The sequence below is a fragment of the Dermacentor andersoni genome, chromosome 11 (assembly GCF_023375885.2).
Source record: "Dermacentor andersoni chromosome 11, qqDerAnde1_hic_scaffold, whole genome shotgun sequence".
Lineage (NCBI taxonomy): Eukaryota > Metazoa > Arthropoda > Arachnida > Ixodida > Ixodidae > Dermacentor > Dermacentor andersoni.
Window position 1 is genome coordinate 19,420,449 of NC_092824.1, and position 72,089 is coordinate 19,492,537.

Below are 72,089 nucleotides of genomic sequence, written 5' to 3' on the forward strand. Positions count from 1 at the left end.
AGTCGCTGAGTATATAAAGTAGGAAACTAAACCCGCCGTGGTTGCTCAGTGGCTATGGTGTTGGGCTGCTGAGCACGAGGTCGCGGGATCGAATCCCGGCCACGGCGGCCGCATTTCGATGGGGGCTAAATGCGAAAACACCCGTGTACTTAGATTTAGGTGCACGTTAAAGAACCCCAGGTGGTCGATTTCCGGAGTCCTCCACTACGGCGTGCCTCATAATCAGAAAGTGGTTTTGGCACGTAAAACCCCATAACATAAAGTAGGAAACTAAATTTTTATTTGAAAACTTTGAGATCAGTGGTATTTCGTGATTTTGTTATCTTGAATAATCATGAACATTGTTGCCGCTGCAGACACTTTTTGGCAGTTGACAAAAAATATGTTAATATTACTCAATTCAAGACCTTTTGGTACGTCTAGGCAATACTAGCATGAGGGTGCCATGACACCATTACTTGCACTTTCATAGCGGGCGTTTGACGGACCTACAGGAAAGCATGATCAATAGTTGCAGAGGCATTATAGGTCACCGTCTCGATGAATTTCAGTAGTATTTGGCTCAGGTGTTCTCGGAAGCTTGTGTCGCCTCTTGTGTTATATATTTATAGTTATAAAATAATGCGGGGCGCAGGGCTCTTTGAAGTCCCTTGTGTAACTTGACCATGAAGTCGTTATAAAATATGTGCATAGCCCTCTAGGTATCTGTGTATTGCCTTAATAAAATAACAATAATGGTCTTATAACATTTATGAGAAAAGGGAAAGCCATGAGATCAATGCGAATCCAAACCTTATGTAGGATGGTTTCTGTTGACGCTACGAAAAACCTTACAACACTTTCAAATATGGTTACAACTGCTTTTATTTTCTCACTTGCTTAGAATCAGCAAACAATTTTCTTACTAGCTCCAGAAAAGACACTCAGCTTATTAAATTCCGCATTCGTCTTTGTATTCGTTGTAGCGCTTATCGCCACAAATTGTCTTGTATGCTTCGTTGCAAGATGTTGCGTTTGCTCGTACAACTGAGCCCCAAACAATCTGTTCGCATCGGCCATCTGCATGTAAAGGAAATAAAAAGTTAGTCACTGTTCGGTCACTGTTTTTCTTCGGTCCTCTGAGTTTTCTGGTTTTTGAACGTCTACGGTTACCATTGACGACGATTGATTAGCAAGACGTCGGGCGAAGATTCAACTAGCCAGGCGCCTTACAGGTACGACATTTCTTTTTTGAGGACCTGGCTATTACCCTGCCGCTACGGTGGTCGGAAGCCGAGAACATCGTCACGAGCCTTATGCTCGTCCAAACGTAACAAGCCATGTGAATGATGCTACGGGCCGTAATGAAAAGCCTGGGGCCTTGCAAGCGTCACAAAGCTTCATAAAGCCGGCACGTCTGGTTCTCCACAACTCGGAATCAACTTCAGCGAATTCAGGAATAATGGCTGACGGTGAAGCCGAGAGCAAGAAGCCTCGCCTAGAAGACAGCAAGTACGATGACACAACATCGAATTATGAGCTAAGTGATGAGGAAGAGATGGGTGACGATACACCATTTACTTTGGTCACGTACAAGAAAAAGCGAGCCGAAGGCATTCCGGTTGTCTTTTTCCCAACAAGTGAAGGTACTACTTTTTGGCAAGTAAATCCGAACCGAGTGTCTGCCGAAATAGTTTCCGCTGCCAGAGAAAAAGTACAGCCTTTCAGGACGAACAGAGATGGAAGCTTCAGTGTCAGCGTTGCTTTCTTAGCGTCGGCGAAACGCCTATTGATGATCTCAAATGTAGGCGGCCTGGAAGTCAAGCCCTTCATCCCCGAGTCATACACGCGAAACGTTGGGAAAGTAAAACATGTGCCTCTGCAGTATACAGACGAACAACTCCTGGACTTCTTGAAAGACGCGGGAGTTATATCGGCACGCAGACAGATAAGATATTCCCGCCAAGAAGATGGAGCAGTACAGTCACGTCCACTTCACACGGTAATTCTGACTTTCAGAGACGATCGCCCTATTCCAGGAAGAATTTACTTGGGTTTCACCAGTCACCCTGTCGAGGAATACCTAGGACCAGCACTTCGCTGTTATAACTGCCAGAGATTTGGGCACATGGCGAAAACCTGCCGCAGCACACGTCGATGCAAAGTCTGCTCAGAAGATCATGACCACAAGGAGTGCAAGTCACTTCTTCAACCTAAATGTGCAAACTGTGCGGGGAACCATGCCGCCTCCTTCTCAGGCTGCCCTCAGAAAAAAGCAGCGACACAAATGCGTCGACATGAACTAATCCATGGAAGACAACCGCGACGCAATGAACCCGCCCCAAACCTTGAGATTGTTCATCCAGTGCCAGATCACCCACCTCAGCGGGCACCGGAACCACCACAGCCAAGAGCATCAACAAGCTATTCCTCCTCTAGAGAACAACCAGCAGTGCAATCAAGAGACCAATCAAGAGGATCACGGTCAAGTGCCCATTCTTATGCATCAGTGCTACGGAAACCCAGACGACAACAGGCAGAAAGTAATACTCAAGAAAACTCCAGTACTCGCACACATTTCTCTCAGCGACCTTACTCATCTACTGCAGAAGTAACACCAGCTAATAGCGACCATACCACAGCATCGGTGACACAACTGATTTTGGGAATGCTTTTCGCAGCTCTTAAGGCAATCCTGTCTGCTCTGCCGGAAGCAAACAACCTACCAGAAGTGAAAGCCTTGTTGCCTCTAGAAGCACTATTGTGTCAACAATCCGGGCCGAAACTGTGGCAGGCAGAGCATGAATAACCGCTACAAAAATGTCTCCATATTTCAGTGGAATGCGAACAGTCTTCGAAGGAAGTGTGCTGACTTTCGTAAACTGCTTGTGCAATACAACTTCCCAATAATTTGCATTCAAGAGGCGGGAATCAATGACGACTTTCGCCTCTCAAATTATGTGATATACAAGACTTCTCGTCAAGGTGCTGTTAGCAGAGTGCTCCTGTGCGTCAGAAAGGACCTACCATCTTATCAAATTCAGTCCAGTGATTCAGACTTCCCGGAATTCATCGCATGTAAGGTATCCTTTGGCAAGCTCTGTATAACAGTGATTAATCTATATCTACAACCTTCAAACCGGATTTCAGTAGAAGCGCTAGTGGATATCTTCAAAATAGCTCACTCTAATGTAATTATATGTGGCGACTTCAATGCACACAACACCGTCTGGGGCAGTGATCATTGTGATGCACGGGGTAACGTCATTGAGTGCGCCATAGATAAATGCAACTTGACTGTTTTAAACGATGGGTCGCCAACATTCCTTCGTGGATATAATTACTCAAGCTGCATAGATGTTACCCTGTGTTCACATGATCTAGTGAATGGTGTGGGATGGACAACAGATATGGAAACGCGCGGAAGGGATCATTTTCCCATCCTTGTTTACCACCCTAGCATGCTCTGTGATATCAGGCGTTACAGCAGACTAACCAACTGGCAAGCTTTTCGGTACCGCCTAACGGATCAAATTAATCAACATGCAACAGTGGAAAAATTTACAGAATTTTTGCAAGACAATATGAACATATGCACAAGGAAGGTCCCAATTCCAAAAGATTATGCTGCAGTTCACGGAGAATATGAACACCTAAGAGCCATCCGACGTCGATCCGAAAGAGCTTACCGACGGAGCGGAAGTTTAGAAGCATACAGAAACGCTCATAAAATACACAATGTAATGCGCAGACGAATGGAAAATTTAGGCAAACGGCGCTGGCGCGATTTCTGCGGCACGCTGTCTCCTCACACGGCTGTTCCCCGAATTTTTCTAGTAATTCGTTCTTTAAGCGGACCTGTAACACAGAGCTTCCCATTTCGTGCTCTAGCTGTAGCTCGGGACACATGTGAAATAATAGTTGCAGATTAATTTTGTGAGCTTATTTCCAGACCTGCTTTTTCATCGCAATGTGCAGAATTCAATATTTCAGTAGTTTTGGCTAAACGAAAAATTACTGCTTGCTACTGGGCCCAACATCCTCAATTAGATCATACTTTCACATTAAGCGAGCTTCAATGTGCAATTGCATCATGTCGCCAAAAGTCCGCTGCTGGGCCGGACGGCATTACGTACAATATGCTAAGAAACCTCGGACCGACAGGTACAAATGCTCTCTTAGACATCTATAATAACTTATGGATAGAGGAAACTGTACCTGACTCTTGGAATGTCGCTCGAATCATACCAATTTTAAAACCTGGTAAGACGCCCTTGTGCCTTGAATCCTTCCGCCCTGTTAGTTTGACAAGTTGTTTATGCAAAGTAATGGAGAAAATGATTGACGCGCGACTTCAATGGTGGTGTAATGAAACGAATGTGCTGTCCAACTACTTAGTAGGTTTTAGAAAACATAGATGCACAATGGATGCAATATTAGATATAGTAACCTGTGTGGAGCATGAGCGTGCACGTGGGAACATGACTATAGCAGTATTCCTAGACATCAAGAGGGCATTTGACACTGTTAGTCACGTTCATGTTTTGCTAAGCATGTTGGAACTTGGTCTGTCTGGCAGGTCCTTGCGATGGATGTCTGAATTTCTATCAGGTCGCAAAATATTTGTTCAGACGGGTGAAGGAAAGAGTGCTGAACATGTTGTCAAACAGGGAGTACCACAGGGAAGCGTACTCAGCCCCTTCCTTTTTAACTGCATCATGGCTGATTTAACAAGAAGGCTGCCATCACAGTTAAAGTTTTCACTGTATGCAGACGATGTGTGTATTTGGACATCTGGGTCTAATGCTCAACTACTTCAAATGGCATTGCAAGACGGCATAAATATAATCAAGAAATTTTTGAGAGAGAGAGGAATGGTACTATCACACGCAAAGACAGCTGTATTGCCCTTCACTCGAAGGCAGTTAAAAAATTTCACTCTTAATCTGGAAGGACACCCTCTAATGATTGTCACACAGCATCGATTTCTAGGCATAATACTTGATAGGCAGCTGTCCTGGTCACCCCACATAAAAAAACTCGAAAACGAGGTCAATGCCATAGTGACTGTACTTCGCAGACTTGCAGGCACATCATGGGGCGGATCAGTATCGTCCATGCTGACTGTTCACAATGCATTAATACGACAAAAAGTTGCGTATTCCGCGCCCATCTTACACGGACTTTCCCACACGTCAGAAGAGCCACTTCAAAGACTCTTAGCTAGAGGACTACGTCTATGTCTAGGAGTTCCACGAGCGACTTCTAGTTCTCTTGTAATAGCTGAGGCTCGCCAATCACCATTTCCAGTTATACGAACTACAGAAACATGCCGGCATTATTTCGGTCTTCAAACCCGGCATAAAAACCACCCATTGGCTCTAGATATAATGAAACGAGATAGAAGTTATGTTCACATAGAAATTCAAGAAAATCTTCACATATTGCCAAGAAATGAATTTTGGAACTCAGACATCGAATATCCTCCATGGCTGCTTACAGTTCCAAAAATCGAATTGTCAGTAGATGGGATATTCAGCAAAAGAGACATGTTCATTCGAGCTGCTCAACAACTAGCGCTGTACCAGATATATATGCGGTATTCAGGATACACACACGTCTATACAGATGGCTCCAGTACAGCAACCTCTTCAACTTCATCATTCATTATACCGCACCTCAACAAAAAAGAATCATTTAAGTTATCTCGTGCGACTTCGTCCACAACGGCTGAACTGTTCGCAATCCTATGTGCCATAAAATTTATATTGTCAGTAAGAGATGCGCAAAAGTGGGTAATTTTCAGCGATTCACAGGCGGCTCTAACATCACTCTGCAACAAAAAGGGGAAAACATTCAGTGACAGTGTAATATATGAAACACTTAAAAACCTCACAAAAGCAAGCGAAGCGAAACATTCAATAGCATTCCAGTGGATACCAGGGCATTGCGACATTCCTGGCAACACAGCAGCCGATAAAGCAGCACGACGAGCGCACCTCAAAGATGATACGGCTCCGCTCCCAATATCAAAGGATGAACTACGCTGCATTATAAGGACAACGTCTCTCACGATGTCTACAAACACTTGGTTTGACCAGAATTCTAAGAGCTCGGACTTATATCATATTGATCCATTTATTGAATTCAAATTTTCATTGTCATTAGATAGAACTATGGAAACCCTTATTCATCGTTTAAGGCTAGGCACTGCCTACACAAAGCATTTATTACACAGAATTGGCCGTGCGGAAACCCCCGAATGTGATTGTGGATTTGTAGACGAAGATATATATCACCTCCTTCTAGATTGCCCACATCACGACACACCAAGAAGCCGACTTAAATCAGCGCTAATTAAATTAGACCGCAGACCTTGCAGTTTAAGGAAACTTTCGGGCCCTTGGCCAACAACGGCCTTACAGAAGACTGCTTTAAAAGCACTAAAGACTTTTCTTGAAGACAGCGGCATTGCTGGACGTTATTAGTGCTTTCATTGTTCCCTTCATTTCATTGTCACTGTATATATCCATCTGTTTGTGAATTATGTTATGTTGACTGTTCTGTTGTTACTGTATGTGATAATGCATTTACACGATGTATGCACCACCCGCTGACTAGACAACGTGTTATTAGGCGACAATATCTTTTGTACTTTTGAGACTTTCATCTACATAAGTGTGGAGACATTCACATTGTATATTGTATGTACCATGTGTTCCTTACGTCATAGTCTTCTTGTGGAAACGTTGCGTGATATGTCCTGGTGCTTGTGTGAAAAGACTATTTGATATGTCACCTTGAACACTGTACGATGTATGACAGAACCACTGACGAGATGAGGAGTAGCCGGCGCCGTAACCCGTGCGCCAACATCTCCTTATATCATATCAATAAAAAAAAAGTTAGTTTTCTCTAAACTTCTTTTGTGCGTTTAGCACTATATGGTGGTGCTATGACACAAATTTATCGCAAGCTTGTCCACTCCGATTCTGCAGTCATCCCTCCACTATTGGTGAAGAACTTTTTTGGGCAAGCGCCATTTGGCCTTTCTGTCACGCGCCGTCACGAAAACCGCGTTCGCTCCCCATCGAGAACTAAGTGTACACACTGATTATGCATGAATAGACCAAATAAAAGAAAAGTTATTTATGATTCGATGCTTCGCAACTAGCCCTCTGCTATTGGTCAAAAGTCTTCAGGCTGCGTCCACTTCACATGTCTCTCACGCGACGTCACCAAACCGCGAAAACTCACCTCGTCAAAGTGACATGTACGAGTTAAAGATGCATTAGTATGCCAAACAAAACTAAATTATTTTTCTCTGAATAACCGGTGACTGCCCCGTTCCGAAAGGAAAACAAGGTAGCTGCCCGCCGAACGCGCAGGTGCTTGCTACTCGCACCCGCCGGAGCACATGGGTTTATTTGCGTGTAATAAATCTTTTTTCGCGTGACATTGTAACGTTGTCGAGCCCTTTCAGCACGTACACGACGTCGGTGTACCAGCTTTTCTTTGCTGATGATTCGTTTTGGCAGCATTATTAGCATTCTGTTGCGCGTAGCCATGATTTCCGACCGGCCATCATCATCAGCAGCAGCGGCGGCAGCGGCAGCAGCGGCGGTGGCGGCGACGGCGGCGGCGGCGGCAGCAGCAGCAGCAGCAGCAGTAGCAGCAGCAGCAGCCTGGTTACGCCCACTGCAGGGCAAAGGCCTCTCCCATACTTCTCCAACTACCCCGGCATGTACTAATTGTGGCCAAGTCGTCCCTGCAAACTTCTTATTCTCATCCGCCCACCTAACCTTCTGGCGCCCCCTGCTAGGCTTCCCTTCCCTTCGAATCCAGTCCGTAACTCTCAATGACCATCCCTTACCTTCACTCCTCATTACATGTCCTGCCCATGCCCATTTCCTTTTCTTGATTACAACTAAGATGTTATTAACTCGCGTTTGTTCCCTCACGCAATCTGCTCTTTTCTTATCCCTTAACGTTACCCCCATTCTTCTTTCCATAGTTGATTGCGTCGTCCTCAGTTTAAGTATAACCCTTTTCATAAGTCTCCAGGTTTCTGCCCGTACGTGAGTGCTGGTAAGACACAGCGGTTGTACACTTTTCTCTTGAGGAATAATGGCAACCTGCTGTTCAAGATCTGAGAATGCCTGCCAAACGCACCCCAGCCCATTCTTATTCTTCTGATTATTTCAGTCTCATGGTACGGATCCGCGGTCACTACCTGCCCTAAGTAGATGTATTCCCTTACCACTTCCAGTGCCTCGCTACCTATCGTAAACTGCTGTTCTCTTCCGAGACTGTTAAACAATATTTATTTTTCTGCGGTTTAATTTTTAGACACACCCTTCTGCTTTGCCTCTCCAAGTCAGTGAGCATGCATTGCAATTTGTCCCCTCACCGTCCACCGTAAGCTAAATAACAGGAAACGGACTAGTCGCAGACGCCGGCACCATCCTCTTCATACGGGTATCTATTTTCCCTACGACTGCCTCGCCCAAATCTAAACCCTCTACCCTTGAGTGTGCTCCTCACCGTTTGTCAGCCAATTAAGCAAGAAAAAGCGCTCAATGTCGGCAGTGTTATTTGTTTTAAAAGGAAACAAAAGTCAGCTCCTATATTCTAGGAGAGCGTTTGATGGCGCTATCCAGACAACGCAGCGGGCCACGTCCCGATGCTTGCGTCAGCAGTTACGGGAATTTGACGCCAGGCGATTTGAATAAAAGAAAATATTGGAATTGCTTTACCTTATAGTGCCCCATGTCATCAAAAAGGCAGGGTATGACACCTGTTTTATTCCAGCTCGCCTTCAATACTATGTGTTTAATATATTGCGATAATCATGTTTGTTCGGACTTCGAAATGCAGTTCATTCAGTGTGGAGCGTTGTTCCCTAGTGAAATTTCCGTAATAGTGTTATTCGGTAAGCGTGACTGGCATTTTTTAACGGCTGCTTCGTAGCACAATAAACGAATTATAAAAGAAACTTAGAAATATGAGTGCAATTATGCATCATCAGGAAGTCCATCAAGGCTTTATATTTAGAGCTGTCACTGCTGAGACTGGGGTGCGACGGGGTTTGGCTTACTTGATGGACACTTAAAAAACTAGATGGTATCACCTAAGTAATTATGAACCGTGTATCTGCGTGTGGCTTAGATGTGTTCCAGTCAGCTTTAACCGGTTATGGTGCCATAGTGGGGCGATGAATGTGGCGCTTTGCAATGACTAATTACACCTTCAGTTCTCTTTCTGGCTTCGAGACGCATTTTATAGAGACCAACGTCAAATTACAAGTGATAACATGTCAGTCGTGGTGGTGTACCAACGGCCCATAACCCAGGCAGGAGGTCTGAACTGACCGTAATTCTCAATGCACGAGTTCTTCAACCTCTATATCCATACACTTCTTAAAACATCCGAGGACGTACCCGAGAACTTCTTATGAGTTGTTTTTAATGAGAAAACATTAATGTTCAATTGAGCGCCGCTGAGTGGTCTTTCGAGTTTTGCACTGCAGGGAATATACAATAGCAGTACGTGCGACCCGAGCACTCTTAATTTTAAGATTAATGTGAATAAATAGGAAGATATGGGCACCGAGAGAGGGTTTAGCCTACGCTTTTCCACGCGAGAAGAATGCAAATCAAGTCACATGACATATCACGTCCGAAATTAAAATATGTGTGTTGTAACATGACTAAATGTTTAAGGTTCGAAAAAAAGTGAAGTTACCCACTGAAATACTGCTTATAATGTGATAAATTTTATGAATGCACTAGAGATAAACCTAATTTTACAAGAACGAAATAACAGACACAATTCACTGTTTCAAACGGAAAACGTGTTTTTTTCCGATCATGCACATATCCTAGCATTTATGGACAATACGATTGATAATCAAAAACTGATAAGAAGAAGTGCATCTTTTTAAAAGAAAGTGTTGCGCACTATCCCATTAACTCATTTATATTCATTGGTATGTGATCAAGTCTAATCTAATATCGCAACGAGACTGATACAATATTCCTTAATATTTCTTTCTCTAATAGATACCGGCTGACCTAGTAAATGCTAGTCGATTGTCGACACTCCGGCTCGGCACAGGTAACCGGCGTATGAATTCGACTCATTTGTGACATACGACTGCTATTTTCGAAGACGCGCCACTAAATGTCAACGCGTCCCTTCACGCCCCGCAATGACCAAGCTCTTAACGACTATTATGTTACTGCTCGACAAAGCCTCAAAACTGCAGTCATTCGGCTAATTTAGAACATTGCTGCCATCAAGAATCGCTAAATACCGGACGCTGCATTGGCCCCATGCGCAAGTCCGTACAAAATAGCCAACCAAGCATGTCCATTTTAACGGCCTTCGGTCACAACCGCCAATGAAAGTGAACGCTCGAGTTCAGCCTACACGTCATTTAAGAAATTTTGCGAGCTACGACACTACGGGACAGATACAAGCCAAGAACAATATCCTGCGTGAGACGAAAATGCCGAGCCTAACTAAACACATGGACATTCGCGATCGCCACCAACAAAGCCGGATCTCTAGGAGTGCACGCTGTACTGCGAGTACCGGATGTCAGCCCACTGCCAACGGTAATGGCATAGCGGCACACAAGACCCTGCTGGCTGCAAACTACAAAAACGTCAGAGCCCAATACTTTTATAGGTATAGCTACGTGCTCTGTCTGCGAAAACTGAGCAATCTATGTTATTATTGAAGGACCAGAGAGTCAGAAAAGCAGAGACACCATAGCCTCATATGGCTCTTACCTGGTGGGTACGTAAAGATGCCGCACTTTTCCTCCGGGTTCCAATACCGAAACGTGTATGGGGTCCCCTTAGCTATTATAAAAGACATAGTGCATCGGGAGCATTATGTAGAAGTCAGATACAAACAAACAGAACATTCTAATCGACCCTCTGCTATACAGTTGGATGCGTATAGGGGTGGCTGAGCGAAGTAATGGAAGTTTGAGCTTGCCAATGATCACATTACCTTTTATGGCATAGTGGTTTTACTAAGATGTAAACGTCAATGGATGACAATTATGATGATCATTATAGCGAATGTGGTAATTTTAATTGGCATCCTCTTGGAAATAGGCCGGCAAGAAATCATCTCCCACCCTGCTTGTGTTAGGTTTGACTACATATATTACATTTCACTAGTTTGCCTACCTCTCCTTGATACTTTCTCACTTTGTTAAAATATATATTTGTCTTTTATGGTAACCAGTGCCACTTATGACGCCGGCTCCATTGACATTGTTTCTCTTTTTCCCCAACCAATACTTCTGTAGCGGAGCGATCGATGGGCTCAGGTGGAGGCAGCGTGGGAAAAGAACACTCTAGGGCGCTCGACCACAGAGGCCGCGGTGTCGACCGCTACCCCAAATCGCACTGCACCTTGGCCCCAATAAACTGTGACCACGGTGGCTATCTTTTCGCGCCACTTCCCACAAATTGGTAACCCGCAAGACAGAGCACAGCCAGGCCAGCATCAGCGCACGGACTCTACCAATGCGACTGACGTGGCCTCACGCAGTTCGGCAGACATCCCGCGCTCGTAGGGTGTCCGGAAATTCTACATCGACATGCCGAAGATCTGATTCATCCAGCTGGACAGCCACTTCCTTCTCTACACGGTTCCAGGCTCCGGCTGCGTTTCAGGCTCCAGTTGTCTGGCCCCGGCCCGACATCTGCGACGACTTGCGGGCAGCCGTCCTTGCTGACTGTGCCACCCTCGAGCGCTCAGTTAAAACCGCCCTCGCCAGATGGACCGTTAGTTCATTCGGCGTCTTGTCTCACATGGCGTGCGTCTACTCGCGCTGATCGTCAGCACGGGCCGGCCCCAGCATCAGACGTCTACTCGGTTCGGGAGCCTCCTTCTCAGCTCAAAAGAAGCTGCGCGACTACTCTTTCCAAGGAATTCACTGAACCAAACGCAAAGGCTTTAGGCTATTCTACGGCCTGCTTCTCTCCTTCCTTGAGCTTTTCCGCAAGCTGTCCGCTTTCTGTTCGGGGGCTCGTAACTCATCACTCGTACAGAAGCTCTCCCATCGGCTCCACTAAGCAACCATTTCACTCTCGCAGGCACGGCGACGCCACACGCACAACCTTTGCGATGCCTTCAGCGACCACCACAACCCTGATACTGTCACCATTCGATATTTCGCTGCAAGCAGCAGCAGGTGAGCCTTTCGATGTTCTCTGCTCGCACTTTGCGCGGATGCAGTGCCTACGGAAGTTTTACAGAAACAGCTTTGCCATCTGCAGTTTTCAGCTCGAGCAACACTTTCACGTCTACATTTTGAGTGGCGAACACTTGCGCTATCTCCACGCAAGTGACGAGCTACCAGACAGCTCACTTTTGGAGCATCGACAGGCCCGGGCATCTACGGCACGCCACAATATAGCACTACAGCATCACTGTGGCTGCGCCGCACCCATAACCTCTGCTGGTGGTGCTGCCAGGTGCATTCCTCTCGGAATGCGTGATCCCGACCCTACGAATGACGACATCACCTGCACACTTAACCTGGACCCTACGATTGGACTTTATTTCAATCGCGCTTCGCACTACGAGAGGGGCCCCGTAGCAGCACGACTATCGCCTCCAAAGGAGGCGAAGAAGATGAGCTGACGTGCAGGTTCTGCGAGAGAAGAGCCCGCTAGTGCGCTCAACCTGATGTCAACCGGCCGCGATGCCAACCGCTCCCGAGATCCCGCAGCACCATGGCTGGCCTGCCTTAATCAGCCGTGGCTACGGCGGCTATGAAATAAACCGGCGGCTACGCTGTGATTGCGACTGTGATGTGCTGTCGCGACGATTCAATCTTTATTTTTCTACAAAATATTGGACGTTTCAATATTATTTCCCAAGGTGCATTGTATGTCTATTGGTAATTTGAGCGTGCGATTTCCCGCTGCTTCTTTTTTGTAATCCAGTACATTAATTCATAACACAAACATGACCATGTGTCAGTCATTTTCTTTTATGCGCTTCTTACCGCTCCCCTTCCATTCGAGTGAACTTGCGAGAATCCAGCATCAACAATTTCATTGACCAAATAAAGCGTCATGACACTAGCAAGACAGCGAGCACGGGCGAGCGTCTCAGTGTGCGTTTTCTGCTACTCACCGAACATCGCAGTCCCGACGCCGTAGCAGAAATCTGCGTCGCGTATGTGCTTGCTGCATAGCCGTATTGCAGCCGATGGCTGTCTGCTGGTTCTCAGTTTCGCGAGCTAAGCTTCACGCAGCTCCACGTCCTACGGCTACGTGTGAATAAGGCTGACACCAGGCTTTGTTGCGTACGTCCGGCACTGCGGCACCGAGCAGCAGCCTACCACGCTGCACGCCTCAAAAAGCAGCCAATACCTATTATAGTGCTTTAAAATGCTGTCCAGAAGTTACCCCAAGGCGCAAATACCTCCCCACTTAATCAGAACCACACCGCAGGTGCGAGTTTAAACTTTCGTTTTTAGTTCACTTCGGCCCTTCCGAAGCAGCGGACGCGCCACGTGGCCGCTTTGTCCACGTGAGCCCTCTTGCCACTTCATACCGATGGCGGCGCCAGCTTTTCCAGTGGTGGAGCTCGCCACCAGTAAAGTGCTACAGCGATAACATCGTGGCCGCGCGTCGTTTGCTGTATGTGCGAGTGAAAGCGTGCAAAGTTAGCCGAGGATAGACGCTCAGCCGCGCACGCAAGAAAAGAAGGTGGGGAATCTTCTATCGTGCGTAACAAGGCACCTGGAAGGGTAGGGAGCGTTCTACTCTGGTGGCGGCCGGGTTTAATGCCATAAATACATTGCTGTAGTTGTACCATGCGGGCATAGCGCTATCCATTGACGAGCTTTGTTGCACACCCTGGTTCGAGCACCGTATTAACACCATTGATTAATTCATGTTATTCGTTCTTCACAACATGACGTACATTTCCTGACTCGAGGGAGCCGCCAGTTGTCAAATGTGGATTGACGTCGCCACTCCTCATAACGTGTGTGTCTGGTTGTAACATGGGCCGTTTTAATGCTCCGGCTATATTTGTATAACTAACATTACAGTCGTCTCTAGTCTGGCTGTAGTCTTAGGTTCGCTTGCCTCCGTGTACTGGTACGCTGGTCTCTCCAATTGGAATTGTGTAATTTCGGCATCGTACAAGGAAGTAGTGCATCACATCCGGATGCCGACAATTTGTCATCCCATCTAGCCTTTGTCAACGCTATTGAAGTTCTAAAGTGTGTGCAAGCTCGTGACCCTGAGCTCCTTTGAATCCTAAACATCCTTCAAGCAAGTAGCAATAATGAATTCGCCTCACGTTGTACGACCCTGCGGCACAATTACATAAAGTAAAACGGCCTGCTCTTGAACTTTAGGCCTGTGCGACGAGTCTGATCAGTGTGGCTACGTGTTGCGCCGTGTTGCCTTCGGAATAACATGTTTAAATACCTTAACAATGTACTTACAGCCGGGAACCTGGGATGCACAAAGACATACGCCAGGGTTTCGGAGTTGTTTTGGCAGGGGAACAATCTATTCATTTGAAGTAATCGGAAAGGACCGTGTCGGTCCCTTTAGGAAAACAATAAAAGGCAACAGTAGCACTATCGTTGCCGTCGATCACTTTACCAGCTGTGTTGAAGCCGAAGCCACACAGGATACGGCCTCACAACATGCGCTTGAGTTTCTCGGAAGCAACTTTGTGTCACATGGCCACCCCAAGCTCTTGTTTTGCGGAATGTGGAAGTTCTTTTATGTCTAAGGAATTCAAAGCTGCATTAAGACAGTACTTAAAAGAGCATGCCACTACATCGGAGAATAACCTGTAGGGGTTAACGGCCTCGGTGAGCTGGTTATACGCACTGTTAAAGATACTATAATGTCATCTGTGAACTCTCCACACAATAACTGGGAGAGTTTTCTTCCCGATGCCCTGTTCACCGTCAATACGGCCAAGGGACACCAGTTTCGCTCGTCTACAGCCGAACGCCATCAGTTTCCCTTGACTGCCAGCTTGGCATACCGCTGAATGGGCCAGTGAACTCCTCACGAATGGTTGCTCAGCACCACCTACAAGTCGTGAAGCATATTATTGATGCCAGCGCATGGGATCAAGCAATCAACACGAAGAATTATATTCCGCCTCCGTCGTACAAGCCGGGAGATCTTGTACTTGCTCGACGTGTAGTACGACTCCCTGGACGCGCTGCAATGTTTCTGTCGTGGTTCCGAGGCCTTTAGCGTCTTATGTCGTTTGGCGCCCGTGACTTCCCGCCAAAAAGACACGCCCTAAAGTGGACCTTCGGGTACGCACCTAGTTTTTCCCCAACACGTCTCCCAACTCAAACGTTACCTCCACTGACACACTTTCCTGCCGTGCTTATCCTGCACCGCATCTTCTCTGCTCCTCAGGCTTTATTTACCAAAGTGGATTCCCCTGCCACGTAGCTGCATAAAAACACATCATTACTGCGCCTGAAAACGCATTTCTCTCTCTTGCGCAACCTTCGCAAACCACAGGCTGTGCAGTCTTGTGAACTTGCCTTTCAAGTGTAGTACTTGAATATTGGAAAGTTAGCAAAGTAAATGCATACTCGGGCATGCGAGCATAAAATCACAAAAACGCGCTTATTGGATAACTCGTTTAATGGCACATTTTGTAAGGCAATTAAGCCCTAATAGTTGTATATGAGCATGTTCAGTTTCTTACCTTTCGAGGCTCGGTAACTGACCAACATCACAGGTCCTTCAGCTCCTTCTGAGAGGGTGGCCCTCATGAAATACGCCGCCTTCTGTGGCGACCACCTAAATGTCGAACAGAACACTACCAATCAAAGGATTTGTAAGGGGAACACTGCTTCAAGTCTTATATGTACAAAGCGTAAAAAAGAAAGGAACGACAGAACATTTATTACTAACAGCCATATATATTCTCACAGGTTCAATTTCTCGCTTTGCCCCGTTGACTAGATCACAAGGAAAATTAATACTATCAAGCTGTCGCACGGCGGAAATCTCACCTACTGTATTGCACAATTCTTGAATGTTGTCGCCAATTCTTATGGCGAAAGTTTAGCCTAGTAAGATTACCTGCGTGATCCGAATAGTGTCGCGCATTCTCGGATGTACGCCAGAACCCGCGATTAGTCGGTTATGTGCGATAACGAGTGTATATATATGCGGCAAAGTTGATCCACGCATACGGATTACGAATATTGAAGACTGCGCTAGTTGGCTTTTCTTAGCATAAGTACGCCAGTAAACATTTATTGATATTTTCTTTTTGAAACTAAATTGTTATTATAAAAGGGCCGCGCTGGGCCTTATATGAAATCATTTGTAGCATAACAAAGATCACATGCCTGCTGCCTTGGGTGCCAAGGAAGGCGGCGCGCTTCCTGCCTGCCTTCTTTCCTTGCACGCGCGAGATTGAGCCAACATCCTTATCGGATCAACTTTGCACGCTTTCCCTCGCACCCACATCATACGGCGAAAGGCCATGATATCATCGCACTTGAACTTTACACGGAACATCATGGTGACGGAAGAAATGCTCTTGGAGTATCTATGTAACTTAGAGTATCTCTTAGAGTATCCATATAGCACGACGGACTGAGTTGGACTTCTGTGCGCACAATGACGAGCTCTGCCGCATAGTATTCGAACAAAATGGCTTTTCGTTTTCGCACATCTGTTACCTTTTGAAGCATATGCAGGGACACTAGTCCGGTATAAAACCATTCAATCTTATAGAAGTAGCGACTACTGCCGGCAGCGTCTCGTAGTTTTGGTAAACGAAACGATTTAAATTGCGCGCGACTGATGTGTGGATACATTAAAGTGGTCTTGAACCAGAATCGGAGGAGGAGGAGTACATTTTAATGAAGAGAAAAAAGGAGAACGCGGCCCGGAGATCGTCTCTCTAGCCTGCTACTCTTCACTGGGATAAGGGGAAGTTCGAAAAACAGGGAAAGGTAGGTGGCAGGTGATTATGTTATGGTACAACGAACTACTATATACACGTTGTCCAATACACGCATACACGCTGTAGACGCAACACACGCAAGAGTAATATTGTCCACACAAAAAGTTAGTTATCTCGCAAACACATTTTGCAATGTCTGCACGTCCCACAGGTTCTAGAGGCGATTGTGTAAACCAGTCTCACGTAGAAAGTTCAAGAGTGACTTTATCGCTTGTTGGGCATGGTCAAACCTTTTCCACGAGTTTAAAATATTTCCTGCCGAAAAGGGAGGGGAGTCCAAGCAGTCAACACTGGACATAAGTGTTCTTCGCTCTGCCGCATATTGTGGGCACACGCAATGCACGTGAGCTATTGTCTCGGGAGTTTGACGGACCCTACAGTCATGATCCCGCTCTTGTCCAATCTTGTGAAGATATCGGTGAGTGTACGCCACACCGAGCCGTAATCAATGGATAAGTGTTTCCTGACCTTTCCGCTACCGAAGTGCAAGCCGGAATCGCTAACCAGCGTCAAGCGAATGAAGGCTCTCTTGCTGGTGTTTAGGGTTGTCCGATTGTCGCGCCATAGAGGTTTTGATGTAGTTATGAAGCAAGGCGTTGATGTCATGCCAGGAAGAATGCAATTTTATAATCTTTCCTTCAGTGTGCGCCTTTTTTTTTGCTTCCGCGTTAGCCTGTTCATTTCCAGCTATTCCACAATGGCTAGGAATCCACTGCAGCATGATAGTATATCGGGATTGAGACGTCTCAGCAAGCAGACACATATCATAAACCAGGGGACTATATACGCCTCAGTGCTACATGTAATTGCTGATGAGTTGCAGTGCTGGTTTTGTGCCACAGAACGCTGTCCATTTCTCTAGGCTGTGTTTCTGTATGCAACACACTGCTTTTCGACATCAGGTTAACTCAGCTGCTGTAGACGTCGTTCGGTGTCCTATCTTGAACTGTTACGCGATTCCCATTCCAGTTACCGTGTAAGCTGCCGCGGAAGACATCTGTGTCACAAAACCAACTTCAAAAACATGCTCGGTATATTAATACATGTAAGCAATGTAGGATAACGCGAAATGCTTGAGCTCAGCAGGCGGCATTTTCGCCTTCTTCGTTATTCCGGGAATTGAGAGTTTCACCGTTGGCTTTGCCATCTTCCAGAGTGGCACTTCTAGTATGTAACGAGGTTTGAAGTCCGACGGCAATAAGTCTTGCTGCGACAACACGGCTTCTGAGTAGCTGGCGACAAGCGGTATGCTTGTGACGTTCGTCGGTGGATGATTCCTGTGCCTAGTCTTTAGCCTTGTGTGCAGTCACAATGGCTCATGTTGCAGATAAATTCAAGCTGGGCACGTGCTTGCCTCTGCAATAGTGCCCGAAGTAGAAGCACATCGTAGTAGTCCTAGGCACATTCTCAGCGCACGAGTCTGAACACTTTCAAGTGTTCGTAGGGCAGATTTACTAATCCGAGAAAGTACAGGACCACTGTAACGGAGATAACCTGCCAAAAGTGCCTGGTAGAGCTGCTGAAGACATGATTTGTATGGCCCCCACGATTTTCCAGACATATCTCGAATAATTTCGCTAAAGCTGTCCAGCCTTTTTCCTAATGAAGAGATGTTCTTCAACTAAAATAAACGACGATCAATGATTACTCCAAGAAACTTGTTGTGGGTTAACGAAGCTATAATCTTCTCATTCGTCATAATGGGGTAGCAGGCCATATACCTCTGTGAAAAGCCATTGTTGCACTTTTTGTCCGTGAGAGCTGTAGTCCGCGACGGTATTGCAACCGCATGCCGCTGCTTCGTTTGTATTTGCAAGCGCGTTAAGCTCTGCGTACACAGAGACCGAGACTGTGCCTTGGTCTCGGTCGGCGAGTCCAGCGAGAGCGACATTATAGAAAGTTGGGCTCAGTAGACCTCCTTGAGGCACCACACGATAGACGGCATGGCTTCTTTTTTCACCGTCTAGAGTAGGCATGAATATTGTTCTCTGTTGAAGATAGCAGGATATCCATTGATGCATATGGCAATCGATGCCATGTTCTTCAGGGCAAGTTGAAATTGCATGATGCAGAAAACCGTCAAAAGCATCCTTGATATCAAGAAAACAGCAGTCAATTGACGGCGACGTTTCTCATGTTCAACAGCCGTTACTAGGTGAATAACACTGTCGGGTGACGACATACTCTTTTGAAAACCTCTCATTGCGTGTGGATATATATTACGCTTCTTCAAAAACCTCTCCAGGCTCGTCAAAATCATGCGTTCCATGCTTTTTTTTACTATGCAACTGCCAAGCACTACTAGTCTTTAGGAAAGCATACCATGGGGTGTCTTGCCTGATTACAATAATGCCACAATCTCGCTTGTTTTCCAGTGTGCGGGCACAGTTCCCGAGCATCAAGAGAGATTTCATAAAGCCAGGAGCTCCTCAGTCGTTCGAGGGCCAAGATGGCGCAAGGTAGAATAGGTAATTCCACCAAGCCCAGGCACACTTGAGTGTCCTGAATAAAAATTGTTGGACGTAGCTCTTGCAGCGTGAATGGGAGGTCGAGACGGTGGTCCATTGTTGGAGGAGCGCACCTGAGTAGTGAAGCTACCCCTCTTGTAGATACGGAGAGAAGCAAGCAGAAATCTTCCACGATCTCCTTCCTGTGCGTCCGGATGATAGTCAAAGCTCGGAAGGGACGTAGTTATTGTGGAAAAGATGGTAGGGCTCGAACAACGCGCCATATCGAGGACAATGGTTTTCTTTGGTCCAGGCTGGTGCAAAAGGTCCTCCAACGTCGTCTGTCGAACTTGTCAAAGCGTCTTTCAATTATCTTTTGCACACGGCGTGACGTTCTCAATTCTGATATACATTTAGTTCGCCTGTACCCTCTCGGAACGACATCGGACTGTCCGCAGCTGTTCAAATATATCGTCAACGGATATTCTTGAATTTACTGCTTGGGTGATGCGTGTTGTTGCATGCATTGCTGCTGTGATGTACTCTTCAATCTCTTTCGGAGAAATTGTACAGTTGCAGGACTCTTCCAGATCGTCTTGAAAAGCACCCCAGCCAGTGCATCGCGTATGAGAACCTGAGAGTCTTGCAAACCATCTCAGTTTTACTTAAGTAGGTAAGTGATCCCTGCCATACCTTTCAGTACCTGTGTACCAGGCAGCAGAATACGAAATGCATCGTGAAGGGATAGCTGCATCGAGGCAGCTGTTTGTACGTTGTCCAACAAAAAAAAATGTTGGTGAGTGGTCATTCAGGATGTCAAGATCATTGCTGCTTGCGAAGTTAGGAAGTTTTTTTCCTCGAATACTTATGGCCCTACTACCTCGAAAATAGTGGTACACGTTGAAGTCACCTACAATAACATGAAGTCCTTGGCTGGAGTCAAGAACAAGTTTCACACTGTCCAGACTCAAATATTCCCCTAGGAGAAATATAGCCACCGATGATGGATATTTTCCGGCGCGTTGACTTCAGTGTTATAGAAACGTACTCGTTGCTGTCATGCACCGGCATTTGGTTTAGCGAATACGTGAGGTAACACCACACGCATATAAAACATTGCTAGAATTTCTACCTGCCTCACACGCGAATTGTTCGTATCCAGAGAGTCTAAATGGCGATGTCAATTCGGCTCCAATATCACAATAACTGGAAGTCGGAGCTTCAACACAGTCTGCTTAAGATCTCCCAGGCGACCACGTAGACCTCGTGCGTCCCACTGCAGTATTACGGAAGGGCTTGTCCTTTTCTGCAGTGATCCACTTAAAGTTCATGGTGCCATGGTGTTTGCTAGCTATTATATAGCAGCAAGCACCGGTTCTAGTGCGTCAAGAGCTTGCATCATAGCCTCGGCAACGGGCGTCTTAACTGCCACAAGCAGCATTCGCAAGAAACGAACCAACTGTGCAAGCAGCGCCTTGATTTGTCGATCCGACGATGAAGTTTCATGTTCATGCTGGCGTTTCGGCTGCACTTCTGTACTCCGAGATTGCAGGGAAAGCAGGGCAGGGCAGTGTCATTGGTGTTCAGAAGCGTATAAGTAGCTAAAGGGGGCCATGGCGTTTGAGGAATAGCAGGAGCGCACAACGACTTTTTTGGGAGTACAAGTCGTCCTGTTGTCGATGCTGATATGCTGCGATTACGTGAGCGCCTCTGGTGGCGGTGTACCTTGGTAGCCGCTTCTCTGTGTGTAGATGGATCTCTTAACAATTTGCTTAGGAGAGACAGTTCACTCTTTAATTTCGGACAATTCTTCGACGTTGCCGAAGAACTAGAAGTAAGAACCAGCACACGTCGACTCATCATGATCACCACCACAGCAAAGACATGTGGTCTTGCTCACACACAATGCACTTACGTGCCCGATTTTCTGGCATTTGCGCCATTGTATTGGCCTAGGGACGAATTGATGGACAGGCTGCCTCACATATCCTACTTTCACATGTGTTGGTAAGTTGTCTCCTTCAAAAATGAGCTTCATGCACCTCGACCATCAAAACGCTGTATGTTGATGGTATGGACTGTATAGGGGATTAGTGTTGCTAGATCGCCATTATCAATATCTCTATGCACGTTGTTGATCACACCGGCGGTGGTGCTGCCTCCATGTACGATGAATGAGCAGAAAAGTATATTTACTAGCTGATTTACAGTTTACAATGTGTCCAGGATGGCTCCTTTGTCACATCAACAGTAAGTATGTCGTAGATTTGTCACGTGGTGGTGACGTTGAAGAACACAGTAGCAATACTCTGAAAGACAAAACTAACTTTTATTGGGCGAACCTGTGCCCACAAAAACAGGCTACACTTATAGCACAATGATAGCGGCGAACACGGTCGGCGATCGTCGAAAATTTGATCAGCGGGTCAAGCGCGTCGGCTTTTATACAGAGGTCGTCGAATGATCCAGACTAATCGTTCGGACGCGCCTGCTAACACCGATCCTGCTAACACCGTGTCCATGACGCGCGGGAACGTTGCAGGCGCCGAGTACACTCCGAATGACATTACCTTGAACTCGTAGAGGCCGTCTGGCGGGATGAAGGCAGTCTTTTCGCGATCTCTCTCGTCGACTTCTATTTGCCAGCAGTCAGACTTGAGGTCCATCGACGAGAAGTATTTAGCGTTGCAGAGCCGATCCAATGCGTCGTCTATCCGTGGAAGGGGGTGTTCTTCGTGATTTTGTTCAGTCGACGATAATCGACGCAGAAACGTAAGGTTCCGTCCTTTTTCTTCACAGAGACAACAGGGGATGCCCGCGGGCTTTTCGACGACTGGATGATGTCGTCAGGCAGCATTTCGTCGACTTGTTTTCTTATAGCTTTATGTTCTCGCGGCGAAACTCGGTAAGGGCTCTGGCGGAGTGGTCGAGCGCACTCCTCGGTGATTATGTGATGCTTTGTGACTGGTGTTTGTCGAATCCTCGATGACGTCGAAAAGCACCCTTTGTATCGTCGGAGCAGATTTCCGAGCTGTTGTTGCTTAATCATGGGGATACTTCGATTAATGTCGTAGTCTGGTTCGGGAACCATGGTCGTCGGGGTAGATGCGGCAGAATCCGAGAGGACAAACGCATTACTCATTTTCTGAATATCCTCAAAGTACGCGACCGTCGTGCCCTTGTTGATGTGATTGAACTCCTGGCTGAAGTTTGTCAGCAACGCTTCAGTTTTACCTTCATGCAGTCGAGCGATTCCTCTTGCGATGCAAATTTCGCGATCGAGCAGTAGACGTTGGTCGCCTTCGATGACGCCTTCTACTTCAGCAGATGCTTCGGTGCCGACCGAAATAACAATGCTGGAGCGAGGCGGGATGCTCACTTGGTCTTCGAGCACATTCAAGGCGCGCTGACTAGGAAGGCTACACGGTGGTATCGCTTGAACTTCTGACAGCGTTATTGAATTCGACTTCAAGTCGATGATTGCGCCGTGTTGATTCAGGAAGTCCATGCCGAGAATGACGTCTCGTGAACACTGTTGGAGGATAACGAAGGTGGCAGGGTAAGTCCGGTCGTGAATGGTAATTCTTGCCATCCACATTCCAGTCGGCGGTATGAGCTGTCCTACAGCGGTCCGAATTTGAGGGCCCTCCCATGCAGTCTCAACCGTCTTCAAGTGGGCGGCGATGTGTCGACTCATGACGGAGTAATCGGCCCCTGTGTCGACTAAGGTGGTAACTGCGTGGCCGTCGAGAAGCGCGTCGAGGTCGGTGATTCTTTGTCTGGCGTTGCAGTTAGGTCTTGGTGTCGGATCACGGCTGCGTCGTGCGCCGGTAGTCGGTGGCCAGTGATTGAACTCCGGCGTAGCTTGTCGAATTCGTGCGGCGGATGAATTGCCGGCTCCGCATTTCCAGTGTCTTCTCGATGCTAGTGGCTTCGCGAAGAAACTCATCCACAGTCTTGGGTGGGCTTCATACCATACCGGCGAAAAGTTCCTCCTTCACACCACGCATCAGTAGCCGGACTTTCTTTTCCTCGGACATTTCCGGGTCGGCGTGGCGGAATAGGTGCTCATTTCTTCTGTAAAAAATCGCGGTGGTCTCATTACGCAGCTGCACTCGGGTTTCTAGTAGTGCTTGGGCTCGTTCTTGGCGTACGACGCTTGTGACTGTCTGCAGGAAGCCACTTCGGAAAAGGTCCCAGGTCGTTAAGGTGGCTTCTGTGTTCTAGAACCCCGTCCTGGCAGCGTCTTCCAATGCGAAGAAGACATGTCGCAGTTTGTCGTCGCTGTTCCAGCTGTTAAATGTAGCGACCCTCTCATACGTCTCGAGCCAGGTTTCCGGGTCCTCGAATGTTGAACCGCGGAACGTCGGAGGCTCCCTGGGCTGCTGCAGCACGATGGGGGACGCTGTGGCTGCCATTAGGGTGGCCTTGGTTGCAGTCTTCCTGCTCGTCTCAGGTAGAAGTCCGTGCTATGGGGGCAGTCCTTGCTGTCGGCGAATAGCACGCTGGTATTGGGCGATGTTGGTTTTGTCCTCGGGCATCGGGCTTGGATCGCGGCTTTGCGGGGGCGTTGGGTACATGAACGCACATGCACCTCCACCAAATGTCACGTGGTGGTGACCTTTAAGAACACAGTAGCAGTACTGTGAAAGACAAAACTAACTTTTAACCCACAGAAACAGGCTACACTTATAGCAGAACGATAGCGGCGATCACGGTCGGCGATCGTCGAAATCTGATCAGCGGTCAAGCGCGTCTGCTTTTCTACAGCAGTTGTCGAATGTTCCAGACTAATCGTTCGGACCAGCGTGCCTTCCACAAAGTTCTACACAATTCGGGTCAGGCGATGAAATCAGCTAACACAAGTTTAGTCGACAACAGACAGCGGATAGAAGCAACGATAACTTTCTAGAAACTTCGGATACATGCAGGCGCGTCCCGCGCCGTGCAATAACATTTGTTAGGCGGCGAAACGTGGTCGCCCGATGAAGATAAGTACACGTGTCAGTATGTTTGTTCTGGGATTAATTCGGACCTCTCTGATTTGCCCTGGAGGCAGCTTCTCGAGATAGGCAGTGCGAGTTTGCCTATTGAGGGACTTGAGGTTGCTTGTAGCAGCGGCGGGCATCTAGGTGATTGTGTACGCTTGCTGTGCGGGCGGCTTATTGTAGTTAAGCTCACTCACACTTGAAGTCTTGTGAAGTCCTACTATAAACCGGCGATTTATAGCCTTGGCATTTCGATCGTCGGATTCCATGTCGTCGACGTGAGAGCAGCTCCATGACATTGGCAGAGTCACGTTTTCAGGTGGTCGGCTGCAGTAGACCGACTTGCAACTTGGAGGGCAGCCCCCCAACATTGGCAGCAGGGGGGGCAGAGCGTCCTTCATTGTTTTTCAAATTGTACCCGCCATCGGGGGGGGGGGGGGCGGTACGCACAAATTTAACTGAAAAATCAGAGCGAAGCAGGAATAGCAGCTGATCAGGTACTCCTCTTCTTCTTCGGATTTGGTGAAAAACCCAGTCCTTGGATAGCAGGCGCTGGTGTAAATATGTCAGCCATATTTTGCGGTCGTGCGCGGCAAGTGGAGCTCGCAAATGGAGTGCGAAGCGGCCTTTTTCTCAAACCCTTTCTGTTTCACAAAAGCCTGCTCCTCAATATTCTCTGGATGTCTCATTCCATATTACAGCACGTTCCCATACGTGGCTGCTATTGGCCGATAGCTGACCCCAATTAGAGGGCTCAGTTCGGATCAGTGGGTTTCTTCCTAGTGATAGTATGGATATTTATTGATGCAGTTTAATGCACAAGATGAAGTAATCGAAAGTCTGCTTTCGAATTCAGATAGTAAATACGTACTTGTGGAAGAATCCGGCTAACGTCTGCTCACACTCGATGGCGGCCGCGCGCATGGTAGTCAAACTTTGGCCACGCTGCTTATCGGTGTTGCATCCGTCGGGTCTTGGTAGTTTCGACTAATTTTGCACACTCAACTAGCCTCGGACCGCGCCAAACTTAAGGTCAGGGTCCACAACGCTTGCACTCCTGGCCGTTCCTGGTTAGACGCCTCGGCAGATTTGACAGCGATTCAAATGCTCAAGATAGATTTCCGTCCTTCACGCTGATGCAGGACAAAGCCGTTCCGCAGCACGTAGTATGTTCATATTGGAGCTTGTGAGCGCTAGCGCACTTTCAAGCTCAGTCGTGCACAAAGAAAACGCTTCGCATACGCACTACAGTCACATATAGCAACGGCCTGCTGCGTAACGTAGATACCACCGCCGCCGCGGGGCCCGCAATGAGACCACTGACGGAGTGCACTGTGGCTGGCTGAGGAGAACCTAGTTTGGCGCGCTGTAGGTGTCAAAATCTGAAGTAGTGGCACCTGCGTGAACATCAAAAATTAAGGTGATTCATGGCTTTTATTGGCGCAAAAGTCACATATCTGCAAAAGATAATTAATGGGTTATCGATGGTAAAACGCGACGAAAGTCAGAGTTGTGAATCTGAATTGCGAATGGCAGGTGTAACTAGGCAGTAGAGAGTCCTAAAGTTTAGTCGCTGTAAGGCGCGTAAAATATACAGGTGGTAAAATGATGACAATGACTACTTATGTATTCCATGAGCATAAACGTTGTATTACAAAGGGATGATACATTAAACGCGTGAGAACCAGTAGCACTCACACAATACCAGTGAACCTTGAACGCAAGGACTGGGAGGCACGTACTTTATAGAAATGCAATAGCAGCAGCAGCCTCTAGTGAGAGCATGTGCTATGTATACCTTGGACTGATAACATGCAATGTACCAATATCTCGTAAGAACGTTAAAACTAAGTTATTGTGAAAGATTGGCTCAATGCCGAGAAAGCTTGCCTGGTGGAAACAGTGAGGACGACCTCTGCAGCTCGTCCCATGCCCGGACATTTTGTGGGGTTTATTTACCGGCTGTGTACATGTTACAAAGTTGCTTGTGATGTCCGGTGGCATTGAGTTTAACCCTGTCTCCCCTAAACCTGATCCCAGTTGTAGAACTAACCTAGTTGTCGACGCCATAAACTCTCTTGTTACTTAATGGATGCACATGCTGAACTAATCTCAACTCTTAATGAAGTGAAAGCCAATCGAAAATTACTTGAGGAGCGTGTTACAAGCACGAATGCCCGATTAACGTCCGTAGACGAGAAAGTTCTTTTTGAGCTTGAAGCTCAGCAGGAACCTACTCATATCTAACGCATCATTACTTGAGCCATAAAAAAAGTGACAATGCATCGGTTCAATGTCGTCTGGACGATTTCGAGGACAGGTCAAGTAGAGGTAGCTTGACTTTCTATGGTATCGTTGGTGCTTTTGTACATGACAAATGTCGATCAGTGGTCATGAAACTGGCATCAATTAAAGTAAAGGAAAACATACTAACACAAAAGAAGAAACTAAAAGGATCCGAGGTATCCAATGAAAAAGACTTCTCTCGGGCAACTAGAATAACTAGGAATGAGTGAATTATATTTGACAAGTCCTCCTGCCAATTGTATCATCTCAGGTACAATAAATTGTTCAACGACAAAACGTGCTACGTGTATTGATCACTAACCGACACTGTTTATGAACTTCAGCAAACAATATTCCTGCTGCCACCGGTAATGAAGGCAGCTGAGATATAAATTTTCCTGCGAATACTACCTCACCTGTTTCGAATTAGCGTGTCGTGGCCGTACAGCATAAGCACGAAAACGATTACTCTGCACTGTTCACTAACATAAGCGCGATGCCCCGTCTGCGCTGATGGAGACACGTGAAGCAGATATTCTTTTTTTAGTCGAGGCCTGGCTTTTACACAAAATTGAAAATTCGAAAATTTTTGTTTTCAGTAAGGTTCGAAACATCTACAGAGAGGACCGAATAGGAAGACGTGGCCGTAGAACGTTGATCACTGTTTCATCTGATATCACCTGTTTTAATGTGCACGTACCTTGGCAGATTGAATTCACGTGCTGTTGTATTCACATAAATAACAAAGACATGATATTTTCCGCTTGCTATCGACCACCCGATAGTACATCCGCATTTTTAAATGAACTATTTGACTTTCTTAACGAAATCGTTGTTGAACATAAATCATAACCAATATTCTTGCTCGGTGATTTCAATTTCACCGTGGTTTATTGGACTGTTGACTTCCCATCAGTGACTGTATCCTGATCCCAATGTTCAACCTTTCAGGATAAGTTTGTTATCAGTTTCTTAAAGAGCCTACCCGTGTCCCTGCAATTTCTGCCAACATCCTTGACCTCGTCTTTCACCACATCTCCTGATTCGATTTCTTCATTATCAACTATAGCTGGATTAAGCGATTATTACGTGATTAATTTTGCTATTCCCTTACGATCGCGCCAGTGTCTAAAATACTGTAAGAGAATTGGTGACTACCGTAGAGCAAATTGTTTCTTGTTCATGAACGAGTTACAAAGCTTTCCCGTTTTCTTCCTTCCAGGGAAATTTCTACCGCAGAAAACTGGCTCCTTTTCAAAAATAGGGTTGAAACAATTACTGAAACATATATTCCGACTCGCCAATTGTATCTATGCAACCGGGCTCCTTGGTTTAACTTAGGCAGCAAGCGGCTTCTTAAAAGGACGAAAAAAATCAATTTTTCAACGCTTCAAGTTGCCTGTGGGAATCAAAGCAAAAGCTGCCTACGTGGCTATAACATTTGAATATAAAATGGCCATCGGCCCAGTCAAGTATATCTTTTTTTCTGAAGTACTACCACACCTGCTGACAACCAATCTACGTACGCAATCGTATGCAATCCTAAAGAAATGGTTCTGAAAACTGACACTAGATTGCCCGTCTCCCGTGAGCTTTGCTCAACGGCTTTTTACTACACATTTTCGCCATCTTTTTTTCATGCTCTAACAGATACTTCACCGTCTGCACGTGCCTTTACATACCTTGAGATGGAACCGATTTCGATCGACGTTGGTGGCATATGCAGTTCGATTAAAAAAGCTAAACATTCCTCATTGCCGAGTGGTGATAAAATAAGGTACAAATTCCTTACGAGTACTGTAGCTTATTCATCTGCTTTCTTGTCATATTTTACTCAGTCGTTGAAGAGTTTAACACTGCCGGACGACTGGAAGACGGGGAAGGTGATTCCAGTCCACAAGTCTGGTGATATTCATAACCCCTTGAATTATCGGCCGATCTCCTTAACTTCTATTCCATGCATGTTATTAAAGCACATAATCTACTGCAACCTTGTTATTTTTCTCGAGACTAAGAATTTTTTTACCTCACAGCAGCATGGTTTTCGTAAAAAATATTCTTGTGAGGGTAAATTACTAACCTTCACTATTGATTTGCCAAACGCTTTAGATCGAGCTTTGGTGACTGGCTGCATGTTTCTTGACTTCGCAAAAGCTTTCGACACCGTCTCACATCGACTACTATTACTGAAAGTTAGCGCAATCTATCTTGATTGCGGCTTGTTTAAATGTATTGAGTGTTTCTTGCGAAGTGTAATGCACTGTGTTTCTGTTATTAGATCATCACTCGAAATCACGCTATGTAACATCCGGTGTTCCTCAGCGGTCAGTCCTTGGGTAGCTGCTTCTTGTAATTTATGATAATGACCTGCCTGGTGCTGTTACTTGGAATATAAGGCTGTTTGCAGACGACTGTGTTCTGTACCACGTAATTACTAATGAGTCTGACTTCTCCGTTCTTCAATCTAACCTTAATAGGATTTCCCTTTGGTGTGACACGTGGCTTTTGAAGCTAGACATAAAGAAATGTAAAGCAATGAGGATGGCTCGAACAATTGACGAGTCTACTAGTTATGGCTGTGATCTTAACGTTTCCCTCCTCAGTTCGTCAACAAGTATCTAGGCGTCCATATCACTAAAACCCTCTTTTGGCAGAAACATGTCCACCTTATCTTTAACAAAGCTAACCACACCCTTCTTATTCTTTGTCGAAATTTCCGCCTTACCCCGGTTCCGTTGAAACTATCATTAAATTAAACACTCAGTCGTTCTAAACTAGAGTACGCTTCACCCATATGGGACCCGCACACTTGCTCCCTAACACATTCCTGAGAATCGTTTCGAAACCGCTCATCGAGGTTTATCGTCGCTAACTACTATCGCTTAGCCGGCGTTTCTAGCATCAAGCAACATCTTGACCAGCCTCTCCTTTCAACTGCACGTCATATTTCCACCTTTTGTCAGCTTCATAGTAAATAATGCACTAATAATGGCCTAAAAATACAAATTTTTAGCCTCCAAACCATTTGTCATCCCGTATTGATTATCGAATGAAGGATGGCGTGTCTCAGTATAAAAGCATGCATACCTCGAAGCCTTATTTCCGAAAATAATTCAAGACTGGAATCGCATTCCCGCCTCCATTGTGGCTATTACAGAGCGTGATGTGTTCAAGTTGGCTCTCTGTAATCATGTGCTGCCTCATTAGCAATTTTTCCTTTTTTTAACTACTTCCACTCCTCTCTGTAGTGACTGTACGGCCTTCAGAGTAAATGAATGAAGGAAAAAAAATCATATGAACCGGGCGCTACGGTGACGTTCAGTAGGCGGATCATTGTCGACACGCCCTACTCTATCCAAGCCTTCGCAGCGCAAGTAATTCAAAGCGCAGAAGCACCGGGTTCATTGCCAGGAACTCCGCTTCTGCTGAACGCATTGAAGTACTGTGCATATTGCTGCAAATTATTTCTGAAATGGTCTATTTCAATTATATGTCCATTTCTTGACTTCGATAAAAAGTGATTCAGGGCCCCTTTAAGCAGCCGGGTGATATAACATGGACAATCCTCTATTTTCTCACAACTTTCAAAGCCGTGAACTGATTGCTTTCCCTTTTCCTTTGTGCGAAAAAGTGAAGATGAGCGTGGCAACACATTAAGGACTGTTCGCCAAGGCCACTCCATGCATGCACATTTACGATTTTGTAAGCTACCATTTTAGAAGGTACCATCCAATCTATTTTGGAAGTTACCATCCAATCGCTTTACTTCTCACCGAGGCCAAATAATTTTACTTCTTTTCGAAGGTTTATCTGACCTTTAGTTCGGAATGGTCCGGTGGTCCGGCCATATGTTGGCAGTGTTCATAACTTTCGGTCACTACAGTAAGTAGAGTTTACGTGCACTCAGAGCACTGGCCAAACGATGATACTGAAGGCTCCCTATTTAGGATGACATATCGCAGTGATTGTATTTTCGCAATCGCCCAAAAAACGCAGTGTTATACCGCAACCTTAAATTTCATAAATAGGAGCTTCTTAAAGGAGATCCTATTTGTGAGAATGGTAGACCATCGGGGCAAGCATAGATCAAACGAGACGCGTCTAAACATAGAAACCAGACTGCGCGCTTATGTATTGTTTTTCGTTGAATAGGATAGCATTAGATCACGTGAATTTGCGCGCAGCTGCTAGCTGAAACGCCACAATTGAATAGTTCCGCCAACATTGTCGCTTTATTAATAGATGTAGTTTTGTATTTTGCTTTTGCGAGTTTTCTGAGTGTGCCCAGTCTCAGCCAGATTACCCCGCTGCTTATCTACCATCGTTACTCTAGCATGTAGCAAATACTCAGAATCACTAAATCTGTGTTAAAAATGTGGCACCATAAGTGTGCCCTATGTGCATCACGTGAGACGCACTGAATTTAAAACGTTATTTCTGTGTATTTTCACCAAATGCCACAAGCTGCTAAGATTTTATGCCTTCGAATGTGACAGGGCCCAGGACCCCCGGCAAGCTTTTCCCACACCTTGAATTCCGGTTTCCAATATTATTTTTATAAGAGAGATGAAGTGTAAGTGAAATGTATGACAGGATGGAATGATGAGAAACCAATGGCTATAGTCCGTGTTAAACTATAGCTTTTAGTCGGCTGCAGCTCGGTGTTATACACTTCACACAAAACTGTCCACAATTTCTTCCTTGACTGAGAAAATCGTTAGACACCGGCAGCGCTTGTCCGCAGGATTAGGCGTCAATAATTAGATTCGGTACAAAACACCTAACGTGCATATTGGCAGCGTAGCGTGCTGTCCGTTGTTTACACATAAGTTTCTAACAAATTGGATCGTTGTAAATTTTTCTTCATTGTTACCTTTCACACGGCACTTACTTTCGGTCTCCCTTTGTGTACCATTCATTGAAATCGTATACATTATCCTTTAATGAGATTTTTCCATAATAAACACATGACACCGCCTCTACTGCGTAATTATGCACCTTCATCCAAATCTTTTGGCTCGTGTCTAAGGCCTAGAAAGAAAAGAGACAACAGTATTTTCTGCTGACCATAACGACTGCTAAGTTAAATACAAAAAATATTGACATGTAGGGCAATCGTTTCACATAGCAGCAATTAGTTACACCATGAACAAATAAGCTAGTCGCTCTGCGATGTGAATTAAAAATGGTCAACGTTCCCGCGGTCACAATGGTAGGATTAATGGAACCGCGAGGCTTGGACACGTTCTTTCGTGGCGCTAACTTGAAACGAAACCACATGATTTCAGCAAGGGTGGCCTACGAAGTCGAAGATGGGGCGGTTGCACGTGGTTTCAAAATCTTCGCGACATGCATTCTTCAATTCGTAATCAAGTCAGCGACAAAACAGAAATTTGCATATTTAACTCACCCGCAGCAGCTTGTACAGCGCGTTCTTGATTTCAGATTAACAAGAACCGAACAATTCAAGCGACTACCACGACAGTGTTGCGGGAAAATGTATACTGACTGCGGCTTCTGCTTTGCGAAGTACCAAGAATATGTCAAACTTGTGAACAAGTGAGCTAAATGCCTGAAGTGCTCTTTTGTCATAAAAATCATGCCACGATTTGAAATATCCACGAGACCAGTGCAGAATTTAGTAAAGCCAGAACGGCGAGATGCTAGCTCTTCGATCCTATGGCTCCTTGACCTAGAGCATTGTTGTAAACGAAACTGCAAACCACAGCAAAGCAGGTTTTGTGGTTAGGCTCAGACTCATTGCAGTTAATGCCGAGAACTTTGGTTTATATTTGAAAATTTTCCATCCGGAACAAAACAAGACGATAAGCTTGGCTGGACTCTGAATCATCACGTTACCGTTGCTGCTGCTGCTGCTAATCCCAGGCTGTGCTCACAGCACCGCTAGAAGCGTCCGCGTCCGTGCTACAGTTACATCTGTGGAGGGTCTGCAGAACGAAAGTGTTTTTCAACTGTTGCCGCAAGCGTCCCCCATGATTGCTTACGTCCCGTCATGTGTCCTGCTATTAGGTAAGGCTGATAGCGTGGTGTAAATTTGTACGTTAGAATGTACCGCGCATTCCTAGTTGAAAGAGAAAACTGGCCAGAAAAATTTGAAGGGAGTCCTGTGATTTCGTCCCTTCAGCTCTTCACTGTCTCACTTTTCTGGCGCGAGTGGCGCTCTTGTTCCTTCCGCAATACTTCCGGTTCAACTCCTAATGCGACCAGGAAACAAAGGCAAAAAAAAAAAAAAAAAGTACTGTACGAAATGTAAGCGCTTTTTATTGATGTTAAATTATTAAAATTATGGGTTATTACGTGTCAAAACCACTTCATGATTATGAGGCACGCCGTAGTGGATAACTCCGGAAATTTCGATTACCGTGGTTTCCTTAACGTGCACCCAAATCTAAGTACACGGGTGTTTTCCCATTTCGCCCCCCATCGAAATGCGGCCGCCGTGGCCGGGTTTTGATCCCACGACCTCGTGCACAACATCCCCACACCATAGCCACTGAGCAACCCCGGCGGATTTTTATAGATGCGATATCATGGATTAGGAAGTTTGGAGGGTCAACATGGCCACAATTAGTACATGACCGGGGTAGTTGGAGAAGTATGGGAGAGGCCTTTGCCCTGCAGTGGGCGTAATCAGGCTGATGATGATGATGATGATGATGATATCAGAACATAAGTTTAGTTACAAGTTGAGTTACTGAATCTTTGGAAGAACTAGAATTAGACATCCCTGATTACCGCACACCAAAGCACAGAATAATATACCTTAGAAACCTGGCCCGTGAGCACGACTTTGGCAAATTCCTGGAAACCTGGAGTGATGACGTCGCTAATGACGCCACGCACAAGATGACATGATATTTACCTGGCTAATTAGGGCAAAACAAATGCCTGGCACAGACTGGAGATAGCCTAGCAGAGCGGATGTGACGTCTCGCCCTCTTCTCTTAATTCTCTTCCGGCGCGCACCTGGTCGCTCGATGGCTCGCTGCTCGCAAGAGCTGCGCGCACGCACTCGTTACATGCTTTGACATCAACACCGGAGAGGGCGCGTAAGGTGCGCTTCGTGTGCCGCTCGCTAGGGGCCTACGCCCCGCCATGTGGCGCGCGCTGCGTTTCCTCCTCGCTCTCCTTCACTCCTCTCCCGCATATCGTGACACGTCAGGGAAAAGGCGTTCGCTCCCTTAACCTAAATAAAGACAACGCCGAGGTGCGAGTGCCACTAAGATGCACCTGAATCAAAGAATAGGGTCACATACAAATTTGTTTGGCCTAATGCCACCACTGCTATCCGATGCCCGAGATTTCACATTCAGATAAGACATTGTGCTTTCTTTCTTTAAAAAATACAACCAATTTATAAATAATCACATGTAAATGCGAATTTCTGCACGCGCTTGTGATTTATCTTAAGTGCCGATATTACTGGCATTGTATATTTCAATTTACAGGTAGCTAATCTAAGAAGATCCACTATATGCCATTTCAATAGGTTTACCTAACGTATGAGGTATAACATGCAAGAACAAGGATATGAATGTGAGGCATAGCCTAGTGGAATGTTCCGTATAACCTCTGAGCACTTAGGATTTCTTTAACGCGCACCCGATGCCTCGCACACGAACACTATTTTTTTTTTCATTTCGCCCCCATCGAAATGCGACTTCCCCGGCCGGAAATCCCCCGACCTAGATATCAACAGCGTAACGCCATATAGACAGTTTGCTATGGTAGCAGGCGCAACTTTTGATGCGAAAGCATCAAATTGTCTAATGAGCGAAAAAGTCGGCGTCTGTAGCAGTGGAACCACACCTAAATTCTCATTCGCTGCGACAAATCACCAGCGCGCCTCCACAGAGCAGAGTCGGCGAAACAGAACCCTTGATGCCACGATTGTAGCACGTGGGTAGAGGGCTTTTGGAAGCCGGCACGCGGTCCGTATTTCTCCTTCTCTCTCACTTCCACTGGGCTTAGCTTCTGCGCGTGCCTGCAGGCCTTCGTGGCGGCTGCTACTTCCTCGGTCTCTCGTCGAGCAGTTGCTCTTCTGCACTTTCACTCTCATTCGTTGGCGTGGCCGCCGAAGAAGATATCGTCAGCTTGACTCGCCCCATGGACATTAGCGAACACACATATTAAAAATAAAACTACTTGATTTCTCAGCAATATCATCCTACTGATACCGGTCTACAGCCAACAGGCTAACGTTGAAACTGTGAAAGAATATGCGGATCCCACGCACTGCAGCAATCGATGTAAGCGAAGCTTTCTGTGTTGTTTGCATTGATCGACGATAATTAGTGATAAAGTTGACAGCCAATGTTTAATTTTACCGCTGTTTAGTTCAACACGAGAGCAGTGAGCTGGCGTTAAACGTTACGTTGCGTGCAACACTGCTGTTTGTCTGCGTGTTACACACAGCACACAAGGGGAGGTACTTGCTTGATGCGTTGTTGTGAACGATACTTCATAACCTCTGAGAGGATTGAGCATATTCATTGTCTCACATTGCACATCGCATCGTGGCAGATGTATTAAACTCTAATTGAATTATGGGCCTGAATGCGCCAAAACCACAATCGAATTATGAGGGACGCCGTAGTGGCGGACTCCAGATTAAATTTGACATCGTGGGGTTCTTTAACGTGCCCCTAAATAAAACTGCACGTGCGTAAGTTTTATTTCGCTCCCATCGAAATCCGACTGCCGTGGTCTGGATCAAACTCGCGACTTGAAATATTGCCATAGCCACAAAGCTACCGTGGCAGGTATAGAAGTGTTGATTTGACGTGTGACCCCTTCCCTAGTGTCACCTAGACCCTACGGTGCGTTTTAATGTGGGTGTGCTTCTACACGTTCAGCGAAAGTTGTCCACTTGACAAATTTACATGGTGATAATTTTCCAGAAGTAGCAGAGACGTGCCATGCGGTACCTTGAACTTCAGTTTATACCATTTGCCCACAACCGCCAGTCCTGCCTGTTATAGTAGATTTACCTTGCCTTCTCACGTAACATTTTCCCTACGTCCTCACAACCCTTGTTGGGAACTGCGAGGGAAGAGTGGCAAGGCTTTTATTCACTGGTATTGAGACTACGATGGAGCCTGCCTCATCTCCCCCTCCTCTTTACAATTCTATCTAGCTTTCCTCTGGACTTGCATATTTGTAGTAAGTCATAAAGTAGGCGCTCGAATTGCAGCAGTGCTTCTGCGGGGGGTCACGGATAATTACAGATGTCAAGCGACTATTCAGACGACGCCAAAGGAGCCCCAGATGGCATTGTGTACATTTCACGTGGTGGAACGGTCGAAACGAGTTTCTCGTGTCGCGTTTCCTTCTTGCAGTGTTCCTGTCATGTATAGACATAATCTGAACCACCCCCCGACGCGGTGTGCCATATAGCAGCAGCCACAGAAGCAGCAGTAGCATGAATATCGAAGGAAGATGCAAAGAAAGGTTTGCTATAAAAATAACTGGCACTAATTTTAGCACAAAACTCGATCACATGCCCTGCAGAAAAACTTGAAGACATTACTCGCACCGCAAGACTCAAAGGACTGCTCAGCGACGTTCAAGTGGACATTGTAATTCGTATTCACAACTCAGAAATAATAACTAGGTGTGCTTAGATTTTTTAAGAATTATTTACTTTATGTTACCCGGCAAAGAGCCGAAGTTATGCAGCCCTGAAGCCATGCTTGTTTCACGGAAAGTGTGACTTGGAACCCACACCTCTACATGTTGCCCTCCGGATTTTCCTGGTAATGACATTCTTTTGTTTTTAATAGCATCCTTAAGAAATGCTGAAAATTAGTGCAGCATTAAAATTTACTTTATCACATTTATTGGCGTGTTAGGCCAAAGTGTTGCTCATCTCAGTATCCCTGCTAACGAGAAATGGTTTCGATATTTCTTCTTTTGAAAGCTCTAGCATGTGGCTATATTCGAAGGTTTATAAATGAACATTTTTATTCGCTAAATGCAATATACAGTAGTTATGTTCATGTCAACTCTTCATGCATCCAACCTGAATAGGGAAAATTCGATCTTGAGCAGTTGACTTCAGAAAATCGCTGGATCTCCCGTAATCGAGAGCGGATGTAAGCATGAAATGCCAACTGTCAAAGAAGATTGGTTGGAGATAATACCAGCGACAATATTAAAATGGGTGGAGTGCACGTCCGCAGAGACACACCGCACCACATCACACCACACCACGTCAAACTGCGCACTGGTCCCTATGGGCGCTGCCCAGTTGAAAGAAGTAAAGCGGTTGGATGCGGCACGATAGGCGGCGAGAGACGCCAGGGAGACAGAGCGTATGGCCTAACTAGAAGAAAAGTGCCTAAAGGAGGCGCCACTCAGCGTGGTGCCATTTATCGAGGCATCTAAATACCCGCGCCGAGGAACTCCCGGACCTCTGGCAATCAAAAGAGCGAACGCAACCCTGTCTCAGTGCCAGAAGATGACAATAAGAATAATAAAAAAAAAGAAGAAGCGCGATGCAGGACAGAGCGCTGACTAGCAGCCAAATGCGTTATTTGCGGACGCAGCATATAAAGACACCATTGGATGTGACATAAAGAACAGAAAATGAAGGATAAGCGTCAGCCACGGAGATAATCCAGTTCTTTCGTTGACAGTGCGAGGGACGCAGAACTGACACATGCGTCGCCACTTGTGAATATGCAAAGTGCCTACAAGATTTCCCGCGCGCGCTTTTCACTATATATTCCAGTTATGGCGCCCTTAAAAATCGGGTGCAACCACACGTGTTACAATGGGCAGCGAGATGACTGTACGGGTTTCCTTTCAATGAAGCGGCATGCTGCGCAGGCAGTCACTATTACATCTCCAAGTTTGGCATGTAAACAACGTTTACAATCGAGCGAAAACTTGTAGACGACCTGCCTTGTACAGTCAACAAAGCCGCGAACATGAACCTTATATCAACATTTACGCGTGACAGTATCCACCCTGCTGATTATTTTGCAGAACCCCCTTAGTTATTAGGGACATTGCACACAACCTTCACTTCTGCCTTGGCCGCAGTTTTCATAATGTTGTGGGAAACAGGGTGTATATCAGCGGACACAAGTGGAGTCAAGCCATCAATGATGAAAACTGTGGGAATTTTCGGCTTTCACCATGCTGGCATCCTCTGTGACGGCTTAAAAGAGCGCAACTTTGGAAGTGTTTTCTCGGCAAGAACACAAAAGGTGGAAACCCCTTTTCGTGTGAATGTGTCGGAGCGGGGAACGTGGCAGCAATATACCCCTAGATGCTTTCCTGCCAAAATCCCCGGCAAATCTGGAAGTTGACGACCATTCCCCGTTCCAGAAGCCAGAGCAAGCGTCTACTTTTTTGCAAAATGTGTACCCACCGGACTACCGCGCCGTTTCAGTTGATGTCAATGACTTGTACTATTCATTATCGTGTAACCTCTCTGTAACCTCTTTAAAAAAAAAACCCTCAGAAAAGAAATTCCCAAAAATTCCTAATTAGAGTATTGTCATGCGATTAAATATTCATTTGCGAATATTTTTGCTGTATTAAAACAACAAATGCTACTTTCTTAGATTTCACAATTTATCAGTTCGTTCTTGGTGGCCCCTACCAACCAGTAATTCTGGCACAAGACTTGGCCAGACTGCAGAAACCAGCTGTCGTGCGAAATGGCACGGCTTACTTGAACGCGGCGGTTTCATCTGAGTTTTTCCTTATTTCCTTGAGTGTTTATTCAAAGTGTGGCACGCGCTTCACCTCAAGTTTTGCGTGACCTAGCGCACTGCATTCACGGACGAAAGGTGTGAGTGCAGTGTTTTGTTAGCGTGCAAGTTCCTACGGCATCGAAGGCGCTGTTTCTCGCCATAGCGACAAATTCAGAACGCTGCACGAAGAAACGTCGCATTGTGTTCGTTCACCCTCCGTAATAAAGGCTCTGAGTGTTCGACGGGAAACCAAGTTAGTAAGTCGAATGTTTTCTTAATGATAATGTAAGGCAATGTTGTCTTGTGTGATAACTGTGGGATATGAATATATGATGCCGCACGGAATTGCTAATGATTCTATGAAAAGGTTTCGCATACGTTGCTATACATCAAGGCAAGGGTGCTGGCCATAGTAATTTTCATCCATTGAAAGATGTTTTGTGCGGTCAATTTGGTGCAATATTCTATACAAGTAAAAGTGAAGTTGCTTTTAAAACATCTGTGGCACTCATTTATTTCCATCCTATTCACTAACCGCCTTAATGAATCTACTAAAGCAACTGCCATGAATAACAACCTAATAATGTTCCCATTAAGAATTACGCCATTCTTACAGTTTAATGACGCGCTGGCGCTTCAGCTGAGGTGAGTCGCAAGCTCACCATCCCTTCAAGACAAAAATAACTGCTGGCGTAGCGCTGGAAATGCCAGACGCCAGAAAGTTCAAACATCCGCGCCAAGCTACATAAGCTGTTGACGTCACTGATATTTCCGATTGTGACGTCAGTTCCTTGTTTTTTTTTTATTTTTAGCTTGCTGTTAGTTCTTCTCCCGATAAATACATGGCGATGGTCGCATTGAGCCGCCATTTTCCTTACATGTGGGCTTCTATAGAAGTATTGTGCGCAAGGGCCAGCCCTGGAAATGGGCGCGCTGTAATCGTTTTGACGATTGGTTGGATTGGCTTGACCATTGACGTGGTTACCTGCACTTCTTGTGCCAGAAAGAAGTGCCGGCAGCCACGCGCTCCTAGTACCGTGTTTATATTGCTGATCACTGCTCCTTGGCCGCAAACCGCAAGCATAACATTTGCTTTTTTTTCGCGGCAGGATGAAAGCAATCGTCGATAAATTCTATGGCGATATGGCTCGATCGCCCAAAATGCAGCGTGTGATAACCATAAAAGATTCACGCATAAAATAGCATTCTCACAGAGGGAAAGAGGACACGCCAGCTCCGTTCCCTTGTTGAGCCCGTCGTTTTCTCTCCCGCTAGATCATGTGGCCAATTGTTTAGCGGAGTCTAACAACGACGGCACAGGGTCCACATAAACAGCTTCGCTGTGAAAAATAGAGAAGCGGACGCTACCAATCGCCGCGAAATAAAAACGTGCGGACGCGCAGGCGCGCGCAATACAGCTGCAGACGCGCAGCCTTCAGCTACAAATCAGCGCAGTTGCCCTATTGAGCCGTCAGTTGCTTCAGTAATACAGGCAGGATACACCACGAGTATATTTCACATTGTATTTTCTCGGCAATCACACCTTGCGTGCAAGAAACGATTTCAGCGGAGAAAGTTGTCGCCTACGCGCAGAGTGGTTGTGAATTGTAGTTTGTGAAGGTACAGAATCTGTAAAGCTAGAGATGAGTGTTGTATCCTTTAGGTTAACTCCGCAGCAATAATTTTGGAGCAAAGGACTTCCCTAGTTGCGAAGGCATCTGTAGAAATATGCAGGAGTGTGCCCGCTGTCCGTTTTAATTCAGACGCAAAAGCACTCTTCTCGCCGCCGTTGGCATAGGCATCACTGTTGAAATGCTCTCCCGCTCGACAGGATCTGTGCGGCTTGGGTTCAATTGGATAAAGCGGCAAAAAAGCCTCCACGCGCGCGGACTGCATTTTGCCGAAGCAACGACAAAGCAAAATAGAAAAAAACAGCGTTACGCTCAATCGCCACGGTGGTGGCGCCAGGGTCCTTCAATACATTGGTTCTACTTTTCGCTACTTGTTGGAGGATTGTACGCGCGCCGAAATCAGCACACCAGCATTCCTGCTGAGCTGCTGTGTGTATGCAGTGCTCTAAGCCGAACGATCAGTAAGCGTTGAGCTATTGCAAGCGAACACTTACCTGCGCACTGATTAAAGCTGGCGTGAACCAGTGCCCGACATAGATAGATAGATAGATAGATAGATAGATAGATAGATAGATAGATAGATAGATAGATAGATAGATAGATAGATAGATAGATAGATAGATAGATAGATAGATAGATAGATAGATAGATAGATAGATAGATAGATAGATAGATAGATAGATAGATAGATAGATAGATAGATAGATAGATAGATAGATAGATAGATAGATAGATAGATAGATAGATAGAGAGATAGATAGATAGATAGATAGATAGAGTCAACTCTTATTCGAAGCAAGCCCAGTCTGCGCCCTAGGTGGACGGCCTCATTATTCCGGAAAGGCGCGTGCCATGAACATCTCGTGCCCATTCGATAGTGCTACGCTGTCTCCACGGGTCCGGGACTGACAGCTCTGCCTGCCACTGCTCGTCGGTTAGTGTTATGGTGTTCGCGTTGCCATGTTTTCCTGAACATCCCCACACCACATCAGTGGGTGAACCACGCTGCGGTTCGCCCCCAGTCGCTCAACAGGAACGTCAACGTGCTTGCGCATAATGCCCATGGCAGCAGCGGGAGCCGAGCACTGCTACGACAGCTCCGGCAGCACAGCGTCATGGTGCGCCTGATTAGCTTTGCGGATTTAGGAGCAGAACGCGCCACGTGCAGCTGGAGGCCTTCTACTCGTCCACTGCGTGGCCGTGCATGCGCCGTCGAGCAGTACAGTAGCGCATTGCCAATGACGACGGCGCTAGTGCACTCCCAGCGACCGTGGAATTGCTAACTTAACAAAGAAATGTCAGTAGGCTTGCGTTACCCAGCAGAATTACGGCCATATTTCAAGCGAAGCTTTTCTTTTGTAGCAGCTTCACTAGAAATTTGAGCTGTATGTCATATAAAGCACAGATTTAAAAAGTATTTTCGCATTCTTTTGAAAAGCTCTCGTCAGGAACTATTAGTAGAAGCCTTTCTTCAGGCACACACTTGTATTGTCGCTTGTTCATCAGCCATAATGTTCACCATATTTTTATGTGAACCTCTTTAACAAATAGTTCCCCCGGGACTATTGGCTAAAACTGAGATCTGTGTACCACACAGCTCGCAACCCTGCACGCCAGTTGCATACGAAATTTCCTTCAAATGCCATAAGGAGGCGACGCACAAATAACTTTGCATGCACACTATGCGCACCCGTCCTCTTATTTTAATAATGTATTAACAATGTTACTCGTTTGCATACTTCACCGAGGAGACTTGGGGCACCTCGTATAGCGGGTCAAATTTGTCACAAAAACGAATGCTCAGCTAATGATTGCAAAGCTCCTCACTAAGCCAGAAACAATACAACTTCGCCTCACAATACTCATATATGTCCTCTATTTATACAAGCTATGAACTTGCTCTGAGGTTAGAGTTCTCTTGGAAGACTGGTTACCATAGCATAGCGCGCTTTTAAGCACTTGATAAAGAGATATATGCACAAAAACACATTTTTATACATATATTTATCTTCACGTGCACCGTCGTAATATGTTCTCTTCACTTCCTCTATCGTGGGGACGTCTACGCTATGCAAAAGGAGTACTACATGATTCTTTAGAGACTTATGCGCGCACAAAGACAAGACGTCGAACGAAGAAGGGACACACAACATGCGCAAGCTTCCATTCGTTTATGCATGTTGCGTGTCCCTTCTTCCTTCGACGTCCTGTCTTTGTGCGCGCATAACTCTCTAAAGAGTCATATAAACCCAACAAGGCCAAAATATAACGCTTCTGATCGGCGTACTACATTCTGTGCTGTTCATAAAGTATGCCAAATGTGCTGTGGAGCACATGAATACGCAATTTACTACGAGCTATATAATATTCTACTACACACTTTCAGTTTTTCTACATGTGACTTATAGCCTGACTCTTGCAATTCCCAAGTATAGAGGAAGTGCCTCGTTTAGTTTACAATTGACATTGTAGGAGCATAATACGTGCCTAGTGGAGCGCATCGAACTAGGCAAACAGGAGTATCAAATAATAGTTTGCCAGGAGCATAATTGAGCCATAAACGGCAATGTTGTCATGCTTTTGCCGAAAACTCATCTGGCGATTAAACATACTGGTGCAAAAAACGTGCACTCACCAACGATAAAATAACACATGAAAATAATAACATGACGTTTCGGCCGCCAAACGGGTCCCTTGATCCCAGTGAAGGTGCAATCGTAGGCGCGCGGCTATTAACGGGTGAAGTGGAACAGCCTACGGGTGTATATCTTGGCAACATTACCCCCTCCCCACACCCCCATTCTGGTTATCGTGCGCTCAGATGAATAAATGTAGTAAATTCTAAAAGTGAATGGTCATATAAATGTTTTTCAGTTCCGATGATGGTCGCTGAGTCCGAGTCAATGCAATGTCCGGTTATTTCACGGCGTTTCCCCAAGGCGTTCACGGCTGTGTGGCCCCTGGCGATGTCATTTTTGTGCTGCTTCAAACGCCGTTTAAAATTTCTACTCTCGCCAAAGTATGGCGCGTTAGACTTGCATGGCACGATATATTGTAGATTTCTACCGGGTTGTCTACGCTTCTAAAGGACTTCGTACGAACAAGCTGTCGGCCAAGTTTTCGGGAAGGCACTTGGGCCAGTTGTAAATTGTAGCATTTTAATATTCTTGCGTTGGCCTAGCTTCTCGCCGCATTTTACGATTCGCTCTTTCTCCGTTTCACCGCTGGATTCAAAACGTTAAGTTAATATTGTTGTTGTTTTTTCCTTGGCGACTGTACGTTTTTTGTACGAAGCAATAAAGCTGCCCCACGGATTACGCGCACGCAAAGTCCGCACCTGACTTTCCCCTAATGCAAACTATGTAGTACGTACATCATGCGTTAGCGACTCTCACGAGCATTCAGCTTAGGCACTCTCAAACAGCGGATAGCGAAGGTCAGAGTATGAAGACAATAGACTCTACGATAAGCAGTGCGGTTTGCAAATTATTTCCGTAGCCGTCTATACTGCCTTCTTGGTTTTGCCCTGAAAGTAAAGTAAATGGCGCAAAACGCACACATAAAGGAAGCAGTTTTGTGCGCAACAGGAATGCGTGCTTGGCGCCAATGACAAGAAGAGGGCCCTGCGTGGACGTAAACAAGGACAACGTCGGTGAAGCCGTGACGGCGATAATATGTATTGCACGACAATGGATGTGACTCATTTGTGTCCTCTGTTGTGCTCCCTCTCCGGGCTGCGAACCGGCCAGCTGGCAACAAAATGTGCTAGAATATTAGAATATCTGCCCTGATTTTCCAAAGCCACTTGCAGAGGAAAGTATTGCGTCGCAATTAGAAGAGCAATCAAAATTTCACGGCTCATCAAGTGCACACAACGCCTGACAATAATAACGCGAAATATCCCGATTTAAATAATCAAATACCTGGAGTAGATCAGTCAATGTTGGTTTGTTGCTCTCCGAAGAACCCTTGATGCTGGAACTAAAACTGCTCTTAGCAAGGGCGAAAATGACAATTAGAACAAGAGAAACCATGTTTTCGGTGAAGTGCTGCCACAAAACGGATAACAAGGGTGTTAGAGAATGTGAGCAGAACGGTAGACGCTCGGGCTATTTATGGGAAAGTTGGTCCGAGAAAGGTGCGCTGCATTCATGTTATTTTAGCTATACGTAAAGCTATTTCCAGTGGCATCACAGAAGTTTTCTTTGTGCCTGTATGTATGTATTATTCATTGTACAGGGTGTGCTTTAAGCATCTACATTCTTCTGTTTCTCCAAAACAGCTTTTGGAGACACGCTTGAATATGAATCATCGACTGACTTGTTTTCAACACTGCTGTACACCTGTGGGTATTTTAAATTTTTTTACATTTTCGAGGCCTTCCACGTACTAAAGACACAAGTGCTCACATGTATTTTTCCTTCTCAGTTTTTGATGTTGTTTCAAGAACACAATTGCCCCAGCCCGAGATTATCGCTTATTGTGTTTCATCCTTAGTATTGCAGATCATGTGAAGACGGAAGATTTGAAGCTTATGTTCAAGCAGGAAATGTTCGTAGCCCTACTTAGCGACAAGGAGAAAAATTCAATTTAACCACCATCTGTAGATGCGGTGTTTTAAAATATGAAATAGTGTGCAATAGAGACGTTAAATCAAGTTCAAAACATCAGTCACTAAATTACTTTAATTTCGTGCATTTCAGTAGGTTTATTGTTCAGGTTGTTGTGAGAGAAATATTCAAAAGCCTGGCTAAATTCACAGTTTAGGAAATATAATTACGCGGCGGCGTTGCTTTTCGATGTGACCTGATTAGTACGGGCTAAAATACAGTAAGGATCAATAATATAGAGTCGCAAGTAGGCTCCGAAACATAACGAAGCTTGTATGCTTGCAAGAGAAGAAATTAAGAACAACGAATTGAAGAAACAAAATTGCAGATCCTGCCCACAGTCGGAATCGGTTAAGCCAAAGCATTCGTTGGTATTTGCCGAGAACGCTTTTGTTGTTTAGCTGTCCTTTGCAGGTACAGAGCCCACAACCAGATTGGATATGTCTTCACTGGGAAATGCCTAGCTCGCAAATGTCGGTCCAACACACGACGATGACGCAGTGACTACAAGGGAATGGCGACGATGAAACGATGACGACGACGCGACAACAGCGATGCCATAGCGCGTCTCTTGTTCTTAATTATTCGGGGCCCCTACCCAGTGGCACATACCGATTCTAGAGGATGGGTAAACAACGTTCGTCCGCTGGAATGGCGTATTGGTTACGGCGTTGCACTGCTAAACGAGAGTGTGCGGAACCATAACCTTCCGCCACGGTCTCGTCTTAAATAGGGGCAAAATGCAAACGTGCATGTCTACCGCGCTTTGGGTGCACGTTAAGAACTTCAGGTAGTCAAAATTATTGCCAAGCTCCACACTATGGCATGCTTCATGACCATATCGCAGTTTTTGCAAGTAAAACCTCAGAACTTATTTTTTTATAAATGTTCTTATGCCTAATATCACTTGCTCATGCACATATCCTGTGGCCCACGTTGTCTGTTCTTTCACATATCCTGTGCCACATGCCCAGTTTTAGTTACCCAATAAACGAAGTTGTCTCTTCCGAATTCGTTTATTCGGGCACATCTCCAGTTTCACAAAGCAAGTGGCGTATGTCAAGTGCACCACGTTGTCACGAATGTGGTTAGATCCGAAGATCATGTTGTGATGCCGCTTCTTTTTATTTTTCTGGGGGACTTCTTGTGTGGGCTTCATTTTTGCGTTGGTTGCGCTTTTATTGCACACGCGATAAAAAAAGAGTTACACATCTATGGCAATTCTAACAGCAGAAGGCGATTACAACCAACATTATCACGAGACTAGCAATAAAACGGGCGGCATAGCCTATCGCGAGCGGACACATGCTGTAAAGTCAAAGCTTAATCAGTTCACTGTTGAATGACGGCGTGTATAATTCTATAACAGCTGTGTCTTACCAGTACTCACGTACCGGGCAGAAACCTAGAGGCTTGCGTAAAGGGTTCTACTTAAGTTGAGGACGACACAACGAGCTATGGAAAGAAGAATGATAGGTGTAACGCTAAGGGATACGAAAAGAGCAGATTGGGTAAGGGAACAAACGCGAGTTAATGACATCTTAGTTGAAATAAAGAAAAAGAAATGGGCATGGGCAGGACATGTAATGAGGAGGGAAGATAACCGATGGTCATTAAGGGTTACGGACTGGATTCCAAGGGAAGGGAAGCGTAGCAGGGGGTGGCAGAAAGTTAGGTGGGCGGATGTTATTAAGGAGTTTGCAAGGACGACATGGCCACAATTAGTACATGACCGGGGTAGGTGGAGACGTATGGGAGAGGCCTTGGCCCGGCAGTGGGCGTAACCAGGCTGATAATGAAGATGAAGATGATGATGATGATGATGATGATGATGAATGGTGGCATTGAGGAGATAAGGTAAGCGGCGAAGTCCTCACCAAGGCAACGATGAAGCTGAACGACCACGTGTGAATGGATGGCTCGAGTACTGCCGGTTGAGAAGACGCCGGTACCGCATAGACATCGGGAAGGAGATTCGGCTGGCTGTAGGGGCGTCCTGGCCAAGTAGCTGTAGGCTAGCTCGAGCCGGCAGTCACCCACTTGTTTTATGCCCACGAGTGCAGGAGTCCGCAAGTTCGTGATTCATGGATTGTTCTCCTGTCGTCCCCTTTAGGTGAAGGCGTGGTGGATCGGGTCCGCCAGCAGACAGCACGTCTTCAACGCTTCGACCAGTGGCTCATTTTGCTCTGAGGATCCGTCCTTCCCGTCGCCAGAGCACACGCACTTTCTCACTTTTTACTAGACTCCTGGCCAGTACAAGGATTCCAGAAAGCGATAGATCGTTCTCTTTCTTCTTTGGAGCTCCGACACCATCCTCTCTTGCGCAGAAGTAAGCAATTGGCTACGTAACGTTTCAGGCTACACCATTTGTTGTATGCATCAATAAATGACGTCGAGGTACCTTTTCTACTACAAACTAGTAGAACGTTAACGTTTATACTTGGAAGAATTGGCCAACTTTCTTCTTGCAAATCTTTTTGCTGCCCTGGGATCTTTTCCAGTCAATTTCAGTGCGCTAAGAAGGCCATTGGATCACTTAGGCCGTTGTTGTGAACTGTTCAATAGAGAGAATTGTTTTGCCTTAAGCGGCATACACACGGTCCGATTCGGTGTCCGATCCGGCGTCCGACGCGCAGGAACGGCAGCCGGAATCGAGGTATTTTGCAATGCCGAAGCGCCGGATCTGACGTCCGGCGTGTGAAAAAACGGGCAGATTTTCATCGTCCGAAGCATACGACAACCGCACCGTCGTTTGGCCGCAGCCACTGACACCGCGGCTGGCATGTGACGTTCTCTAACGTTCTCTGACGTCTCAACAGAGGCGCCGCTGCCTGGCGGGTTTCTTGACGTTTTTTTTTCCTTGCTAGCTGCAGTTTGTTTCCGAGGCGAAATGCTTACCTGTTCAATAAAAATATCTTGAACGTTTGTGCCGGTTGTGCAAAGCCGCGCCTAGAAGTGGAAGTCGACAACGCTGTCTGAAGATGAATGATACCGAAGGAAAACTCTCGTAGTCACAATGCCTTGAGTGTACTCGAAGACCAGGTGAGCATCTCGCCTCGCTCTTACATTGTCATTTCCGCTGGCACCGAAACTTCCGCAAACGTAGAAGGCTTCATCGAGGGTGACCAACGTCTATTTCTCGATCGTGAAATTTCAATCACAAGAGGGATTGCTCGACTGCACTTAAGAAAAGCGAAAGTAGTGCTGACCAACTTGAGCCAGAAGTTCAAGCACTTCAACTAGGGCACGACAATCGCATACCTCGAGGAAATTGTAGAATCCAGCAATGCGGTTGTGCTCACGGATTCTGCCGCATAGATCTAGCTCGATAACCGTAGCTCCCAAACCAATCTTCGGCATAAATCAAACCCTCCCCATGAGTAAGCAACAACAGTTCGAAAGTGTTCGACGATACAAGGACTACTTTTCGACATCATTGAGGATTTCACAAACACCACTTGCAAAGCATCTTATAATTACCGAACAATTCGCTCGACTACTCCGCCAGAGCCCTTACCGGGTGCCGACGCCAGAACGAGAAGCTATAAGGCAACAAGTTGACGAAATGCCGCGTGACATCATCCAGACGTCAAAAAGCCGGTGGGTGTCTCCCATGGTATCAGTGAATAAGAATGATGGAACTTGGTACTTCGGCATCGATTATCGCGGCTTCAACAAAATAACGAAGAACGATGTATACCCCATCCTACCGATATACAACGCACTAGACTGAGAATGCAATGCCGAGTAATTTTCGTCGAGGGTCCACAAGACTGGTTATTGGCAAATTGAAGTCGACGAAAGGCATCGAGAGAATGTAGCTTTTATCACGCCAGGCAGCCTCATCGAGTTCAATGTAATGCCATTCTCATTGTGCTCTGCACCTGCAACGTTCCAACGCATAATAGGCACAAAGTTGGCAGCACGGAAGTGGCAGACTTGTCCCGTCTAGTTGGAGGACTGTAGTCTTTGCGAGAATTTCGAAGATCAGCTGAGCTGGCTTCAGACTGTACGAGAGGCGAGCAAGTCATCCGGATTCAGACTGAAGCCAGAAAAATTGCCACTTCGTTTACGTAGCACTTCAATTTCTAGGCCACATCATCAGTAAGCCTAGGGTCAGTCCCGACCCACAGACGACAGCTCCCATCAATAAGTTCCCGCGGCCCATCGACAAGAAGGCAGTGCGTAGAATCATTGGACGGAATACCTATTAAAGGCGCTTCGTAAGAGGCTTTCCATTTCTTGCGGAGCCATTAACCCTCTTCACGAACTCCGACGTCAACTTTGAATAGCGAACACGGTAGGATGACGCATTTGATGAGCTGGCAGGTGATTTCACACTTCGGCGAAGATGCCGATAGGGAACCCACACTGATGCAAGTAGCGTAGGCCCCGGAGCCATGCTAGTTCAAAGTACGGGGCTTAATGCTAAATACCTTAGGCTAGCCGGTCACTGTCAAAAACGGAATCGAATTATTCTACGACGGAGAAAGGGTGCCTTGCGATCATTTGGGCTACGGCAAAATTTCGGCTTTACATTAGGCCAGACACTTCAAAGTGCTAAGTTGCGTTGGCTGGCAAACGTATAGGATCCTTCAGGTGGCCCAGCACGATGGAGTCCCAGACTCTAGGAACTTGTGATCACCGTGGTGCATAAATCAGGAATTGAGCATTTTGACGCCGACTGCCTGTCACGCGCCCCTATTTACCCATCACTCTAAAGCGAACACGACGACAACGCCTTTCTAGGAAGAATAACTGCTGGCGACTTCGACGAACAGCAACAAGCTTACCTGGAGTTACAAAACCCTGTGGAGCACCTTAAAGGCAAGATTTTGTCCTAAGGGTATTTAGGCATGGATTCCCGTTGTTTTCCTTTAGAAATGACGCCCTGGTGGAGAACCTTTCCGCAGCCCGCGCAATCTACCTCCTCGTTCTGCCCGCAACTTCCCGGTCAGAGGACTTGCACACCCTGCTCGACGATCAGACAGCCTGACACCTCGAGTTTCCCCGTACATTCCAAAAATACGAGAGGATTATTGACCGCGCCTGAACTCCGACGTCACCCGTTACATGAAAACGTGCCATGACTGCCAATGACGCAGGACACCACCGACAAGGCCAGATGGATTACTGCAGCCGATTGAACCTCCTGGCCGACTGTCTCAGCGGATCGGGATATATTTATTGGAACTCTTTCCAAAGTCAACATCTGGAAACAACTGGACCGTTGTGGCCACCGACTACCTCACCCGCTACGCTGAAACGAAAGCTCTGAGGAAAGGTAGTGCAGCCGAAGTGGCGAAATTATTTGTTGAGAACATCGTGCGCCGACATGGTGTCCCAGAAGTCCTCATCAGCGACAGAGGTACAGCATTAACTGCAGAGATCACCCAAGCCATTCTGGAGTACAGCCAGACTAGCCACAGGAGGACAGCTACCTAACACCCGCAGACGAGAGGCCTTACAGAGCACTTAAACAAGTCCTTCGCCGATATGCTTCAATGTACGTACGTCGGTGCAGAGGACAAGACGTGGGATGCCATCCTGCTATTCGTAACATTCGCTTACAACACGGTGGTGCAAAAAACAACGCAGGCCACGCTATTCAAACAGGTTCACGGCAGGAACCCGACGACGACTCACGATGCCATGCGGCCGCATGTCTGCGACTAAGAAAACCTCGACGTTGCTGCCTATCTCCAGCGCACCGAAGAAGGCCAACAGCTTGCGCACCTGCACATCAAAAACCAGCAGACGAGCGACAGCCGACACTACAACATTTGGCCACGCTACGCTGAGTACCAGCCCGGCGACCGTGTTTGGGTCGGGGCTCTGATACGCTGACGAGGACTTAGCGAGAAACTGTTACGACGCTATTTGGGACCCTACAAAATCATCAGATGTATTGGCCTACTGTGGAAGACGGCGTATCGCAATCACAACGGTGTCGCGCACAATTTCAAATATTCCATTTTGTGCGCCTGAAGCCTTTCTATTAACCCTAACAATGCTTGTTTTTTCATTGGTTTGTTACTTTATTTTACCAAGTGTGCTTTCGTTTTTGCTGTCCTGGTATGTTCACAGCATCCGGACGATGCTTTCTAAGAGAGGGCACTGATATGTGCACTTGTTTACAGTTTTCCTGTGACAATTTTTCACCGGCAAGCAAATGTTGAACATTTTCGCTCAGCACCAGACGCGCCTGCATAATTTGGAACTTACGCGAGTGTTATCGTTCATTCTACCGTGTATGTATGTCCTCGCGGAAGCATGTATTGTCAGACTGCGTGAGCGGCACGAATTGTGCAGTACTTTCTCGAAACCAAGCGGGCACCTGTGACTACACTAGGACCTTCGACGAGTGATGTATAAAAGCCGACGCCCTTAACCCGCCGAACAGGTTCCGCCGATCGTCGACTGTGCTCGCCACTATCGTTGGGATCTGAGCGTAAGTTGCCTTTGTGGGCACCGGTTCCCCCAATAAGAAGTCAAGTAATTCACAGTTTTTCTGCTGTGTTCATCCGCGTCACTACTACGTGACTATACGTACTTGCTCTTCATCATGATGCCGCCGGGGTCGTTTGCAGCTTCGTCATCTCACTCTCGCCATTCCGTCATCGTCACGACTTCCATGCCGACATCGTGGTCCAAGTTGTCTAATAGATGCGGCCAATACATATGTGGTTATGATCGTCATGCCGTCGTGGCCGTTGTGTCGCGTTATTTCCGCTTTATCACCCGGCTCTCGTCCCGCCATCGTCGTCACGCCACCATCATCACAAAGTCTGCATGCAATGGCTGTCACACCACCGTCATGAGGTCGTCGTGGTGGGTCTATAATTGTCACTCCAGTTGTGTCATTCAACACTTGTCGTGTCGTTGTCTTAACGCCATTATCGTGATGCAGGTTTCTCATAGAGTTGTCATTCCGCCTTTGTCATGCACTCATCTCATTGCCCTCATATCGTTGTCATGCCATAATCGTTCTTGTGTCGTCGTCATCGATTCTTTGTCATAGATCGTCGTGATGTCGTCGCGGTTGTTGAATCATTGTCATTCTTACGACTTCCGATATACGACGAAGTGGTATGACGCCAGAGTATGTCGCATAGCAAAAGTAATCGAAGTCTCAGGGTGACCACTACAGATGGTAAATAATATGGCTTCATCATTAGAGAGTATCATTGCATTACTTGTATGGTGTGCTTTTTACTATCTACAATCATCATTGGATGAGTTGTACCGTAATTTTTCCTAGAAGACATTCAGAAGCTTGTTCACTTTGTATAGATACATATTTTCATGACCTAATCAGAGTAATAAAGAGGAAATTAGTCCTGGTATACAATTAACTTTTGTGTTTTAGTAATATTGCGTGAACGCCATGACTGGAACTACCTTTCATTGACTGTTGACACAATTATGTTGCATTGCTCCATATCGCCCATTGTATGTATTGGACTAATGAACCAGCAATACTTTTACATTCTCTTGTTCATTTCAATGTTATCTATGTATGAGTATCTCTTGTATACTTAAATGATTAATTATAACAGCACGACGACAAGGATTCCGAAGGACAAAAATGAGAGGAACATGGGGCCAGTTATAGAATAGCAAGCGTGCTTGTGTGACCACCCCTTCTTATAGCTCTCATGCTAACATATAGCACATCTTCGTAGCCAAACTAAAAGAAGCAACTCAAGAAAAACAATCACGCAGAAACTCCTCAGGCAGTCATCCAAGACATGCGGAAGCATTTGCTACTAATCGCCTGGTTTTCGTCGTCGTATGGTACTGCTTTTGGTATAGTGGTGAGAAACACCACGCACGCAACATAGCGAAACGGTGAAATATGGTTCGAACGCCATGATATTAATTAGAGTAGCACAACATGAAGGCCTCAAGCTGCCCGTATCATCGCTGTCGGTTCGGTTTATTTTGGTTTCTTCTATGATGGCGCATAACCACTGCTGGGGATTGGCCAAGATTTGGATTGTATTCGCAAATTGCCATGAAGTCTAAGATGGGCAAACTTGTCAGGCGACAATGAATAAAGTGTAACAAATCAAGAACTTAAGAAAATCTCCCTTAAACAACTAAACTCTTCCACGACTGAGCAAACATCCTTGTGGTAGGTTCCGAGGAAGGAGGCCCCTAGAGAATGAATATTCAGAATAGAAACATTTTAGCCAAGCTACCTAAAACTTCATACTAAAGTGTTTTTCCCTTAAAGAAAAGCAGCGGAAGAAGAAAAAAATATCTATAGTCTCAACTTCACAGAGTGATATGCGAGCGGCAGTCGGAAAATATGAGCTCCTTGTTTCTTCTCTTGTTGTTGTATAACTCTTCGTTGCCATCATCATCCATTAACTCTTTTTACTATTGTTCCCCGCTCGTCCCAGGTGCCTCCTGGTGTTGTTTCTCTCGTAGTCCGCGCTGGGCTGACGCTCTGCATGTTTGCTACGGTTGCGAAATCATGCCAGCTGTGCCGCCACATTGTTATGGTTGCGAAGCACTATAGACTTGTGTTTTTTTTTAAGTTGCTTTGCGGGAACGGCACAGGACGAGCGTTTCTGAATGGAGAGATGCCATCCGCGCGAGGAATAAGCGACGAGAAAAACATGCGGTTTCTAAAGAAATAAGGAAACAATGTAGCAAGGACGGAATCAGGGTGTAGACGAGCCGTATGTAAAAATACTGAAAGATATCTATAGCGGCTCCACAGCCGCCGTAGTCCTCCATAAAGAAAGCAAGAAAATCCCAATAAAGAAAGGAGTCAGGCAGGGAGATACGATCTCTCCAATGCTATTCACAGCGTGTTTACAGGAGGTATTCAGAGACCTGGATTGGAAAGAATTGGGGATAAAAATTAATGGAGAATACCTTAGTAACTTGCGATTCGCTGATGATATTGCCTTGCTTAGTAACTCAGGGGACCAATTGCAATACATGCTCACTGACCTGGAGAGGCAAAGCAGAAGAGTGGGTCTAAAAATTAATCTGCAGAAAACTAAAGTAATGTTTAACAGTCTCGGAAGAGAACAGCACTTTACAATAGGCAGCGAGGCACTGGAAGTCGTAAGGGAATACATCTACTTAGGGCAGGTAGTGACGGTGGATCCGGATCATGAGACGGAAATATTCAGAAGAATAAGAATGGGCTGGGGTGCGTTTGGCAGGCATTTCTCAGATCATGAACAGCAAGTTGCCATTATCTCTCAAGAGGAAAGTGTATAATAGCTGTGTCGTACCAGTACTCACCTATGGGGCAGAAACCTGGAGGCTTACAGAAAGGCTCCTACTCAAATTGAGGACGACGCAACGAGGTATGGAAAGAATGATAGGTGTAACGTTAAGGGATAAGAAAAGAGCAGATTGGGTGAAGGAACAAACGCGAGTTAATGACATCTTAGTTGAAATCAAGAAAAAGAAATGGGCATGGGCAGGACATGTAATGAGGAGGGAAGATAACCGATGGTCATTAAGGGTTACGGACTGGATCCCAAGGGAAGGGAAGCGTAGCAGGGGGCGGCCGAAAGTTAGGTGGGCGGATGAGATTAAGAAGTTTGCAGGGACGGCATGGCCGCAATTAGTACATGACCGGGGTTGTTGGAGAAGTATGGGAGAGGCCTTTGACCTGCAGTGGGCGTAACCAGGCTGATGATGATGATGATGATGATGATGAAGCAAGGACACGTACCTAATGCTGTTTAAATAGTAGCGCACACATTTCAGCCTTATTATTAGTTTTGACGATGAAAAAAAGCCTGTGATATTGTATGCTTTGAAGGTGACTTCGTGCCATTAATGGAAAGGATATCACACAAGGTGTGTGAAGCGCTCGACGGACGAAAAGTCCTGGCGGAAGTTGAGGAGTCTGGGCAGGTCTGGTCGCCTGGGCCTTATGGTCTTGAAGGGGCTTTCTACAAGAGCTTTAAAAGCATACTGGCTATAGCATTATACCCCAGGATTAGAGTGAGATGTACGAGAAGAAGGAAGCGCCTTTCGGACATCTTATTTCAATTTTATTTGAAGCCCTAAAGCGAAAGACCAAGCGCGGTTTTTAGCATTTGAAGCGCATAGACCAATACGCTTGACACATACTTACTACAAAGCCTCAAGTACTGGTGCGACAATTTGAAACTGTTATAAAAAAACACGTAGGCCTCTATGAGACTTGCAATATCAAAGGCAGGTTAATGTTTTCGAATGTACATAGTGCAAGGGCCGTACTGAAATGCTTTGACGAATAGGAGGGCCGAGATGCCATGATGCAAATTGATCTTGCAAATGCTTCTGATATAGTTGTCCATGATGTCATATTCTTGCTCTTAGAACGGGTTAACACCAGTGCAGTGATAATCGACGGAGTAAAAAGGGTATACAAAGATTACACTGCAAAGTAATTAGTTAATATGAAGTTAAACACTTGTATAAATGTGGAGTAATCGATAAAACGAGGAAGCAGTTTGTCATCTCCTTTTCTAAATAGTATTTAGCGCAGTTCTGTGTGAAAATAATAAAATACAACCTATTTGTGGCTTTATCAATTCAGGAAATTAATTTAGAGTTCTGGCTTATCCGGACGGCGTGGCAATTTTTTGCAGAGATAGAGACTGTGTCGATAAAGCTACGAAAGTGATTGTTTCTTCTTGCGCCGCAAATGGAAGTGTTCTCAGCTGAAGTAAGCCAATATGCTTATTGCACTGTAGCTGCCCAGAGACACCCGAATATTTTCGTAGCATGAAATTAAGCGTTACCTTTCTAAAATGACATGAGGTCCCATCGCAACATTATCGTTACTGTGCAGAGTTTCAGATCGAAGAAATAAAAAGACCTAAACACCGGAGAAAATTCTGAAGTCGGTATAATTTTTTTTTTATGTTTTCATTAGATAGTGCTTACAATGCGCTTTTAGTTGCAGTTACTACAAGTGGTATGCATCATCAGAATTTTGGTGCAGAAATTTTATACACTGTTTGCGCTATACAAATGGCGATCCACTTGGAAAAAGGCTATCTCGTGTAAATTGTTTCGTTCGGTGAATAATGGGACTAACACAATTGTTTTTGGAACAGCTTCTAGTAGGTTGTTTTTCTTGAACGTTGTGACATACTGCTGCGCACTGCTTTTCAAGTGATATTAAGTTCTTCCTTGCCTGAGTCGGTAAGAAAAAACCAACAACAATTAGATCCATGAGGGAAGTTATGTCCTATTCCGTGCTGAAAGTCCATTTGCGGTTTCCTGTGTATCGCTCGATGTAAAACTAGGAACGTGAACGCAATGTGCTGAAACGCGTGAAAAATAATTGCCGGCTACATCTTAATCGAAAGCCTTTTTTCTATGACATTCTTGCACTCTCCCTATGAAGCCACGGCTACAAAGCAAGGGCTTCTTTCTTCCGTGGCCTGTAAGCTGCATCATATGTAACAAACTTGAAACTTTTGAGCAAATCCTCTTGATTTGCCACGACTCAGTGTTCTTGTATGATCGCAATATAACTCTGAAAAAGGAACTGCCCATAAGCCCTTTTGGTATTCGTTCCTTGCCATGCGCCGACGCAAAGGGACAGCTGGCTGACATGATAATGCATTTCTGTATGAGACGTGTGTGGGAAAGTCACATGAGTGTAATATCTGCGTAGATACAATATCGGTGAGGCAACACCTAATTGAAAGTTTTGCGTACACATGCGATGCCCTAAAGCCCATGAATGAACAGCCAGAGTGGTTTCAGGAGCTTCATGGTTTTGGTGTCTATGGTAGTTTATTTGTAGGCGTTTTCAATTAGTATAGTTCGGCCAAAGGATGTAATATTTTTTATCACCAAATGAGCTGCTTTGTACGTATGTACCTATTATTGCAAAGAAGGTAATAATGAAAAAAAAGAAAGATCGGTAGTGCAGTGACTAGGTGCCTGAATTTGAATCAAGACGTCGCAGTTCCGAAGCTCATTCTAGCCGTATTCTTTTTGATGTGTTATTTTTTATTGAAAACGTCACTCGTCTGCGACGGTTTTCCTCAGGAGAAAGGAGTCTCACAAAGTCACACAGTCTTCAGTGTGAATGCACTTGATAAGCTCTGCACAAATGCAACTTTGTTCTATGCTAAAAACATGAAATTAATTCCCTATCTAGGCACGTCCCTTTTCAAATTATATGAGATGCCAGGAATGTACAACATCATTGCCTCCTTTTTAGGCATATAAGCCATAGTGCGGGGCTCAGTGCTGGGCTCAGTGCTGGTACAAATCGCTTTCAACTGTTCTGAAAGCCCCTCCAACGTTCTACCAATAAACCGCCTTGGTTAATCAGTACGTCGTCCCACATCCACCTTAACTGTCTAAGAACACTGCCAACAAAGCTATAGGATACCTTTGAAGAAATTTTTCAGAGGCACCACTGAAACTAAAACACTTGCCATACATTTCACTAATTCGTTCGAAACTAGAAGAATGCCGCATCTGTTCGGGACCTGAACCATTAAAGCTTGAAATACTCTTTCGAAATAGTCCAAAACTACTCCGCCTGTTTTGTCCTATCTACTCACAGCAGAACTGCCAGTAAGCTCCAAATTGACATACACTTTGTAACACTCCACCTAAAGTTGGCAGTCTGTGTCTTTTTCATCACATCTTTCATCACAAGTCTCGGCGCGATCAAGTGATTTTGCCTCCCCATTATGTGTCATCTCGGTGAGGCCATTAGCACAATGTTGGAATTTGATCATGCAGAAGTAATGCTTTTTTTAGTCATTTTTACCACGAACATCCGAAGAGTAGAATCGCCTTCCTGTGCCCATTGCCGTCATTGTGGACAACTAAAACTTCAAGAATCGCTTAGGTAATATTGCATAACAAATCCGTTTGACTCTTTCATCCTTTTTTGTTCTTATACTGTTTTTCATACTCACTGTAACCGCTGCCCTCTTTAATGCCACTGCGCCCTGAGGGTATAATAAGTAAATAAATAAATAAATAAACGATTGGAATCTTTAGGTGTCGTTATCTCCTCCACACCACTGATTTTAATCAGGCGGGCACAAGTTCTCACGGCTGCTGCTATTCATGGCTTGAAAAGGACACTTTTCATTAGCTTAGGGTATGCTGAGCAGTAATTCAGGAGCTCCTTCTTGGAATTTCTTGTTCCTTCTTGACCGTCCACTTTATCATTTATGGGGATAGAGTTTGTGCAAGTCCTCCTATGTATAGGTGCAAGTTCGGAGGTGCTTTTCAAGTGGCAGTTAAAATAGAGGGGTAGAAATTGGAATGTGTGAACACTCACTCCAACAGAGTGCTTACTACATGTAAAAAGAGGACAGTGATGCAGTATTTTCTTGGCCCCTACTAGCTCTTGAAGGAAGTCGGGCCAAAGTACAAAGAGGACTTAGTGTTTTCCGTATGCAACAATTTCGGTCACATTTTGCAGAAGTCCTCCCTGAAGGCCATTCACGATGAGATTACACAACGAGCAGCGCTGTAATCTTTCTAGATTAACTTGCTCTGTCATTTATGAGATTGCTTTGTCCGGCAGGTATATCTACGTCGGGCACACTGGAAGGCATTTCAAAAAGCACCTTAGCAAAGACCAGTACAATATTAAGCCATCTATATCTTCGCGTTTAGCAGAGCACTGCCAGGCCTGTAAGTGCCAGCAACCGATAAAGAAGGTGCGGGCACTGTACCGGAACCACGATCTGATGACAGGAGAAATTACGGAAACACTTTTACTAAAAAGGAACATATTCCGGCATACAGCCATATTTCGTTTTAGGTAATGTGAGATTGGTTCTGCAATATTGAAGACAGCTGCGTTAGACAGCGGTTTCTTCCTTACGTGAATGTCAGTCGTTACATTTCCTTCTGTCTTGCTTTTTTTTTTTATTTGACAAGAAACACACCATCAAGTAGCAAATCAACTATACACGCCGACAACAACGCAAATAAATTCAGAAGTTCGTAATGTGTTACGTGTTGTTGTCGTTCTTGTGTCTTTCTCCGTCCGGGTCTATGTTTCTGGTTTTTAAAAGTTTACCGTTCCTCTCCTCAAACATATTTTTCGCATTGTGCTGTCATTAATTCTAGGGATTCCCAACCCACTCTCCTGTGTAGTGCCTTGATGGTACGAATATCCAAAATTACCTTTATGTGTACAATATTAGCTTATGCGTAGTAAAATATGTATAAAATTGCAGCGAGCACTGGAATTAACATTAGCTTGTCTTATTTAATTTGCTGAAAAGAGGCGAAGAGCACGCTCAAGGGCCCAACCAATGCACTGAAAATCGGTAACCGGATGAAGAGTATGGTGGCGGCGTCTGCGATTGTTGCCTTTTCCCTTACTTGGCTTGAGGTGGCTCGTCAAAAATTTTAGCGGCAGGTAACAGAAGTTTAAGATGCCGCTAAAAAGAATCCTCAGCAAAGAAAAGTTGGCTGAACGAGGTCGTAAACGTGCCGAAAGTGCTTGAAATTGTTACACGACCACGGAACGTCATCTGCGTCACTCACCCTACCACGTAAGACTTTTGGCTTACCAATCGCTAATTCGGCCCAAACTTGAGTACGCACCACCAATCTGGAGCCATCACCAAGTTTATTTGGTTAACGCCATCGAAGCAGCACAAAATTGTGCTGCTCCCTTCATTCATTCTTCTTATTCATACGATATCAGCGTGTCATCCCTTAAAATGAATCTGGTCTGCCCACGCTTTCGTCTCGCCGCAGGATCGCCACACTATCATTACCACAAGTTTTATCACAGTTATTTCAGCCATCCACCGTACATTGCTCCCGCCGCGCGCACTTCTCCCCGCACGGGCCATCTACTTCAAGTCACACGACCCCTTAGGGCACCACTACTTTTTCTGCATCATTTTTTTTGCCGCACAGCTTCAGAATGGAACGGCCTTCCCCACGACATTGTTTCAATCCCCTGTCCATCACGCTTTATTCAAAGTGTATCCATATACCTGTCTTGTTAAAAACCTGTGGCATTAGTAACATCTCTGTACAACCCACCCCTTATGTAACACCCCCTTGTAGGGTCTTTAAGGAAATAAAGTGAAGTCAAGTGAAGTGAAGGGAAGAAGGTTTATTGTACGCAAATAAACCCGTACTCTCCGGCAGGTGCGAGTAGCCAGAGCTTGAGCGATCGGCGGCAGTCCTTTTAATCCTTTCGGAACCGGGTAGCCTGCAGCTATTCAGAAAAAAATTCAATTTTTTTCGGCATATTAACGCATCTTTAACGCGTACACGTTACTTTGACGTAGTGAGTTTTCGCTGTTTCGTATAAGGTATAAAGCAATGTATAATGTAAAAAGTATAAAGCAATGTATAAAGTATAAAGCAATGTTCTATTGTCTTGGATTGACTGCAAAGTCGACAATCTGTATTCTAGGGTACATACAGTCTTTTTTCGGAAGCCACGTTTTAACTGGCAGGGTGGAGGTGTGCAGCTTAAAGAACAATGTTTTCGCTGCTCGCGTAATGCACGTTTTATGGACAAAAAAAAAAACATCTTGACCAAATAGCGACAGATGCGGCTTCTGGTACAGAGTTTCAGTGAAAAGGTTATCTGTAAGTGCTACACTTAGCGACGTGCGATTAGCGGTAAACAAATATTCATGGGTGAATCTAGCTTTTAAGATTGGAATAGTGTCGACAAGTTCCTTTAGGAAGCCCCATAACGGCAGTTCTTGAGCAAAGTTTGTCGTGGCATAAAGAAAAGGGAAGTGGTACGCAAGACCTGCTCGATTAACTGCGCGAAGGAATGGATGACGGACATTTTGAAAGGAAAATTAGCGCATGACCAATTGTCGCACAAAGAAATGCACAACACTCAGGCCTCCATTCTCAAGCGGATGAAAAAGGTTGTCCCTTCTCATGGCTTTCCATGACGAACGCCAAAAAAATCACGCAAAAATTCGATGAAATGGTTGAATATGAACACGAGAGCAGTGCAAGAACTGCAGAACATAAAGAAGCTTAGAAGCGAGAAATCTTTGCATTCCATAGCTCTCGCAAAAATGGGGAGATCACGTCCCTGCCTAGTCGTCACCTTTCGACGGATAGTGGTTATCCTGGACGTCCAATGAAGTCCAATATTACAGAAGTTATCGAGAGGCATGCCAAGACATTGCAACGGAGACTGATACCAATGAATTTTCGCGAATACAGAGGGAGTGAGCGCCCACATGCCTAGCCAAAAGCCTCTACTTTTGTCATAATATCTCTACCTTTGTCATACTTTTGTCACTAGCTCCAGCAGTCTCACAGAAACGCAGGATAGCGTTTATTGCCTTGGTAGTGCTTGGCTTATCGATGCAAAAGAAGGCAATGTCATCTTCATAAGCTAGGACTTTAATTTCCTTATCTGCACACGTGTATTCATTAATGCTCGAGTCGCAAAGCACGCTTAAGCAAAGCGATTATAAGTATATGGCGAAGAGTAAAGGCGAAAGCAGACAAACCTGACAAACGAATGACTGTACCTGTATGATATCTGAGAGGGTGCGGTTCACAATTAACTTTGTAGTGCAATGCTTATAAGAAAGTATTACGCCATTGTATAATACATCGCTTAACTGAATATGTCGCAGTTGTTACAAAAAACTGTGCTGAACCTTGTTAAAGTCTTTGGAGAAGTCAATATGGAGAAGAGCTACTTAATCCGTACAATCATCAATGCACTCAAAGTCTGAACGCGCGATATGAACATTTGCCTGTACAGAATGGCCTCCAATTCCGCATGTTTGATGGTCACCTACTAATTTAGTAATGACTGTCTGCAACCTATTTGTCATTACTGCTGCAAATATATTGTAAAAGCCGTTACATAACGACTTTTTATGGGCCTATATCCGTTTACTCTTTTTATTACTTGATTATCAGTGCTCTTCAGTATTAAGGTTGTGTGGCCCTGAAAGAAAGATGGAGGAAGCTCACCGTATTTATAGGCTTCCTCGAAAAGCTGCTCAAGAAAAGGACACACGAATTCAAGAAATTTCGTATAAAATTCAGCACTAAGGTCATCAGGGCCAGGTGTATTGTTCTTCTGCAGTGTTTCGACGGCAAAATTAATTTCTTCTCGAGTTATTGCCCTATCAACGCTGAGTCGATCATCTTCTTGTAAGTGTGGCATAAGCGAAATAAACTAATCAGCTTTTTCTTCGTATCCATATTGAGTCTTAACTGCAGAGAAAAGACTTTTATAATGAGCTTCAAATACGGTTATTATTTGCGACGTTTCTGTGTATATGGAACCACCAGACTCAATTTTGTCATATTTGTTTGGAAAGCACGTATTGCTTTTCATCACCGAGAGCTCTTTTTGTTTGCTGCTCATCTGTGAAGCGAGTTGTGCGTGAACGCACCATTGCTCTTTTGTACACTTCCGTCCCATATTTCTGTATTTTTGCCCGAACTGTATTTATCTCATCGCTATACAACCCTGGTTTCTGGCTTTAGAAAGCGTGCTGCTTCTGAAGTAGATCATGAAGGTCATGCATTTAAGCTTTTTTCTTTGAGACAGCTCACATGAAATGGCAATCACCTAATTTTATACTATATCTTTGAACATTTCCCATTGAGCAAACAATGGAAGCTGTTGACATTGTGTTATTTCTAGCAATAACTCTTTCAATTTGTTTACAGAAGCTTCCTCTCGTAAATGTTTTCAAGTTTTTATAGTTGTCAGTTTGGAGCCAACTTGCGATGCTTTCGGGGACCCCATGAAACAGCTACTAAACAGTGGTCTGTTAAAAATACAAGCTTCATGTCGTAGTTGTGAATGTGAGCCCAGAGATTCGTCGAAACGTACACCCGATCAAGTCGAGCATGAGAGATGCCTTGAAAGTGCGTGATCCGCAACCAAGAAGGTGTGTAGGCTCCAACGTCTATTAGATTGTGATCTGCATCATAACGATTAGTTAGGTATGAGTGATCTCTGGAATGACAAACACAGTTGAAGTCCCCCAACAGTACCAAATCTCTGCCTGTATCTAGGAGTGAAACAAAAGAGAGGAAGAAAGCCTTCCTGTCACTCACTTTTGAGGGAGCATAAACGAAAATAAACCGCCAATTACGGGAACGAAAAGAGAGGTCAGAGCATATAATTCGGCCTCCCCCATTGAAGAATGATTTAATTGCTTTCTGATTAACAAAACCCTCCAGAGGAAGTCCCACATGCTTGGCCAATACACACCTCGTAATCTGGTTGAAAAGTTTGCAGCGCAAGTTTGACATCACCAGCAGACGATATCTTTGTCTCTTGCACTGCACCGACACCAATTTCATGCTGCATAAGCATGTGTAGTAACTGCTACTGACGCCTTATATTCCTCAGCCCACGCAAGTTGAGTGTCGCTACACATAAGGGGAGGGTGAAGGCAGTAGCTATTTTGCACACCTAAAGCTTTTGTGAACCGCTTTTGCGAACAGTGTTACGCAATGTGTAGAACGTCGAGACAGACATCAATGGAAAGCTGAGTATCCAGACTACATACGATGCAGCGACGTTTACGATAGACGCCGTACTTTTATCACAGGTGCCCTTTCTGTCTCGAAAATCAAGCACAAATTTTCGCCGTTTCCATAAGCTTCCACTGCTGAATCTTTAACAGCTCTGGGAACAGAATTCTTGCTTGCCACAGCGTGATCACTGCATTAGGTTCGTGTGGGTTGTCTTCCAGAACATGTCTGTCACCTGCCTTTTTCAATAAATGACCTCCAGCATTTGTTATTTGCGAAAGACCCACTCGTTCCATTGAAAATGCGCTAGTTTCGTGCCGGGCCCACTAGTGGCGCTAGTTGGTACGTGCCCAGAAAAGCTGGATATGCGGGCGTTTCTGACTTTCTGCTCCCATTGGAATAGTGCCGCCACAGCAGGCGTAGAACCTGTGGTGCTTCGTGTTCAGGAGCGCAACGTCAAAGCCAGTGCACTGTACCGTGGCTCGCGTTGTTGTGAAGGAAGAAAGAGCGCTTCACTTACAGCGGCAATAATCCGACGAGCTCTGCGGTCTCTTAGCATCTGGGGCACCTCGGGACAGGCTTCAATGTTGCTTCTTGAAACAGTCTAGTTGAACAGCACAAAGCACAGGACAAGAAATGAACACGCGACCGCGTTGCTTCTCGTCCTCGCCTTTGTGCTGTTTAATACTGTTATAATGCACCAGCTAGCCCGAGCAACAGCCCTATAGTGCTTCTTAATCTGGTATACTAACCAAGGTACAGAACCAAAACTGAATCCTTCTAAAAAATGGTATTGGCCGTCACTTTACTATGCCCTAATGAGAATGAAGGCTAAAGCCTGCACGCTCACAGGACATTGAATAAATTACTTCGTCATTCTCATTCTAATTGCTTTTCTCTTGTTCTCTTTTTGTACCGCCGAGACATCGCCACTGGTTATGCGTGGTTAATGGCACGTTAAACGTTCGGGACAAGTCTATGAAGACCATTAAAACACATCCCCAGGTTCAGTGAATGAATTTCTTTTCATTTTAACGCTGTGCGTATCCCGTAGGCGTCACATTTCATAATTAGATGAATTAACACTTAAGGTCGTGGGATCGCCTCTCGACGTTCACGTTGTGAATTGGAATCCAACATGCAGAAAAGGCCGGTTCACTCATTTCTCCGAAGTGGGTTGTGGGTTCGAGTACTTTAATTACCTTCGTCTTAAATAACACCAAAAGCCGCGAGTTTGACTCTTGACCTTCACGATGCAAATTAGAATGCAACTTGGAGAAATGGCCGGTACGCCCATATCTCCAAGTTGTTTCACCTGAATTTTGGGGCCATAACGCTCGACATCGCATTTTCTAACCCGTGAACAATGTAAGGCTTTCGTCTTAAAAAAAAGAAAAAAAGAAGAAAAGCGTCATTTTTTTCGAGAATCAAAACGGGACCTGAATGACACTCTTTTACTCCGGAACCAAAGCTATAAAAAAAAGCTATCGCATTAAATAAAACTTAACAGTGGGACATCAACCCCAATCCGTCGCGTCACCGTGTCGGACGCTTAACTGTCGGTCCATCAGCTGGGCTAGGTAGAAGCTGAGGCATACTCGGCATTGTGCCAAGCACGTCTGGCAAGCGACAGCGCGCCTGTATCCCGGTCACTTACGAGGCCGAGGACCGTCATCCCACCGGCAAGCGAATTCAAATTCCCGTAACGGCTTTGTGGGTTCCGCTACGATCAGTCGCTCAGTACATCGAATCTAGCTCTACAATTCAGACTCACCACCTGGCCAGAGCCGAGCAGAGTGCTTCGAGTCATACGGTCGCGGATCTGTTTATTCCACGAATGATTATACTGCGGTACCTGCGGTACCCGCACGCTGAGCAGCGGAGTCGTTTAGGCAAAGCCCTAATTGGATGTTTCGAGGAACGCTGTTTTTGTTTAGCGACCATTTATAAATATAGAGGGCACACGACCAAGTAGGCGGGAACAATTTTATAGAGAAACGTTTCGCTCAACGAAAACCTGTCGCTCTCGAAGATGCGAGTGCTACGCATGACGACGGGGTAAAGACAACGCCGGACAGACGACGGAACGATGACGACGGCATCGCAGCGAAAAGAGAGATAAACGATGAAGGAAAGGCAGGGAAGTTCACCGAAGAGTTGCCCTATTGATCATCCTGCACCCGTAGAAGGGGGAAATGAAAGATTATCAAAAAGATAGGAAAAGTAATAAAGGGCCTGTCAGTGTTAACACATTCGTAAATTAATGTTCGCTGACACTGAGAAACGTTCGTTTTAGAGACACTAAAGTACTTTGTAGAGTTTATAGCTTCAAACTATACAGACTTTTAAAACTCTTAGATTTGTTCCCTTAGCGGGCAAATGTTGATTCTTAGTGGAGAAAATGTCACCTCGTTGTCCCGTCCCAGATTCCGAAGTGTCTCCGTATTCGGGCGCTTTCGGCGCCTCGAAGCTCGCGAAGTCTTCGGGTATTTTTTTCTGAATGCGCCGTAGTACTTCTTAACCGAGAAACAATTACCGGGTGGCGACCATCCCTCGATGTTCCCTCATGGGCGCGCTGCGATGTCACGGACTATGACAGGGTCCACTCAAGCCTAATTAATTTCTTTATCGGTAAGCATGAACTACACTGCATTTCAAAAGAGCTCAACACTGGGAAGCTTTAGCTCGTGCACTCCTATCTAAATACATGAGAAAACAGAAATCGTTTTTGCCGGCGATCATTTTACACCGAAATTTGTGAGGTTTGTTGCATTTAAAAGGAAGAGATTGAATCTAGTAACTGTTGGAAGCGGAATCTTGATTTCGGCTGTCAACTTCTTTAATAGCTGTTGTTAAAAATCGAAATATGTCAAAAAATGAAGCTATCACCTTTATAACACTGTAGTACCGCAACGAAAAATGATAAATAGATTCGTAATAATAATCGCAATCCTAGGATAGATCGTCAAAGTATTTAATGAAACGCTAAGTCAAGCGATGTTGGGAATAAATACCTTGCCTTCAACTGTACCGCATATTCAAAGATAAACTTGCCCCAAAGTTAAAATTATCAAAGTCTCATTATTTTGGTCCGACATTCCCCGAATTTATCAGAAGTGATCCCCCCAAATTTAGGAATTCTCTAGGCCACAAAATTACCGCTTTGCCAAATTCGAATGAATAATAACGTTTTAACTGACTCCACAATCATAACGCAAGGTCTTGTATATTCAAAGCGTGTTCCTTAAGGAGTGGGCAACCACAGCTGGAATTCCACTGAAGATCCTGATGAAGCATTACAACTATTTCTGTGAACGGTGTTCAATTCATAAAAAAAGATGGAATTTCAATGACTTCCTCGTCTTGCAAGTTGCTTGAACACATAGTCTCTGGATATCTTTACTCCTATCTTAGATTTTATCACCTGTGCAACATGGCTTGCGAAAATAAATGTCCACTGTGACACAGTTAGGACACTTAATGAATGTGCAGTTGCGCTTGATAAATCAGGGCAGATTGATGTACTTATTTCGATTTCCGCAAGGCATTTGATACAGTTCCCCACAGTCAACTTAATTATAATCTGGAAAGTATTGTCGTATCGCCAGTTACCTTGGATTAATGCTTATTTGAAACACAGTACGCAGTACGCAGATGTTAATGGCTGCAAATCTGAAACGCTTCCAGCTACTTCAGGTATTGTGCTTCTTAGGCCCGCTGCTCTTTGTAATTTGCGTAAACGATTTCCCCATTGCTATTTGCGAAAATATGTCAGGCTGTCTGCAGATGACTCCATTTTTTAGAGCATAAACTAACAGAATGATCATTGCATCTTACAAAAGTCACTATTAGCCGTTCGTCAATGGTGCGGTAAATGGAATATGCAACTTAAGCTACATAAAACTGTCATCTTGCGAATTTCGCGTAAAAAACGACTTTCTCCTTTCTCTTACAGCCTACGAAATCATTATATTATGGAGGTCACACATCATAAATACTCAGGGATCTCATTAACAAACAAGTTAACATGGACAGCCCATATTTCAGACGTTTGTTCTTCATTTTACAAGCTGAGGTTTCTGAGACAGAAGCTTAGAGGCACTCCAAGTAAGCGTAAACTTCTTGCATAACGTATTTCATTAGATCAAATTAGAGTACGCGTCGGCTTTACGGGTGCCCTTCATAAAGAACGATATTTACCAGGTTGAGATTGTGCAAAGGCAAGCAATTATGTTCATTTATAACAAACGCAAAAGGTTAGACTTACCCACGACACTAGTGAAAACCAAGCAGATCCCATTGCTTAACGTACGCAGAAAAATATCCCGTTTGTTCTTCATGCATAACCTTTTGACACACAAACTAAACATAAAGCCTCCCGCTATACATAACCAACTATCGTATATATATATATATATATATATATATATATATATATATATATATATATATATATATATATATATATATGTATATATATACAGTTTACTGAAAGTCCTTTATGAGTTGTCCCTTTGATGCGACCGAAATTAAGCAATATTCAGAATACTGCTCATAGTTGCGCCCATTTTTGCAGGCAGATACTACAAATCAATACAAAAATCATTTTATTGGTGCAGTACAGCGCTACTGGCATTCATATTATGTTGTTGACTATAGAAGAGGTTGCGGGGAAGTGCAGTACAAAAAAATTTAGTCACAATCTGCATTCTTTGTTCTAACGTCACGCTCTGTAACCCAGTTAGTGCAGTCGCTACTTTCTGAAACAGGATACCAAGTCAAAGATGCAGCGAAGACGTTTTTCATGACATTAAAAAAGAAAACGTACTGTCAGCGAAATTCGCTAGCCTTGTCTGCGTACATTACACGTGTTGGCAGTTGTACCTATACGCATTATATCAGTGTCGCGCCTGAGAGTATATAATGTGACATAAATTACGAAAGCGTGAATAGTTCAGAGTTAGGAGTCGGGGTAAGAAATTACATGTTTGAAAAACTTGCGACGACGACTCGTGGTCAGATTAGCAGAGCAATGGGAAAATAGAACACGTGCCTTTACGGTGTAGTTTCCTCGTTTTCACTTTGGTGCATCTAGTGTACAGCAATGATTTTTAAAACCTAGTAGGTATCCCTTCAAAAGAATAGTGGTTCTTGTGACCCCGGATATCCCAAAGGGGCCTGATAGTAAAGGTCGTCCACCGCCTCGAAGGAATCATTTAATGCACAGAAACAGTGAATATATATATATATATATATATATATATATATATATATATATATATATATATATATATATATATGTATGTATGTATGTATGTATGTATGTATGCATGTATGTATGTATGCTTCGACACGCAAACAAGCAGCTTCTTAAAAAGGTAACTGGAGCGCCAATTCATTTCATCGGACACTTTGAAACTTAACATCTTGAAACAACTGCAGTGTAGAGAATTCGTTCCAAGTGGGCACGCATGGCACACCCATCGGTCATGATTCGTATATTAATATGTGTGCGTCAAATTACTTTCTTTAAGTGTCACTTAGCGTAGATATGCTAATTATTCCATTTAACGTTTTGATGTCTCGCAGAAGTAATCGCCGCATCATCGGGTAATTTATATCATAGGTTAGAATTGTGCTATCGGTTATAGGCGCTATCGGCCAATTTTGTGCAGCAAAAAAAAAAAAACACCCTGTATATGTTCTTACGAACAGTTGCGAAGAGGTGGTTTTATTTACAGGAGATTATTTACATTTTGTGGTCATCTTAGGTGTTGCCGCTGTAAGTTTAAGTTCAGAATTATGTACCAACGAGGCCCAAATGAACTTTTACTGAAATTCCTTTATTAGGTGTCCCATTCATTCGACCGAAATTAAGCAATATTCAAAATACTGCTCATATTTATGTCTATTTTTGCAGGAAGATACTAAAGCTACGAAGCTGCAGAATAAGAAGAGTACAGAAGAAGCAATTCTTCTCAATTCGTTTCCCTCATCCGCGTCACTTTATCCGCATTTTCTCAATACTTCATATTTGGTACGAGCCAATAACCGAGGGCAAACAAGCAAACACCCTCCAGCCAGCTGTGACGCGACTACCATGGCTTCGCATTATTGTGACTATATCCGGTACACCTTGTCCACCCACGTTTGAATGGGTTGGTCTGATGGCGCGCACTCTCCCAACGGCTTCTTCACTCAGCGTTGCTCCCTAATCTTATAGTTCGCAATCCACAAACGGCAACCAAGGTTAGCGAATTACTTTTGTTAACCTGTGCTCTTTATCCGACGTTCACTATATAATAAATCAAAATTCAGCATGTCAAAGTCATAGAGCGGCCTATAAGCGGCCCACCACAATAAACGATATAAAGATAGAAGACGCACCATCTAACAACCGTTGTTAAACTAGGCCCGAGAACGAATATGACAGCATGTGCCAACCTTGATGCCTTCTTGTATGACAGACGTGACGTTTCGTCTCATGCCATCCAGGAAGTCGTTGATCCGGTCTGCAACAAGCGAGTGGTGGGACACTTATATTTTAAAGGCGTGAGCATACAAGCTGTTTCAGGGAAAATCTCATGGAATAAACTGCGTCATTTTTTCGACAACACATTATTCGCGTTGAAGGCATAATTATTTAGTGAAAGATCGCGGATGAATTCTTTGTGCAGTTATAACATCGATCAATTAGCTTTCTAATTTATGGCTTTCAAACGTACGGGATCTTTCAAACGTACGTGATAAATATTTTTTTTTTCAATCGCCTGTGGCAGATAGCACAAATGTTGTCTCTGAACTGGATTACTCGAAGCGGTGGACTTTGCTCGCAGGCGAAATGCAGCTGCCTAATTCACTAATTGAGAAAACAGCGCTAATTAAATTTGACAGTACTTTCGTTACAACAGACATTGAAATTAATTACGAGTTGGGGGCTAAGGAGTTTCAATGGATAGGCACTTGGAACGAATTTTAGGATCGCACGGGCTTTGAGATATGCGCCGTAGCACTGGCGGCAAAAATGCACTGTTCCACGCACTGTTCAATCAAGCCGCCGTTTTATGCAATAAAGAAAGAAAGTAACGAACGCCCATATGTATTTCGTCCCACACTTTGGGAATCAATATTTCGAAACCACTGTCATGCTGAAAATTAGTTCCAAGTGGATACGCGTTGCGAACTCACTAGCTGCACTTCGTAAATTGCAGTATGTTCCGTAAATTAATTAAATTTAAGTAATGTCCGCCTGTTTGAGTTATCCAGCTCGTTGAATAGAACTATCCTATCTGCGATAGGCGATTATTTAAAATTCTGTTTGGTCTCGAAAACAGAAAGAGTAAACCAACCCATATATGTGTTTTACGTTTTAAATGGTTGCGCTTCGAAACGCATTCGATAGTCGGTTCGGTGGAGCTTCCAGCACTCATCGATTCGTGCTTCATTTGCCTTAAAAAATTTATTTTCGGACACACGTTATACTTAGACTAATAAGTACTCTTTCAAAACTCTAGTATTGTAAATTTCGAGGCTGGACCTTCATTATCACAAGAGAAAATTAAAGTTTCAATTCCGAACTTCACGCCGAATCATCACTGCCAGACGTCAGTGTTACGTCACGTAGTCCAAAGTGCTTCTACGCATTCGAGAAGTTTTGACTTAGTCAATGCTTCTGGACCTTATTATTAGGACCTTCAGCTGGAAGAGTACTCCAATGCCGTCTATTAAAATACATATAAACGTGCAGAAACTCTTTTATGACATAGCCCCTGGACAAATTTGAACGAAATGTGTTGCATTTGAATAAGAAAGTTAAATTCCAGCGAATTTTTTAGGCAGATTGTTCGTTAGGGGCCCGAAGTGTTTACAGCGAAGCTGTGTACCTCTGCTCCCGAGTGCATCTGTCGTGTCCTGGGCAAAAATGTGGGCCGATTCAGGAGGTAATGCCATGCCGGGCAGATCGACGTACCGCAGAGGGGAAGCAAACTTCGAGCACTCCACCCCTAATAATAATAATAATAATAATAATAATAATAATAATAATAATAATAATAATAATAATAATAATAATAATATAAAACTAAATGCATAAATTAACCTTTCTGTGTGTTTTCGTCTTTGCGCGTCAACAATACAAAAAATGAAGCGTGGGCGGATCCGGAGATACTACAAAACCGGGCTGACCCACGGCAAATATGAAACAGGCTTCAAGCACTCCGCTCCTAATAATATTAACAATAAATAATAAATAACTAGATAAATAAACATGCATTCTTTCAAGTCGCTGGATGTACTAGAATCGTTTGTGAAAAGCACATGGACTCACGAGTAGGAGGCATTCCCATGTACGCAAAGGACAAGCTTGTGTGTATCCATACGCCCTTGATTCGGAACCGGTCAATGCCAACGACCCTACAGGTGCCTGTCTAACCCTGTGTGATATGTGCTAGAGCTTCGCTGGTGATCCAGCTCCACAGAGAGGAATGGCTCCTCAATTCTTTTGGAAAGATTTCCGAAAATAGGTATGTATATTATATATAGAAGTATGTTTACTATATTGACACGTGCACTTGTTTGTCTTTATCGTGCCACACGTTTCACCGCCTAACAAATGTTATCGCACAGCGCAGGACGCGCCTGTATCTGTCGGAAGTTTCTGGAATATTATCGATGCTTCCATTCGCTGTCTGTGACCGAACCTTGTGTAATCTGATTGCTCCTGATCTGATTGCATGTGTGCGCGACGCGAATAATGTAGAACTTTGTGGAAGGCACGTGGGTCCCAGCGATATGTCTGGAACATTCGACGACTGATGTATAAAAGCCGACGCGCTTGATCCGCTGATCAGATTTTCGACGATCGCCGACAGTGTTCGCCGTTATCGTTGTGCTATAACTGTAGTTCTTTTTGTGGGCACAGGTTCGCCCAATAAAAGTT

The 72,089-nt window shown here is 45.0% G+C and overlaps 1 protein-coding gene across 1 annotated transcript; it reads right to left on the reverse strand.

The window, feature by feature from the left end:
* Positions 1-846: 846 nt before the first annotated feature.
* On the reverse strand, positions 847-44,212 carry LOC126517552 (uncharacterized). The gene is made up of 5 exons (XM_050167296.3): positions 43,994-44,212; positions 31,605-31,744; positions 15,718-15,812; positions 10,776-10,847; positions 847-1,059 (listed from the first exon to the last, which is right to left on the reverse strand). Exons 1-5 carry the CDS (start codon positions 44,102-44,104, stop codon positions 932-934), a joined length of 546 nt encoding a protein of 181 aa, XP_050023253.1. The 5' UTR covers positions 44,105-44,212; the 3' UTR covers positions 847-931.
* Positions 44,213-72,089: the final 27,877 nt, after the last annotated feature.

Coding starts and splice junctions, on each gene's coding strand:
- LOC126517552 (XM_050167296.3), bottom strand. CDS start 44,104: ATGGTTTCTCTTGTTCTAATTGTCATTTTCGCCCTTGCTAAGAGCAGT. Junction 31,745..43,993: donor CATTGACTGATCTACTCCAG/GTATTTGATTAT, acceptor TTTTCTTTCTAG/GCCTTAGACACGAGCCAAAA. Junction 15,813..31,604: donor TACACAAAGGGAGACCGAAA/GTAAGTGCCGTG, acceptor TTCGACATTTAG/GTGGTCGCCACAGAAGGCGG.